Here is a 71,659-nt window from a genome sequence, read left to right as displayed (position 1 = left end):
ACATTCTGTAATGAAATCACATGTACATGACAGCCTAAGTCTAGTTCTCTTGCCTACACTCCAGACTGACTCACACATTCACATGCTCAACCTGGTCCCCAAATACACACTGTGGTGGCCTCATTGATCAAGTCTGACAGTACAAGGTGTTGATTTGTAATTTTACTGAGTGCAAGGTTCTTTGGAGATTCTTCTTCATTTTCTATTTATTTCTCTTGGCTCTTTTGTTTTTAGCTGTGGTTACAACAAGAGTTGTAAGGGTTTTGGTGGGAGATGGCCACACTTGGTGGTACTTAGGGCTTTCTCCTGACTGTGCTAGGGGTTCCTTCCTGATAGTTCTCAGGGACAGAGCCAGGGACAGCCACAAGCAAGGCAAAGCCACTTACTATCCTATGGCTCAGGCCCCTGAGTGGTAGTAGGATTCTACTAAAGACAACATTCAGGAACATTCCACTTGTTTGAAAGGTTTTATAAACAGCAGAACAAGAACCCACCGCACCTCGGCTGTTGCCCTGAGGAAACTTTCGTTACCGTTGTTTTTCTCCTGGTTACCCTCTCCACAGCTCCACGGCTCTAAGCAATAAGCTTCCACTTACTTCTGTGTCTCGACTTTGCCATTGTAGACCTTGTTTATTGATCCTAGCCTTTGATAGAGGATTTAGCTAAATTATACGGCTCCCATGGCCCCTACCCGCCTCCTCCCAGTCTAGCAATTTTGTGATTCTTATTTCCTTCAGTTTGCCCTCAACGGCTCCTTCCAGCCTTGTAATCCGAGCCCTCATTCGCACAGAGAGGTTTATGGCATGTACACAGCCTTCCTTCAACGGAGGCAGGCCCCTGCCATGTGGGGGCTGGGGTGGGGGGAGAGGGGTGTCCAGCTGGATCCCAGATCTGCTGACAGCATTTAGGTAAAGAAAAGCCCTGAGGTCACTGTTCTGTGGTTCCAGGTTGCAGCTGTGTCTCTCAGTGGAAAATGTTCTAGAATCCTATTCATGGATTCTCCTTTAGGGTTATTTGGATTTACTGGTCATAAACAAATAAACAAATAAAGTCAAAACAAAAAGCATACTAACCTTTACTATTATTTTAGCTTCCTTTTTTATTCAAAGTGATCAAAACAAATGGTTTAATGTTCAAAATGACTTCGTGTTTAAATCCTTTCAGAGAACCTCCCAATGGGCAGAAGGTAAACTCATTTCTAGGATCAAGAATAAAGAACAAAGAGAGGCAAAAAAAAAAAAAAATTCCGAGGAGCCTGAGTGATAGTTTAATGATTATGCAGTCGACCTGGGTTCGATCCTCAGTATCCCATATGGTTCCCTGAGCACCACCAGGAGTGATTTTTTTTGGAGGGCAGAGCCAGGAGTAAGATCTGAGTACTGCCAGGTGTGATCCTAAATAAATAAATAAATAATACCTGATTGGCACATATCACAGAGTCCCCTCATTTGGAACGGGGAGGAACTGAGTTTCTTGGTGTTTGTGGATTCACGGATGTAGCTCCATTGCTGGATTTTGTCAAGCAGAGCCTTACCAGGGATTTTGACAGGACCGAAGTCCCACTCTACCAACCTGGCACCCCAGAACTCAAACAGTTCCCTGAGGTCCAGAAAGTCATTTCCACAGTCTTCTCCATTATCCCCTTGGCTTTCCAAGGAGTTTGAACTAAAAGAATAGTCTTAGGGCCAAAGCGATGGTGTAAAGGTTAAGTCACTTGCCTTACAGCCTGTCAACCTGGGTTCAAGTTCAACCCCGGGTACCACATATAGTTCCCTAAGCACCACCAAGGGTCACTCCTCAACACAGCCAGGAATCGTCTCTGAGAGGGGACCATTAATATGGTGAGAAGAAGTCACTCTAAATAGAAATTGGGTGCTGAGAGGAGGTAAAGTGGTAGGCCTGACACCCCTTCAGTAATAGCAATGCAAACTATGGTGCCTAATAGGAAAAAAGAAAAGTGCCATAGAGGCTGGCTGGAGGCAAGAGGGATACTGGTGGAGGGAAATGGCACTGGTGAAGGGGGTGGGTTCTCGAACATTGCACAATTTTTTTTTTTTTTTTTTGGTTTTTGGGTCACACCCGGCAGTGCTCAGGGGTTACTCCTGGCTCTATACTCAGAAATCGCTCCTGGCAGGCTCGGGGGACCATATGGGATGCCGGGATTCGAACTACTGACCTGCATGCAAGGCAAATGCCTTACCTCCATGCTATCTCTCCAGCCCAAACATTGCACAATTTAAGCTCAATCATGAGCAACTTTGTAACTTTGTATCTCACAGTGATTCAATTTAAAAGAAAAGAAAAAAAAAGATCCTCTGTAGATTACCTTGCACAAAGTGGACCCAGTTTGATCCCTGCATACCACCCCCCCCCACACACCTTGCCAGGAGTGATTCCCAGCGCATGGAGACAGGGGCTTTGCTCACTGCCAGTCTCCTCACAGACTCAAAAGTAGATGAGAAATACTGGGACTGGGCAGATAGTAGAGCCAGTAGGCGTTTGCTTTGCATGTCAACCTGCGTTCCATCCCCAGCATCTCATATGGTTCCTCGAGCACCGCCAGGAGTACTTACTGAGTGCCAAATTGGGAGTAACCCTTGAATTCCACTGGGTATGGCCCAAAATCCAAATAATAAAAAAGAAAAACATTAGTGTTATAGATGGGCTTTGGAAGTGATTTTATGTATTTCCAAGACAATGCAGTGAACATTGTCACTCTCACCACTGAATCTGGAGAGAGCACCATTTCCTGTTGAACCCAAGACTGACGGTGTCCAAATCTTTCTCTTCTCTGTCCTCAATTCCTAAAGAGCTACAAACTCCAATAAAAATCTCCTCTGGGAGATGGAGAGACTGTGACTGAGTACAGACTTTGCCTGCTGGGTGCCTGGGTCTAATTCCTCAGTACCAAAGGGTCCCTTAGGCTTGTCTGGAAGTGATCACTAAGCATTGAATTAGGAATAACTACCTCATACACAGCTGAGGTAGCCCTGAAGGAAACAATAGCAAAAAATCCTCTAGCACAGAGGTAAAGCAGTGACCATCCCTTAAATCACAATGGTCTCTCTTTGCCCTGTGGCTGTTTATTTCTGCCAAGTGTGGATCAGCCCTTCCATGTCTGAGCTGCATATCTGGTGGCATGTCCACTGCCTCTGTATGTTTCGCTTTATCTGATGTTAATTCTGACATTCCCAGGAGCTAACCACAGTTTCTTCTGAGCCTCGCTGGCATCCTGAGCGTTCTGGATGGCTTTCTAAACTTTCAGGCAAAAAAGCCTGACTTCTCTCCTCATTTAACATGGTGCTGGCTCTGAATGATCTGAATGATCTTTTGTTTTCGGCTCTTTGCCTTGCCTTGAAATGACAACGCTTATGAATCTCTTATTGGAAAGCATTATTTTGTGCTTGTTCGAGGAAAAAAAAAAACTCAATTGGTTTATTCGAAAGGTCCTGGTACTTTGAAAGCCATGCAGAAACCTCTGTGGCTTTTTGCCATTCTCGAGCCAATTTGTCCCACAGACGATGCAATGGAAACTAGAGGGAAATTGATTGCTGACCTGAGAAAATCTAATTTTCACATTTTCATCAAGATCTGCTTGTTCTGGAATTTGCAGCTTTCCCTTCAATTTTTTTTTTTTTTTTTTACTTTAAGGGATGGGTGAAGGGGAGGGAATGTGGGGGAGGCCAGTATTTTTTTTTTTTTTTTTTTTTGGTTTTTTGGGCCACACCCGGCAGTGCTCAGGGGTTACTCCTGGCTATCTGCTCAGAAATAGCTCCTGGCAGGCACGGGGGACCATATGGGACACCGGGATTCGAACCAACCACCTTTGGTCCTGGATCGGCTGCTTGCAAGGCAAACGCCACTGTGCTATCTCTCCGGGCCCAGTATTTTTTTTTAAACCAGGCTCAGCTCCATCCCATTATTATTATTATTATTATTATTATTATTATTATTATTATTATTATTATTATTATTATTTTGGTTTTTGGGCCACACCCAGTAACGCTCAGGGGTTACTCCTGGCTATGTGCTCAGAAGTCGCTCCTGGCTTGGGGGACCATATGGGATGCCGGGGGATCTAACCGCTGTCCGTCCTAGGCTAGTACTGGCAAAGCAGACACCTTACCTCTAGTGCCACCACGCTGGCCCCTCTATCCCATTATTATTCCAGGTTTGTTCTGGTATATTTATATTACATTGTTCCTCACTTAACTGCATTTTGGGGGTAGATAGTTGGCCTCCAGCAGGCTGTGCTCAAGGAAAACTCTAGCACTGGGGGACGACTGGCAGTGCCAGGGATCGAACCCAGGTCAGCCACATGCAAGGCAAGTGCTCACTGTACCATCTCTTGGTCCCTACTTAACTACTTTGAAACTACTGCTCTTTCCTATGACTTGGTGCTCACCACATACAACACAAATGTAAAGTGAACAGATGTTAACAGCACCCAAATATATTAACTTCAGTCGCTGAAGCAAAGCATACCACTAACTGTTAGCTTCCAGAAACTTGGGCATTATTGAGTACTTCACTAGACTTCTAAGGCACGCGAGAAGTGAATCTTCACTGTTGAATGTACGCAGAATAAGAGGAAGCCTGGGGACCCCCCCCCCCATGATCCATGGTCAGCCGGAACAACACTTGCCTAAGGAGTATGATTTGAGGGAGCTTAGATGGGTCTGTGTCTACTGAAAGCTCATCCTCCAAAGATCCTTCAAGCTCCAAAAGATTTATTTGGAGAGAGCCAAGAGGTGGTTTTTATGAAACATCATTAAGCCTACGGCTTCAAGGTAGCATTTAGGTAACGACACAGAAATGATGCTGCCTTTGGAGCGTCTGATTCTGACAAGGATCAGAGAGGCACAGTTCTTCGAGGATTGGGGGGAGTGTCTAAAGGATATGGGTGGGTTGAAGGCCTGTATTGTGGGAATTGTTTCCTCAAGAGTCTCCCAGAAGAAACTAATCTGCAAGTGGATCTTCTATTTGTGCAGTGTAGGAATAACCCAGAATAATACTTGCTCCTTGTCCCGTCTTCGGTAATGGTAGTCATGGTAGTAGTTACACTCACCGTGTGACAAGCACAGTTCTAGACTTGGGAAGACAGTTGGTCAGGAGACAAACCCCATTTCTGTTCTGCTGTAGCTTGTGCTCGAGATCTAGATACCCACCCCTTCTGAATATGAAAAGAAAAGTTATTGCCACATGTGGATGAGTCCATTTTCCCCAAGTTACACAAAACTATTTGGCTCTGTGCTCAGGGATCACTCCTGGCAGGGCCCTGCAGACCAGATGGAGTGCCAGAATCAAACCCAGGTCTGTTGTATGCAAAGCAAACGCTTTGCCCTCTGTACTATCTCTCTTGTCCCACATGAATTTGTTTTTAATAAAAAATAATATGGCTCCTGAGCCTGAGTGATGGTTCAAAGGGCTACATGTACCACATGCAGGGTCTGACCTTGAGTCTGACATCCAGCACTGCCAGGAGCTGTGCACTTTCCAATATTACCTCAATCATAGTGATTAAGTAGTTTATACAGACTAATGTTCATTATGTATTGGTTTTAATTTTTATTTTGTGGGGGGATTGATGTTGAGATATTATATGCCCTAACCCAAATATCAGTAACTTCGCAAATTACTGTTCTTTAAATTTTAAAAATTACTTAAAAATAAACAACGCCCCCCTTTTTTGTTGTTTTTTTTTGGGGGGGGCACACTCAGCGGTACTTAGTGATTACTTCTCACTCTGTGCTCAGAAATAACTTCTGGCAGACTAGGGGGACCACATGGAATGCTTGGGATCAAACCCAGGTTGGCAGCATGCAGGGCAAATGCCCTCCCTGCTGTGCTATTGCTCTAACCACCTTCTTTCTCTTTTTTTTTTTTTTTTTTTTTTTGGTTTTTGGGCCACACCCGGTAACACTCAGGGGTTACTCCTGGCTATGCGCTCAGAAGTCGCTCCTGGCTTGGGGGACCATATGGGACACCGGGGGATCGAACCATGGTCCATCCTAGGCTAGCGCAGGCAAGGCTTCTTTCTCTTTTAAGTGATATAGTTAGCCCCAAACTTTTAGGTGCTTAAGAAACACAGGGAGGATTCTAGGCCTGAAACTGGTGACTCAGTAAGTTGGAGAAGCAGCCAAAGAATATGTTTTGGGTGTGGGGGAAAGGGGCATGCACATTTAGTGATGCTCAGGGGTTACTCCTGGTTCTGCACTTAGGAATACCCAGATTGGTGCTTGGGGGATCATATGGGTTGCGAGGGATTGAAGCTGGCTGTGAGCATGCCTGACAAGTGACCTACCTGCTGTATTATTTCTCCAGCCTATAATATTCATTTCTTGGGAAGTTTGGGGGGAAAAAGGGGTTGCACTCAGCTTTGCTCAAGATATGTCATGGCTCTGTGCTCAGAAGTGACTCCTGGCAGTGCTTAGGGATGACCATATATAGTGTTGGGAATTTGGATCCATGGCTGCTATGAGAAAGACAAGAGCTTTCCTCCTGAAATACCTCTCTGCCCTGAGAATGTGCATTCTCCAGCCTTTTAGACCTTCAGATCAGAGTTTGTTCCTTGGCCTGGTTCAAGTCCAGGTCTAGGGTCTGGAAGTTAGAGCCAAGGCAGTCGACTGTATCCTTTTTTTTTTTCCAGCTCCATAATCAAACTTCTCCTGGTTGGGAGAGGAAGTGGCAAGTCTATAAAAGGGCCCTGAAATCTTTGAGTCGCTGACTTTTGCTAACCCCTTTGTACTTAACTCTGGAATCTTACAGAACACTTGTCCATTTAGACCCTGAAGCAACATGCAGCACAATCCAGCTGGTCCCTTTCTCGCATTCTCTCTCTTTTTTTGTAAGTCACCTGCTCTCGTTTAATTCATTGCCTTTGGTGCTTTCCTTCCTGCAGAGAAGTCTCCGACATCTGTCCCACATGCTTCTTTATGAATACAAAGGCTCATCTTTTATCTTTTTATTTTTAAGGTTTGAGTCAATTACATGAGCCCTTTTTATAGCGATGACCTTTTTATTCCTTATGTTTTAAAAGACACTCTAGACTCAGTCTTTGTAACTGCTATTTTCTTAATCTTATTTTTAACACCTTTAATTGCATTCTAATACCGGTCATATTCAGGGCTGGGCCTAATGGCTCAACTCAGCAGCACATGCCTTCTTATTTCGTTGGTGCCATCGTGTGGTGAAGCTGGGAAAAGCAACCCCACGAGACAGGGGTGCCCTGACACCCCATAGCGGGGTATCTGAAATAGTTCACATTATTTTATGGCACAGGTGGGTACCAGTGAACACCAGTGACAAAGCACCAAGACATCAACCTCAGTTCCACAGTCAGTAATAAAAAGCTCCCCCATGCACTATTGATCTGACCTTGGAAACCTTGAGACTCAGTTTCTCTATAAATACAGGGAAGAAAAGCGTCATCACGTTTGATTTTCTATTTGTATTCTACCCCCCCCCCCAATAGGAAGGAGTGATCCCCGAGCAGAGTCAGGAGGAAGCCCTGAACATTGGCATGTATGCATCCCCCACAAAAGAAAAGAAAACTGCACCCAAAGCAGTACTTTCAGAATCTTCAAAAGAGGCATGAAATTAACTATTGCAAATGGCAGAATTAAAAAACTCAACAAAAATACTGTTGGAAAAAAATTCTAAAGGGGGGAAGGTGGGGCCGGAGAGATAGCATGGAGGTAAAGCGTTTGCCTTGCATGCAGAAGGACGGTGGTTCTAATCTCAGCATTCCATATGGTCCCCCGAGCCTGCCAGGAGAGATTGATTTCTGAGCATAGAGCCAGTTGTAACCCCTGAGTGTTGCTGGGTGTGACCCAAAAACAAACAAACAAAAAAAATAATAAAAAAATTAAAAAGGGGGAAGATTTTCTACACTCTCCTCTCAAAGTGACATTTACAGAACGTGTGGTTAAGTTAACCACAATTGACTACTGAAATAAGTGTAAAGGGGAGTAAATTAATTAATACCCCTGGTCAAGGGTCAAAAAACAGTATTACAAATCACTTAAACCTCAAACCCTTTTCTCTTGTGGAAAATGTGTGCATTTATAAAGCGTTGAAAAAATATATACTTAGGACAAGTCTGCATTGCTTATGGGGGACAGCAGCCCCCCACTTATAGCTTTTCATGCTACCCCCTAAAAAGGAAAGGGTGATCTCAGCAGGACCTGAGTCTCCCCTCTGCTTCCTGATGGTCTTTTCTCCGGATATGGTTCTGCCTTTATGCAAATATGGTCCTTGCTCATTATTTTCCTGTTCTGTAAATTCATTGAAAGCTGTCCAGGAACAGATTTGCTGTTTTGTCAACTACACCCACAATCCTGCTCCCAGATTTTTGCCTCTGTGGGTTTTGTTTGTTTGTTTGTTTGTTTGTTTGTTTTATTTTATTTTTCCCCAGACTGTAAAGGAAGGAAAGCAAGCGAGGGGAAGGGAGAATTTTATGAATTCAAATCCACTCTCACCATATATGCAGTACTTTGCGGCTCAACTCCTCCCTCGGCTTAGAATGGGTCATTGATCTGTTCACAGTCCATCCCCATCACGTCAATCAATGGAGTTTGCAGTGAAAAAAAATGCCTTTAGTGTCGACCTGGACTCCTAGGGGAACTGGGGACAGTTGTCTAGAAAAATCTATGTTTCTGGTGATTGTGATTGGGCCATTTTCCAAAAGTTTGGGATTGACTTCTGTATGAATTGCAGTGTGGCCAGAGAATGTCTCGTGTATGATTGAATAGAGATTGGTTTTTTTTAGCCCCAAATATGGTCTTTCTTGGTGGAAGGTTCTGGATGGAGAAAGGGATCTCTCACCATTTATAGAGCTTTCATAACAGTGATAGTTTGCAGCTTGAATGTGGCTTCCTGGGTGTTTGTGATACTTTTACAACTGGTATATTTTGAAATCCTATTTTCTAAATGCTGCTTGCTCAGAGAAAACTTACTTCGTAAATACTTTTGCCATAGTAGCTCACTAATTTGTGATTCGTTTTGAGGTTTTTATTGCCCACACGTTTTTGTAATTTAAAGACAACCTAGAGTAATCTGTATAAAAGATGCTGTTTCGAAAAATAGGCTTTCAGCACATAACCTGGTGAAAAGATTGTTTCATGCTTCCTAATTTTTTATTAGATTATCTTCCAGAACTTCTAATACAAAGTTGAGAACAGATATTATTGTGGTTATTTTTTTATTACAGAATTAAATACACTCTACTAAGACTGATAACTGACTGCCTGCTTTCACTGACATTGGTTAGTTATAAAATGATGAAAGTTGTCAGTGTTCTTAGTGTTTTCATCATGAAATGGCAGCAAATTGAAATTGTTTCAAATCCTTCTTATGAGTTTTTTGAGATGGTGACTTTTTTTTTTTTTTTTTGGTTTTTGGGTCACACCCGGCAGCACTCAGGGGTTACTCCTGGCTCTATGCTCAGAAATCACCCCTGGCAGGCATGGGGGACCATATGGATGCTGGGATTTGAACCACCATCCTTCTGCATGCAAGGCAAACGCCTTACTTCCATGCTATCTCTCCGGCCCCGAGATGGTGACTTCTAACATTATGTTATAAAATATGGTTGTTTTATTAGATATTGGGCAAACCGTACATTCTGGGGCTACTCTGCATTGTATCTTTGAGTGGGGGATCAAATGAGATGTTGTGGGTCAAACCTAACTAGCTGCATGCAAGGAAAGTGCTTTACTCACTGAACTATCTCTCTAGTCCTCCTCCCATAATATTTCATCCTTTTTCTATAATGTCAGATTCAACTTCTATTGTTTTGTAGACTTGTAGATTTCTGTATCTATTTGAGCAGAGAATTTTTTTAACCATCAGTGCCAGATGATGCTTTTAGCACTCTGCTGTCCTTATGAAATTAAGAGTATTTCCTCCTTGCCTTTCTCAAATAATTTACATAAAGTTGACACTATGTGTGTCTTGAATGCTGGCAGAATTACTGGAAGCCAACATCAACAATAATGTAATTCACAGTACCTCAATCCTTTTTTTGGGGGGGTGGGTCACACCCAGCAGCACTCAGAGTTTACTCCTGGCTCTATGCTCAGAAATCGCCCCTGGCAGGCTCAGGGGACCATATGGGACGCCGGGATTCGAACCATCGACCTTCTGAATGCAAGGCAAATGCCTTACCTCCATGCTATCTCTCCGCCCCCCCTTTTTTTTTAAAGAAAGCAATAAAAGGAAATAAATGTTGGTTGAACAGACTAGTAAAATCACCACATAATTTTTATCAAGTGGTTCTAACTGTGAATTCAGATCCTGCCATATATGTTCCTGCTCAGGTTTGATTTTCTTCAGTCAACATTGCTAAATGTGTATCTCAAAGAATTTCCTTGTTTTCCCTATCAAACTGTATTGGCTCAAATTTATTCTCCTTTTATAATTTGCTAGGCCTCCTAAGCAGTGCTTAGGAGCTCAGAACACTCCACAATGGAGTCTCAATACATAGTCTTGTGCAAACGCCTGAGGATGCAGTGTTGGGGTTTACCCAGGCCACCTGAGTGGTGTCTGTGTGTTGTCGGGGTACACTCTAGAGCAGCACCCAGGAATACTGAGGAGACTTAAAGTGTGGAAAATCAAACTCAGGAGTAAGGGAATGACTGTTCGGACTGTAGCTCCTTTTCCAATCCCTTCTTTTATCCTCCTCATCAGCATCCTTCTGCCTCCAAACCATGAATATTAGGGGCTAGAGAGTCAGCACTGTACCAGGAGTCCCAGCAGCCCCTCTGGGCCTCATTCTCAGTTTTGGCAACCCAGCACATCTCCAGGTAGTGCCCACTAATCCTGGGGAAGAAGCAGCCCTGGTTGAGAACTACTGTTCTCAGTCTGTGGGGCCATGAGTAATCCCCTCATTGCAAGCACTTACCATTTGTCTCCTGATTGGTTCTGTAAAGAGCTTCTCATAAAGGAACTGCAGAAACGACTACATGTATCTGTCTTCCATGGCTTTTGAAAGGCCGTGTTGTACTGATGGATCCATGCCAGTCCCTGGCTCAGGCAAGTATTGTTTATCTCTGGAGATAAATATGAGCATTATGTGGCTTCATGAAACCCACTCACAAAGCCTTGTTGTTCTGTGAGAGACAAACAGTGAATAATAAGTTTAGTAAAACAGGGACTGGAGGGATAGGACACCAAGTAGAGGCACTTGCCTTGAATGTGGTCGGCCTGGATTCCATTGCGAGCTCCTCATAGGAACCCTCAAAACCCCACCAAGAGTCCTGGGCACTGCCAGGTACAGCCCTCAAACAAACAAAACAAAAGATTGCTGTAATAATATAAGTAAATCTAGTGATACTTTTTATTACATGTCCTCCTTGTTCAGGTGACAAATGAACGGACACTCTTGAAATTGGGCAGCAGCATGGCTTTTGTGGTTCTAGCTAAGCAGAGCTGTAAGGCTGGCAGATAGAGAAGGGGTCTTAACCAGAACTCGGGAAGGAAAGGCCCCATGGCCCCATGTAACAGAGCCTTCTTCGTAGGGTCTGCTGCCACCTGCTGGAAGGCACAAAAGGGTGATCTGTATTTGTGGAGGGAATGACCTCTGGGTTAGCACAATTTTTTTCTCATCCAGAATATGAAACCTAACATACAAGTACCTTGGAGGCAGAAGGGAAGAAATCGATAATTATAGGACTAAATTATAATTTATTATTCAAATAAATTATTCAAATAAACCGGTAATTATTGAGTAAATGGGTTTACTTCAAAAGAAATCTGGCTAGTATTAAAAAAAAAAAAAAAAGGAATGATTTGCTTTTTCACCTACCAGATGCTGCATTTCCATTTACCATGAAAGGCTGCATGAGAAAAATGCCCTAAAAAGGGTAATTTCGGGGCCAGAGAGATAGCATGGAGGTAGGGCGTTTGCCTTTCATGCAGAAGGTCATTGGTTCGAATCCCGGCATTCCATATGGTCCCCTGAGCCTGCCAGGAGCGATTTCTGAGCATAGAGCCAAGAGTAACCCCTGAGTGCTGCTGGGTGTGACCCCAACCCCCCAAAAAAGGGTAATTTCCCCAGAGAGGAGAGACTGATGGAGAAACTGTATACTTAAAGAATCACGCTGGGTCTGGAGACTGAGTTCAGGGGTTAAAGCATGGAGCCAACCCAGTTTGATCCCCAGCAATGTATATGCTCCCTTGAGCACCGCTAGGAGTGATCTCTGAACACAGAATCAGGATTAGACCCTGAGCATCCCCGGGTATGGGACAAAAACCAATCTGGGGGGAGGGGTGGGTTTAGGCCATATTCACTGGTGCTCAGGGATCAATCCTTGAAGTGCTGGGGTCCATATGTGGTGCAAGGCAAACTTTTTAATCTCTGTTCTGTTGCTTCAGGCCTTGGGTTCTCTACAGTTTGGCCAGATGTAGGAAATGGGGGGGTGGGGGAAGGATAATACCAGGTAGGAGGGGGAGTTGTAGACCAAGTGTTGTAAGTCAATCATGGAGTGGAGTGAAATGTCTGTACAGTATTTTGAGACCATCCTGGGAAGGAAACCCTAGACCAGTTTTAGGAATTCAAAGGCAGGGGATCTGGCTGAACTATCTGTGGGAATATTAGTTCTGGGCACTGAATGACAGAACTAAGCGACAGTGAGGCTTCTGGTATATTTTGGGCACAGCTGGCTGTTTTAGAGGAGACTCAGCACAACAGGTGTTGTTGCCAGCTTACACTAACCATTGTCCTGCCTGTGCCAACTTCAGTGCACTCATAGCCACAGATGGATGGGCCCTAGCACCCCGGTAGTATAAATTTCTCCCATTCTGCATTGGTTTACATTTTGCAGACGATTAATGTTCCTGTCCAGTGGGGGAACATCTGTTTTTTTGTTGTTGTTGTTTGGGTTTTTTTTTTTTTTTTCAGATAAAAAGCAATCCACTAAAGTGTTGAGGAGTTTGTGGAATAAAAGGCAGGTGACTTTAAGTGTGTATATGTGTGTGTGTGTGTGTGTGTATATGTGTGTATTTGTATATATATATATATATATATATATATATATATATATATATAAAATCCCAGGTGTGTATATACACACACTTTTTCATTTTCTTAAATAACTCAGACTGGGCTTTTATAAAAATTTTAAACTTTACCCAAAACAAATCAAAATACAAAACATGCCAACTTTTCAAATAAGTAGGGGTTGAAGAGATCATACAGGGGGTAGAGTGCTTGTCTTGCACACTGGCAGCCTGGATTTGATCTCCAGCACCACATATGGTTTTCTTTTTTTTTTTTTTTTTTTTTTTTTTGGTTTTTGGGCCACACCCGGTGACGCTCAGGGGTTACTCCTGGCTGTGCGCTCAGAAGTCGCTCCTGGCTTGGGGGACCATATGGGAAACCGGGGGATTGAACCGTGGTCCATCCAAGGCTAGCGCAGGCAAGGCAGGCACCTTACCTCTAGCACCACCGCCCGGCCCCACATATGGTTTTCTAAATCCCATCACTAGTGCTCCTTGAGTGCAGAGCCAGGAGTAAGCGCTAAGCACCGCAGGGTATGGCCCAAAACAAAACAAAAACTTTAATATTGTAAAAGGCAATTCACAGTATTACCTGTACAAGTGGAGGTGTCCAGAAACTGAGTCTGAAAAGGCAGGTCTTGTGTTCTAACAGATAGATATGCTTAAAGCATTCAAGGTCTACGAATGATTTCTGAAACTGCTAGTCCAAAGAACCTCAGCATAACTTGGTGAAATCCAAAGCGTCAGAAGTCATCAGAAAATGTGTTCATCCACTAGCAGAGTAGCGATTCCTCCACTTGGGATCACACCTTTTGGGATCAAAAGCACGTACCTGATTTTCAGGCTGCTCTGGCTGGAGAGAAAGCGTTCTCTGATTCTAGTAAAGGGGTTGCTTCGGGCCCGGAGAGATAGTACAGCGGCGTTTGCCTTGCAAGCAGCCGACCCAGGACCAAAGGTGATTGGTTCGAATCCCGGTGTCCCATATGGTCCCCCGTGCCTGCCAGGAGCTATTTCTGAGCAGACAGCCAGGAGTAACCCCTGAGCACTGCCGGGTGTGGCCCAAAAACCAAAAACCAAAAGAAAAAAAATGGGGGGTTGCTTCATCTCTGAACTGAACAAGATATTACAAAACCGCATAGGAAAATCTCTGTCACTGTGTGAGGATAAAGGGCTGCACTTCTGTTTACCAGGTGGTGTCCACGGGTCTGAGTCAAGGGGTCAGGTGGACATTCATTCCTACCGGCCACCCTTGCGAACACCCTTGGGAAACTCACCATTTAGGTCACGAGTGTGGATATCTAAGAATGCTGCCCAGGGCACTAGCACCTAAATTTCTCTTGTAGCAAAATTGCCAAAACAATAAACATTCCAGTCTGTTAAAAAAAAAAGTGGGGGGGGGGGATACGGTGTGTCCTTGTAGGACAATAATATACTCGGGTAACGGTAACTTCTAAGATGAACAATTTGAAATGGGCCCTTCATGCACCAAAAGAACCCCACGCATCAGGTTCCAAACACTTGGGCTCTGCACGGGCAGAACACAGAGCACAGGATAAGCTGGAAATTGGTGGCGCGTGCCCCCCAATTGCATCGGTGTGTCGAAGCCCCTAAGCCTGGTGCACCAGACCCCCCATTTCCCTTCTTCCACGGGGCGAGAAGACACTGGGTTTTGCAAGCGGAGCTGCATCCTATTTCCGTGCCCTGGGCATCGCTAACATCAAAACTGGGGGCCAGGAAAGTCACCCCTGACTCTGGGACGCGCGCGATCCAGTCTGGAGCACGAGCAGAGCTGAGGACCCCCGAGGTCCCTAAAAGCTCCTTCCCACGCCTCTCTCCAGGACCACTTCCCCGGCCCGCCGCGCGGGGGCCACCTTCGCTCCGCAGCCATCAACCGCGCAGCCACGTCTGCCCGGTCCATGGCCACGCCCAAACCACGCCAGGTCAAGCCCCCAGGGTAGCCACGCCCCTCCGACCACGCCCGACCGCTCCTGGGACACTGCGCCTGCGCCACGCGGCCGGGGCGGGGCGGGGCGACGAGCGGCCCAGCGGAAGAGGCGGGGCGGGCGCGGCGGCACTTCCGCGACCTCGGCGGTGAGTACCGGGCGGGGGCTGCGCGTGGCGCCCAGACCTGGACTGGGGTTCCAGCCCTCTCGGGCCGCCGGCTGGGGCGCCCCCTGCAGGAGGATCCGAGTGGGGGGGACGCAGGCTGGAGGATGCTCATCACCGGCTCCCGCAGCGGTGCGGGCTCCGAGTAGCCTGGCCGGCCTCGGCCCAGTGGGCTCCCTGGGACCGGCTCCTGGGGGTTTTGACTTATTTCAGAGGCGTGTTTGCAAGTTGTCATGGCCAGCGCCGGTTTGCCTGCAGAGCCCCCGGGATCGTGCACATCGCCCGACGAGTTTAGGTTAAACATTAAACTCACCAGTTAGAAGAGAGGGAGAAATACGCCCTTTTGAAAGCCCCCAAACTTTACCTCTAGGCACAGCATGTTTTCCTGCAGACGTGCAGTATTTGCACTTGATGTCTCTCGTTAGGAAAGGAACGAAGGCATAGCAGAGGCACACCACATAGCATCGTGGTACAGATTCTTAGGTTGCCAGCTTAAGGGTATAACATAGCCCTTTCTTTGGGTGTTCTGGAGAACAGACATTCTATGCCTAACTCGCAGCTGGTAGAGAAACAGTTTACTGCACATCCTTGATCGCCAGGGTGGGGAGCAGCCATCGACAAGGTCCAGATTATTCTTTTGTACAACAAACAATTCATATCATTTTGTGTACAAGGTAACTTTTTTTTTTTTTTAAAGTTCAGTCCAGTTCTTTCTGCTCCTAAGAAAGGCACATATGACAGGTAACATAAACATTATTAAGTCACAGTTTGCCATTCCTGGAAGAGGTCTTGAATTTGGAAAATTGGTCTAGGATGTGCTGGGGATATAGTGGGGGCCCCCTGTGGGAACGTGGCTGCCTCCTGCAGTAATTCTTTTTTATAATTTTCTGACATGGGCTCAACCTTTTGTTTTAAACCAAAGTTTTCTTTATTTTTCTTCCCCATGTTATCAAGGAAAAAATACTTAACGATTTCAGTTAAGTATTCACACACCTGTGTGGGTCAGGTATACCTGGGTGTTTTGTCAGTGTTGTTATTGTTCGTTTGGGAGCCACACAGCTGTGCTGAGGGCTTACTTCTGGCTCTATGCTCAGGGGTCATTCCTGGTGGGGTTCAGGGAAATAAATGGGATGTCAAGGATTGAACTCAGGTCAGCCATGAGCAACACAAGTGCCTTATTTTGGAGGGTAAACTCAGCAATACTCAGGGGTGAGTCCTGGTTCTGTGCTCAGAAATCACTCCTGGCCGGCTCAGAGAACTGTTATGGGATGCCAGGGATAGAACCCAGGTCGACCTTGTGCAAAGCAAACACACTCTCAACTGTGCTATCATGCCAGCTCCTGCAAGTGGCTTATGTGCTTACTTTCTCCATCCCTCAGATGAGAGCTTTAAAAGTGAACATTTTTCTGGGAATTGATAGGATTTAATAAAACTGGGCTTTATTGTGGTTGAGCTAAAAGGAGGCATGTTTGGAGGGAGTAAATTTCAGCAGAGAAAGCAAGCCCAGGAATGGGAGACCATGAATAAGCCTAAAAAGAGGTGTGAGAAGGTGGTCCCAGTACATGGGCAAAAACTGGCTTGGGAAACTTTCCAGAGCCAAATCTCCCTTGGTCCCTGGAGTGTTTAAAGAGAGTTGGAGTTGGGCCTGACTCTGTCCTTTTTAAATCATTTTCAGTCCATGCTGCTCTTGTTGGCCTTGTGGGGTGGGGGGAGGGAACACACTTTGGGAACTGCTAGCTTACGGTGTGTGGGGATTTAGTAAGGAGATGATATTCAAAGTCCATCATGCTGTAAAGGTCAAGGCCTAGAGCACAAGGGACGGTTCTTTGTAATTCGTTAGCACCAGGCTCATATACACTACACGTGGTTCTGTTTCATCTTCATCTTAACTTTCTCATCCATTTGTGAAGTTCTCATTTGCATGTCAAGAGGACAGTCCTGGGTTCAGTGAAGAGTAGAGATGCCCTGGATTCAGAGTTGCCTAAAATTAGCTCAGAAGGTGAAAGCAATTGCAGTGGCAATGAATAACAAAGGTGTTTAACACAGACACAATGTGGAGAAATCAAAACTTCCCTAAAAAGAGAAACTGGATCATCTCCAGCCTGAGAGATAGTGGTAACTTCTGGTAAGGGGGTTGCTTGCCTTGCACATGGTTTATCTCGGCCCCATCCCTGGCACCACATAAGGGTCCATGCGTATCACCAAGAGTGATCCCTGAGCACAACCAACTGTGACCTAACTTCCCCCCAAAGATAAAAACATAAAAAGGAGAGGGTGATTAGAGTGATAGTTAGGGTTTAAGGCCCTTGCCTTGTATATTGGCTGACTGGTTCAACCCCTGTCACTGCGTATGGTCCCACGCTCCTCTCAGGAATCATTCCTGAGCACAAAGCCAGAGTAAGCTCTGAGTGCCACAGGGTGTAGCCCAAAAGCCCAACAAAAAGTAGAAAAGAAGTTGGGGGGACAGAGCAATAATACAGTGATAGGGCAGTTGCCTTACATGCAGCCAACCCGGAATGGGCCCAGGTTCAATTCTCTGCATCCCATGTGGTCCCTTGCCAGGAGTGATTTCTGAGTGCGGAGTCAGGAGTGCCGCCAGGTGTGGCCCAAACCCCCCTCCAAAAAAAGAAGTTGGGGTGCCTGAGTCTTATTGGTAAAGAAATAAAAGGCAACTTGTACAGAGACATCCGCTGCCTAGTTTCATGGCTCTTGTTTTGTGATACCACTGTGGCTTAGTTAAAAGGGACATGTTTAAAAAGTCATTGTAAGGGCCAGAGAGATAGCATAGTGGTAGGGTATGCAGTGGACCCAGGACAAACCCAGGTTTGATTCCTAGTATCCCATATGGTCCCCCGAGCCTGCCAGGAGTGATTTCTGAGCACAGACCCAGGAGCACCCCTGAATGCTACTGGGTCTGGGTCTGGCCCAAAACAAAAAAGCAAAGTCATTGTAGTCTATCAAAATTTCTTGAAATGCTTAGAAAAGGAGAAAGTGAAGCCTTTTGTAGGATAGGGGTGAAGGGAGCTGATAAAGAGATCAGTGGCATCTCACTGCTTATCTGTAAATCAGTCACAATAAGTTAGCACCGAGGATTGGAAGCTCTCAATCTAGCACCACGTAGCCTAGAGAATTGTGCTGTACCAAGTGAGACACTGACCTAACATTGATTTTGGAAATCCTGCTTGATTTTTTTTTTTTTTTGCCAGTGTAATTATTGAAATTGAGAATATTCCTGGAATCAATTCGAAACCAAATAACCCAAATCAGATTGATTGATGCTGGGCAAAATATTTACAAAGAAAGACATCAATCTATTGAAATCAGACTTCAAAAAAGAAAATTCCCCCCCCCCCAAAAAAAACCCTCAATATATATTTATTATAAAAAATGTGTGTGTTTTTTTTTAACACACGTGTTTTCAAAAATGTGTTTTCAAACTGAATTCACTGTGTAATCAGCATAATGGATTGAATGACCCTTACCAAATCAGAGCACACGTTGATTGGTTTATCCCGTGAGCAGTAAATGATGCTGTGGATACGGAGATAAAGCCTGATCTTGGCAAGACTGACGTCTTAGATAGAGATCACTGAACAATGCAATCAGCACCATTGTGAAAGGAGGCGGCCAGTACACAGTGACCAGAGAGCAGAGCGGTCCTCCAACAAGCTCGGAAAGGGCTGTTTGTATAGATGTGAGTTGGTTCTGGAAGATATGAAACCGAGAAAGGAGAAGTGCAGTCCAGTCAGAAGGTGTAGAGGGAGTTCCTGAGTGACTTTTTAATGGGACCTCCACACAGTGCAGAATAGTTAAAGAATCCTCAGAATGTTCTTGGCTGGCTGGTAGACTTTATGTCCAGAGCCGTGGTCGATCCATATGCCAGTGTGTTCTTAGTGCGTAAGAGGTTTCTCTGCTGAAGATGAGATGGAGAGAGTGAGTGGCAGGAAACTGAAATGGAGTTTTTGTGCTATTGTTTAGGGCTTTTTTTTTTTAAGTTGAGAAGGCAGAGAAAACTACATAAGTATTTTAAGTACAAGAATCATATAGTTATATTGCATAGTGTGTGCATGGGATTTATTTCAAACCCATTGGCTGGACATCTGATGTGGGCCTCTTGCATCCTGGGCACTCTTGGGGAGTCTTCTTGAGCATCTTTAGAATTAAAAAGAAAAGATATTTTTATATAGCTTGTTGCCTCATATCTGCCAGTGGTAGGGACTTCCTTACTTTATGGTGCCTTTGTCTCCATCCCTACATAGATGTCTATTTTACTTTTCACTATGGAGAAGCCCATGTTCTCTCAATTTCTCTCTCTCTCATTTCTCAAATAGTCTGGTTTGACTGAAAATTCAATTAATTTATAATTAAAAAGATTTGGGGTTAGATCACTTGTTTACAATAGTGTTACCATTACAGTGGTAATAGTATTTGTGATTCTGTTGTGTAAACTTACTACCCCTATTATCATCAAACCCTTCCCCATATCCCACCATCCCTGACTCCCTTACCCTGTCTCCCCACTTCTTGGTTCTCTGAGTTTTGTGCTTTGAAACAGTGTGGATGGACCCTCAGGGTATGGTGCTAAGAGAGATCAGTCAGGGGGAGAAGCACAAATACTGCGGGATCTCACTGCTCTGTGAAGTAGAGAAAGAGTGAGGCCACTGAGTGACGACAAGCCCTTGGCCTTATACATCCAAACCCACTTCCCTTTTGAAGGATCTTGATCAGCCTTGCTCCACCTGGATAATCCAGGATAATCTTTTTATCTGAGATCAGCTGATGAGCAGCCTTAATTCTGGCCATCATTGAATTCCCTTAGAGGCCTCTTAAAGTAACATATTCACAGCAGGATCAGAAGAGCCATGTGGACATCTTTGGGGGAACCATTGGCCTGTTGCCCCTGGTATCCACTGCTGTTTTAAAAATACCAAAAAAACATGATCAGTCCAAAGTCAAAGGCATGCAGTGTCAGTGAGTCACCAGGGTAATGCTCTGTCCCCTGTCCTTGGTGTCTTTGTAGATGACCAGAGAAACCCTTCTTGTTTCTCCTGTGTCCTGTTCTCCCATTACCCTGTGGCTGTCTCTAGGGTCTTGTCTCTGTGTTTGTGTGTTTGTGTTTTCAGGCCACATTAGGCAGTGCTCAGGACTTATTCCTAAACTCTGTGCTTAGGGATCACTCCTGGAGGTGTTCAGGGGACCGTATGTGGTACAGGGTATCAAATCTGGGTCAACTATGTGCAAGGCAAGTAAAATAAATTCACTTGTTGTGAAATCAACCCCCACACTATATCTCCAACGCCAGGCAGAAGGGTTTGATGCAGGTGGCCTTGAAGGATTAATCAACACAGCCTTAGGACAGAGACATGGAGTTAGTGGCTTCTCCTTAGCTTCGTGGTCCCTTAGCTCATCAAAGTCAGACTGCTAATTCTTTATTATACCAATACCCATTCACCAGGAGGGTAGAGGTCAAGTGATTCAAATGGAAGATGGGGAACACCTTTGTTTTGGGTTAATATCTAGGTGTCATCTTACAAAGGCCAAGCCCTCCCTGCTGCACTTTTGCTCTGGTCCCCTCTTAGATTTAAGCCTGGCAACTGTCATGTTTGTACCTGAGTTCTGACCTGTCTCCTTTAGGTACTGGGTGACACTTTCCACCTCACCTCATGAGAACTACACCCTAATTCTTCCTCAAAATCCCTCCCTCCCTTAAAAGGGCAGCCCCACCTTCCTGGGGCCTCAGAATAAAGCCCTACCCTGATTCCTACTCATACTGCCCATCTCACTTAGTGTGAACATCCTGTCAGACTCACTGACTGCCCCTCCTCTCACCTGCTGATGGGGGTCTCTGTCCCAGCTCTTCCCATCATCAGTGACATCGTCTCTGGCCTTTCTTCTCTTTGACACCACTCATTTGACTGCAGCTGGCTGACTTCTTTCTTTCTGCCTTGGTTGTCTCTCTGTCTGCCCGAGAAGGGTGTTTGCTACCTGAGGAACAAAACCTGAGGAAAACAGGTGAAATCCAGAGATAAGAAAAATCAGGCATAATTTCAACCCTACTCGGTGTCATCGTTTTCTGGGCCTTAGCCTCATGGTAGGAGGAAACGTTAGCTGTTCACGGGGGAGCAAGGACTGGAGGTCTGGGGATGGCCTTGGACTGGGAGGAGGACATCTTCCCAGCACTGAGTCCCGCCCACCCTCCGACCCCTGCGCCCTCTTGCAGCATCTCTTTTCTCAGGGCAGTCAACTCAAGCCTTTTCCTCCCTCCCTGCAGGTCGCAGACCTCAGGAGCCCGCAGGTGCATCCTGCCAGAGAGCAGCATGGCTCTCCCGGGGCTGCTGCGTTCCGTGACGAGCTGCTTCAGACCACCCTCCTGGCTCCTCTTCCTACGCCTGGGCACCCCGACTGGGGGTAGCCCTGAGCCCCACAACCCCCGGGGGACGCTGTGGAGGAGACTGTGTGCACATGCGCCACTGCAGGCACCAGCTCGAGATCTCTCAGAGCAGGAGCGGAGACTGGTAGAGAAACTATACGCTGGCCTGGTGGAGGGGCAGCGGGCCTGCCTGGCAGAGGCCATCACACTGGTGGAGTCCACACACTGCAGGAAGAAGGCCTTGGCCCAGGCACTGCTGCAGCGGGTCCTGGCCTACCACGGAGAGCAGGAGAGGCTGAATGGAGGAACACCACTGGCCTTCCGAGTGGGTCAGTTCGGGCTGGCTTGAGATGGTGGCATCTCTGGGTGGGAGAGGGGTATCTGCCAGTCCATAAATATTTTTTTCCTTTCTCCTGGATCTGCGCTCAGAAATTGATCCTGGTAGGTTCTGGGGACCATATGGGATGCTGGGGATCAAACCCAGCCTGATCGTCTTGGTTCTGCAACATGCAAGGCAAACACATTACAACTGTGCTATTACTATAGCCCCAGTAAATAGTTTTCTAATTTTTTTTTCTCCTTCATAAAATCAGTCTAGGGACCAGAGCACAGAGTACAGCAGGGAGGACGGGTTCAATCCCCAGCATCCCATATGGTCTCCTAAGCCTGCCAGGAGGGATTCCTGAGTGCAGAGCTAGGAGAAACCCCTGAGCACCACCAGGTATGACCCCAAAACAAAACAAAACAAAAAACAATCTAGTGGTTTATGATCTGTTGGACATTTTTCTTAATAGTTTTGAGTTTGAAGATGAACATTGTGTGTGTGTGTGTGTGTGTGTGTGTGTGTGTGTGTGTGTGTATATGTGTGTGTTTGATTTTTATTTGTTTGATTTTGGACCACACTCATCAGTACCTGGGCCTTACTTCTGGCTCTGTGTTCAGGGGGAATCCATGAGAGGTGCCAGGGATTGAACCCAGAATGGAGGTGTGCAAGGTAAGTGCCCTACCCACTCTACTATTTCTCCATCCCTGAAGATGAATTTTAAGTACCTTTTGCCTTGCAGATATTGGTCTGGGGTTGAAAGGAATTGCTTAGAGCTTTTGAGCCAAGGCTTGTGTCTTTGTAAAGAATATAATAGAGAATTTGTGTTTGGGTCCTGAATCTTGCTATGGTTTCTCAGAATAGAAATGTGCTTAGATCTAGTATCCAGATGACCTGTTTTTCTCAGTCAGCTTCAGAAGCAGGCTGCCAGATTTTGTGATTCTGTCAGCTCTTGTTATTTTTATCTGATTTCAAAATTCTACTTCTTGGGGCCAATACAGCGAGCTGGGCACTTGCATTGCATGCGACTGACCCCGGTTGAATCCCAGGCTCTCCATATAGTTCCCTAAGCCCTGCCAGGATTGATCCCTGAGCATAAAGAAAGGACTAAACCCAGAGCACTGCCAGGTGTGAACCCAAAACAAAACAAAACCCTTAACTTCTCATCTGCTTCATCAGTGCTTTTAGAGGCAAGTTGCACTTTTTATCAGATGCTTTTTGCTACAGTTAGTGGGACCAAACCCAGTTCTAAGCCCAACCATCTCAATCCCAAAAGGTATTCCTTCTCTTTCTCTTTGTTTTTCAGGGAGGAGGGCTCCCACATAGTTTTTAGCGATTCTGGGCTGGCAGTTCAAAGCTGGGCAGTTCAAAGGATGGGTAGTGATTTGGGGACCATGAAATGCTGGGGATACAACTGTGGTCAGGTGCTTGTAAGGCCAGCTCCGTCCCTCTATTCACCACCCTCACCCCCAAAAGGCATTTTACTGAGAGACCATCTCATTTTCAATCTAGAAATACTAAGTGTTTGCTTGATTTTATTTTGGAGCAATTTTTTCCTTATTTTCATAATTGCAAGTAAGCTGGTTATGTTTTTAAACTTGTTAATTATGTAGATATATGTGACCAGCAAGGACTCAGGAGGTACATGGGGGCTGGAATCAGAGCTGTGCACCATGGACTAGGTAATTGCACTCATTCTCCCCTGGGGGAAAAAAATAACAGCTTGAAATGGTGACAAAATGCAGAGATTTTTGTCAGTAGTGAGTAAATACACTTGAAAGTGAATTGATATCACCTTAGACTTTTCTGTCCATTAGTGATATGGAGACCAAAGCATCTGGGTTTCAGAGTAACCGGATATAAATGTTTTCAAGATCATTTTCACAGTCTCCACCAGCTGATATGTCGGTTTCCCACCCTCCTGCCTCTTCCCCTTTGCCCAGTCTTGATGTTCTGCAGACACAAAATAATGGGCTCCTGCTGAGATGTTCCAGTTTTGACAAACTATTTACTTACTAGGCCCCCAATAATCTTGGATGAGGGAACATTTCAGACCGTCTATACTTATTAAGGCAGCTCACACACAGCTCATACGTGGTGGTGTGAGGCTGGCTCGGCACACAGAACCTTGTTTTAGTGAGCCAGGCACACAGGTCTGGGGGAAAGTGTGGGCTTCATGGAGATGAGGTCCTGGGTTTGGTCCCTGGCTGCAGATATCAGTGAAAGCCAACATGTCTGTTCTGCACTCATTTAAATGTTGAAGGCAGGTAGAACCTGAAAAATCACATGCTTTAGTCTGTGGTATTGATTATTGTTCCCATTGAATGCCGGTGTTCTCCACCTAGATTTTATTCTGAGGAGCCACCTCAAGATTCAGGTCCCAAACACAAATTCTCTATTATATACTTTTCAAAAACAGCACCATGGCTCAAAAGCTCTGAAAGTCCCTTTCAGTTCCAGGTCAATATTTGCAAGGAAAAAGGTATTTAAAATTTATCTCCAGGGATGGAGAGATCGTATAGGGGTAGGGCACTTACCTTGCACATCTCCATTCTGGGTTCTGCTCTGCTCTACTCTAAACACAGCACAGATAACAACTTATCCTTACCACGGCTACTATGGTTCACTACTGCCAGGTTATGCATGTGGCTTGAAGCAGGTGCTGGCTCTTGAGGTTCCATAATTTGTTCTTCTCTAATTAGTCATCCTAGTTTTCCAAGTAGGCAAATTTTCTAACACCCTTAAGACACATGTTTTGTTTTTTTGGGTTTATGGATTTTGTTTTTTGTGAGGTTTTTTTTTTTTTTTTTTTTTTTTGTTGTTTTTCTTTTCAGGACTTGCTTTCTCTTCTTTGAGTATGTGTCAGGCGAAGGGGGAAAGTTTTCATTTATGCTTTATAAAATGAAAGTGATTTTCTCTGTCACAGAGAGCTTTTAAACATAAGAGAAAAATCTGTGTACAGAGTTAGGGTGTCTCGCATGATGACCGTCATACTGAGGATGGGTAGACATAGGAGTTCAGCACATTAGCAACATCAGCCACTGAAGCCTGTGACTAGAGATTTCCTTCTTCCAGGGAAAGGGCAAAAGTAGGGGCTGGAGGGGCTGGAGCGATAGCACAGTAGTAGGGCTTTTGCCTTACACATGGCTGACCCAGGATGGACCTCGGTTTGATGCCCAGCTTCCCATATGGTCCCCCAAGCCAGGAGCGATTTCTGAGTCAGAGCCAGGAGTAATTCCTGAGCATCACCAGGTGTGGCCCAAAAACAAACAAACAAAAAAAAGTAGGGGCAGGAAAGAGAGAGAACACAGGAATTAGGGCAACGCTCGCTCGGGCCGAGACATGTACAATCCACAGCCATGTGAGTCTGACCTGTGCTGTGTTCGACACCCCCTTTCTCAGTACTGCCACAGTGATACCCCCTTTCCCAGCACTTCTGGAAGTGACCCTGTTGATTTCAGAACCCCAGAACCTGACCTCTGCCAGGTCCTTGCATTGAGCTCTCTGGACCAGTTGGCCAAGTATAGCTCAAAGTGACCCCAAGACCCCTGCAACCACTCAGGCCCCCTGCAAGTAAACCAGGCAGTAGCACTTCCTTCCTTCCTTCCTTCCTTCCTTCCTTCCTTCCTTCCTTCCTTCCTTCCTTCCTTCCTATTTATCCTTTTGGCTTTTGGGCTACACTCAGCAGTGCTCAGAGCTATTCCTGTCTCTATGCTCAGGGGTGAGCCTTGGCAGTGCTTGGGGTTGGGGGTGAGTTTGAAATGCCCGGGATTAGAACCTGGTTTGGCTGCCTGCCAGGCCGATGTGCTGCCTCTCTCCAACTTACAGCTATCAACAGTGAATTCAGTAGGACTCGGAATTGTCCTGTATCCCTGCTCCCAAAAAGGTAAAGAAATGGTTTCTCTCTGTCTCAATGTTTTTTTCCTGTCTCTTTCTCTCTGTCGCTATTGGAATGTTAGGTCTACTAGTGAGGGTTTTCATAAACTAGGAGAAGTGGGGAGGAGGCAATTGAAGTTCTGTTTCCCGGAACTTCCTAACCTATATGCTGCTCTTCAAAGGATTGTCTGGGCCCCCTGGAGCTGGAAAATCAACCTTTATCGAATACTTTGGGAAGATGCTCACAGAGCGGGGCCACCGGCTGTCCGTGCTGGCTGTTGACCCCTCCTCGTGTACTAGTGGGGGTGAGTGTCATGGGCCCTTTGTACAGCAGGCAGTGGGGTTCCTTGGCCCCCTTAGGGACTGGAGGGTGGGGAGTGGGATTTGAAGAGGGGGTGAGGAAAGGGACCAGGAGTAGGAGGAAATGAGAAGCCAAATCCCACCCTTTGACCTGCAGGGGATTTGGGGAGAAACAGCATTAAACCCTTCTCCTCAGGAACAAGCTGTTTGGTTAGGGGGCCTGACAGGTGTTGAGTGAAAATCAGTTGTGCACAAACATATTTCAGGGTCACTCCTGGGTGATAAGACGCGGATGACTGAGCTTTCCAGAGACATGAATGCCTACATCAGGCCGTCACCTACAAGTGGCACCCTGGGAGGTGTAACAAGGACCACCAGCGAAGCCATTCTGCTGTGTGAAGGCGGAGGGTATGACATCATCCTTATAGAGACTGTGGGTGAGTGAAGTGATGTCATTCTTATAGACTGTGGGTGGGTTTTGTGACTGGTGAGTGAATTGATGTCATCCTTATAGAAACTGTGGGTAAGTGATGTGACATCATCACTATCCAGACTGGATGAGTGATATGATGTTATCCTTATTGAAAATGTGGGTGAGTGATATGATGTCATCCCTCCTGAGAGACTTTGGGTGATTGCTGTGACTTCATCCTTCTCAAGACTGCAGATGAGTGATGTGATGCCATCCTTATAGACCATGGGTGAGTGATATGATGTCTTTCTTAATGACTTTGAGTGAATGACGTGACATCTTCCTTATAGAGGCTTGTTGAGTGATATGATGTCATCTTTATAGATACTGTGGGTGAGTGATGTGAAGTCATCATTATAGATTGGGTGTGTGATGTGATGTCACCCTTATAGACTATGGGTGAGTGATGTGAGGTCATCATCCTTATAGAGACTGTGGGTGAGTGTTATGCCATCATCCTTTTAGAGAGTGGGTGAATGATGTGACGTTATCCTTCTTGTGATTGTGGGTGAGTGATGTGACATCATCTTTATAGACTATGGGTAAGTGCTCTGACGTCATCCTTATAGAGACTGCAGTGAGTGATGTAATGTCATTCTTCTCGAGACTGTGGGTGAGTGATGTGACATATCTTACAGAGACTTTGGGTGAGTGTGACTTTCACTCTTTAGAACAAGGAAAAACTAACAGTGCTCTCCAGACTAGAGCAGTGGCTCATTTAGTTTGTTGGGAAGATGGTCATGAAAGGCATCATGAGATGAGAGGTGAGCTCTCACTCCATAGGTGATTAGAGTCTCCAGGCTAGAATCCTACCCCTCACAGACAGGAAGTCAGGAGCCCTTTAGATAAGGCTCTGTGTTATAGGAGCCAGAGAGAACCTTAATCCTATGGAAATACTATTTCATAGATTGCTTGAAATATTTCAAAACAAATTTCTGGTTTTATTGAAGCACATATCACAGGTCTACAATGTGCTGTAGGAAAATGAGCGTAGTTCATTCCTCTTGAAGACAAGACTATTTTATTTCTCTCTGTGTTCGTAGCATATACATAATATAAAATGAAATGACAACACCAAGAAATTCACTTTTGTGTTTTTGTTTTTTAGTGGGGAGGGCAACACACAAAGCATCATTCCTGCTCTGCACAAGACATGATTCCTGGCAGGAATTGGGGACTATAAAGGATTCTAGGGATACAGTGTAGGCCAGCTACATACAAGACCAGTCCCCTGCCTGCAGAGGTACTGCATCATTCCAAGAAATTCACATTATTGCATAAAGATGGTCCATTCGAGTGTTGAGCTACACCTTAACCCAGCCTACCTCAGGCTTGGGGAGCCAGGGCAGACTTGCAGACTTTGAAGGAAGAACTAGTTGTAGTATGAGCTCAACTGGTGCTTGTAAAAACAGAGGAGTAAAAGGTCCCATTCTAAGAACTGCAATTCACTCAAGACCCTTTGAGTTCCGGGCAGGCTCAGCAAAGCGTGAAGAGTCAGAGCCCGAACACCCAAAGGTTACTGCCTCAGAATGGATGGAGGAAATGTGAGGGTAGGAGGAGAAGCAGAAGCCTGAAGACCAATGGAACTGCCTGGAGGCTGCACTGGGCTGCCTGGCCCCAAGGGGCACCAGCCATAGCTGTGAACTTGTGGAGAAAGGGGTTTCCTGATTTATAAGCCAAAGTCTTGTTTTTGGTTTTTTTTTTTTTTTTTTTGACCACACCCAATAGCACTTCGCTTACTTTTGGCTTTGTGCTTAGGAATCACTCCTGGCAGGTTTGGGGGATCATATGGGATGCCAGGGATCGAACCCAGGTTGGCCACCATACTCACTATGGCAAACACCATACTCACCAGGCAAACACCATACTCACTATGCTATCACTCTAGCCCCAATGGGGCTCCCTCTTATCTCTCTCATACTTCCGAAGTGAAACCATTTTGCTTCAGAAGGGAAAAAGGAAAAGCATGGTTTTTTTGGGAGGGCAAAACAGCTGTGATTTTTTTTTTTAATTTTGGGCCACATCTAGTGATGCTCAGTAGTTACTCCTGGCTCTAAGCTCAGGAATTAAGTCCTGGCAGTGCTCAGTATCCCAACCATATGGGATACTAGGTGGGCCTTGTGTAAAGCAAGTGTCTTACCCACTGGACTATCACTCTGGGTTTAAGCATATTGGTTTTTATTTATTTATTTGGTTTTTGACCACACTTAGCAGTGCTCAGGGGTTACAACTGGCTCTGCACTAAGAAATCACTCCTGGCAGGCTCAGAGAACCATATGGGATGCTGGGGACCCAACTCAAGTTGGTTACATGCAAGACAAATGCCCTGCCCACTGTGCTATTGCTCCAACCCTGTAAACAAAAGTCTTATAAAGGAGGCCCAAAGGCCCAGGTCACTGTGGTTTTCCCTTTGCGGTGCCCAGTTCTAGGCTTCCTTCTGCCACCTTTGCCCCCTTCTCTATTCCTATTGTTCTCCCTCAATCTTGCTGGTGGAGGGATGGTGGGAAGCTCTAAGGTATGTTTCAGCTAGAAGGAAGAAGAAGGCAAGGCAGGGTTGGTGAGTGGCCCCGCTCAGACTCTCCCAAGAAATCTTTTTGCTTTCACTGCTCATCTCTTTTGGAGGGAGCCTGGTGATTGTGGCTTCTGGCCATCTCCTTGATAAGGTTGGGGTAAGGAAATGGACCAGAACAGTCAGTGCAGATGCAAGCAGGGATTTCTGCCCCACCAAAGAAGGTGGGAGTTGGGGCTGGGGGTGAGGGATGCCAAATGTCATGGGGCAAAATGAATGTGAGTCTGTTCAGTGAAGACAGAGACCATCAAAACCTTGATCTTCCCCTGACCATAAAAAGAGTCATGTGTGGTATGAAGAGGAGGAAGTCATGACTTCTTTCATCTTGTTCTGGTGTGGTCTGAAGAGAAGAGAGACAGTCTGGGAAAGATGTGTTGAGGGACACAAGTGAGGTGCAAAGGGAAAGTTGGAGAGAAAGTGCATGGAGGACTGGAGAGAACTGAGGACCCAGAGGTCAGGCTCCAGCCAACACTTCTCACAGCAGGACTCAGAGGTATTCCTTAGATTGAGGCCAGGCCTGAACCTGTATCTCTGGAGGAGGAGGATGAGGAGGAAGAGAGAGGCCAAGGAAGTGCCTCATTATCCTAAGTAAGAGATGGGGAGAGCGGATGCTGGGAGCAGCCATAGTCAGATGGGCAGGAAACCAACAAGAGCATTTGGAGGGCTGGAGCCCCACTGAGAGGGAAATGGAGATACTGGAGGGCACCTGAAAGTGCCCTGGAAGTCCCAAGACTTCCCCAGCCTGAAGCCAACCACCGGGAACCATCAAGAGCCTTGGGTTAACCTAGGATGATTCAAGGATGAGAAGGCTCAATGCTGGGAAACCCCACAGACCTGGTGTCAGACTAGAATCTGTCCTCTGAGTATGGAGAGCCAGGAGAGGAGATGTGGGGCTTGGGCCAGGCAGGAGGGAAGAAGGATAGAGGGAGGGAAGGGAGCAGGGGACAGTGGCCCAGAGTGTCACATGAGGAATTGGACCCATACTTCAGCGGTGTGGCTCTAACATGGGCCAAGCGAACACTGTGGGCCAGAACTGCTCTACCAACAGTAGTGCCCAGAGTAAGGTTTGGGGCGACATTGCTGGTCACGATGGTGGAGAGCGACAAAAAGTTGCAGCCAATGAGGAGCAGGACGATGGTTGCTCCGACTCTTGTCTCTGTCACTTCGCTATCTTGTTCCAAATCTATTTCTGAGAGCCTCTCCATGGGTCGAGTCATGTGAGAGTGTCTTGCTGTGCATGTGTATATATTTATGCATGTGTGTATGTGTATGTATGTGTGCCTGTATGTGTGTGACTATTTCTCCTCTGTGGCTCTAAATTCCAGGTGTGGGCCAGTCAGAGTTCGCTGTGGCCGACATGGTTGACATGTTTGTTCTGCTTCTGCCGCCCGCAGGAGGAGATGAGCTGCAGGTGATTATTTGACTATCCTCCCCCCTCCATAAACAATGCTCCACTGTGGGGCTGGTCACCACTGAAAATCCACACTTCCGTGTTCTTTTCCTGTAAGGAAAGTGACCTGAGTGTAGGAACAGTAGCTTTCAGGATGGCTAAAATGCACAGGCCCCAGGCAGGTTCTCCCGGCTGATGGTGGCAAGGGCTCATCCCTCTGGCTGGTCTTGTACCCCTTTAACGTGGAGCCCCGGGTTGGGTTCTGTCCCCTGCAGAAAGTCCCTGGTATCTGCAACTTTGTGGTGTTCTTAATGCCAAAGGCCTTACTGAGATCTGCCTCTAGCATCTGTGCAGTCTAACTTCAGGGTCTTGTTTCCCCCTTGCAGCAAGGTTGTGGCCATGGACCCCCAGAGCTGGTACTACTTTTCCTGCCACAGGCTCTGTCCCCCTCACTGCAACCCCAGCTATGAGCTCCAGAGCCTGCCTCCATGCACCAGGCCTATACATCCTCAGCCCTGCTCATATCTGCTGGTTAGAGGTGCTCAGGATTTAGGAGTAATTCTGCAAAGATCTGGAACAGACCAGCCAGGTGAAGAACCTCTCCCTGAGAGTCAGTCTCCAACTTCAGAGTCAGAGGGACACAGCTTCCTCCACAGATCTATAGATGATATCACCTGAGCTCCATGGAGGCCTGATTGACCCAATCGTTGTCCTGATCTGGCTCAGCCTTCAGCCTCTCCCATCCACAGAGGCCAAGTGCAGGAGCCTTCAAACATAGGGTTGGGCGTCCCATGTGATCAGTCTGCATTCTGAATGACCTCCCTGCTTGTGGTCAGGGACAGTCCCAGACCCCTGGGGGGATGATAAACACTAGCTAGTCACTTGGGAGATCCCCTGGGGGACCACTGTGTTGTTGTTCTTCCACACTTCCCAGCAGGAGGCACTGTCCTGCAGCTCTGGGTTGCAGACTCGTTGGTGGAAGATCTGGGTTCAGTCTCCGTCCTGGCCCCTTCCCCTCAAAAATGAATAGAGATAGTAGACTGTGAATTTAGAAACACTCATTATGAGGATTAAGTTCAATTTCAAAGAATATGGGAAAATCTACACTGAGCTGGACGCCCCCCTCCCCAATAAACTGGCCTTTGAATTTCATCTTTGCTGGAAACTCTTTTGGGGGGAGATGGCACACAGCTATCCTCAGAAATCGCTCCTGGAGGTGCTCAGTGAACCATTTGGGATGCAGGGGACTGAACTCCTGTTGGCCAGGTACAGAGCAAGCACCTTACTGTACTATTTCCCTGGCTCGTTTGCTGACATTTTCAGTGCAGTGGGAATGAAATCAGGAGAGGGAACCATGTTGAGGCACCATTTATGTTTCGTCAATGGTGAGGAAATGCTCTGTTCACAGAAATAAAACCGCAAAGGCTTCACTCTGGGGCTAGGGATGATACTAGTGGCAGGTATTTTGTCTTGTGTCAAACAGATGAACCCCATGTGCTCAAAGGGCCCAGGGACTACTGGCAGTCCTTGGTCAGATACTCAGTGCTCAGGGGCTTGTGCCTCTCTGCCATCTCTGCCCCAGCTCCCATCCCATGTGGGACTTGTGAGTGTCTTGGCAATGGTGTCTTTTCCCTACACTGAACACATGACTGGGGTCATCCTCTTCCTTTGGAAGAATATACCAGATGCCTGTGTCATCCCACAAGTGATGCTTTGGGTCCTTTCTGTCCAGTCACTATAATCCCTGCCCTCTGCCCCAAGCATGGCAGCTGAGAAGTGAAGGAAGAGTCTAACTTGCTCTCAACACAGCTGGAGTCTGGCTCGGCTGTCCCCACCCTTTACCCTCTGCCCTTTGCCCTCTGCCCACAGGGAATCAAGAGGGGCATCATTGAGATGGCCGACCTGGTAGCCATCACCAAGTCTGATGGGGACTTGATTGTGCCAGCACGAAGGATCCAGGCTGAGTACGTGAGTGCCCTGAAATTGCTCCGCAAGCGCTCCCAAGTCTGGAGACCCAAGGTTAGCCTGCAGCCTCTTCGCCCCTGCTTCGCCCTGAATGCACTGAAGGCCAGAATAGACGTGTCTGTCCCTGGCATGACAGTCAGTGCTAGTCCCTAGTCAGTGCTGAGAGGGGACATGGTAATCAAACAAATCCCAGAAGCTGAGAGTTCAAGGCCCGAATTAACATGTTTGTTTTGGGTTTTGTTTGATTTTGTGTTTATGTAATACCCACCAGTGCTCGGGTTATTCCTAGCAGGCTCGGGGACCCCATGGGATGCCAAGTATGGAACTCAGCTTGGATGCATTCTAGGTAAAGCAGCTTGCCTGTTGTACTATTGCTCCAGCCCCTAGAATCAAGCTGTTTGGTAAAACAATGCAAAAGAAGCCACCTGTCAGATGGTGGAGGAATGACAGATTCACTTCTTGGCAAGCTTGACTGCTGCCAACCAACCATGGCCCTTGTCAATGCCATTTTCAAAAGGGGAAAGTGAAAAAAGGCCTCCTTTAGGCTGGATTGATACTGCAATGACTAGGGCCCCAGCATCCCATGGTCCCTCCAGGCTGCCAGGATTCCTGAACATCCCTGGGTGTGACTTGAAACCAAAGTCTTCCAGGCAGTGAGTTTGCTGTGAGCCACCCTGACTGCACAGGGAACCTTGTCAAGGAAGGAGGTTGTCATCAATGCAGACAACTGCCACAGACTGCCACAGACCGCTGCCCTGCACCATACAGGGGCCAATGTCTGCCCTTAGAAACACGGATTGGGACTCCCAGCCTACCTTCCCGGGCACACGCATGTTGGAGAAGCCATTCTCAAATTGCCCTCCCTGCCCCTGTGAGCTCATGTGCCCTCCTAGATGCTCCTGCAGGTTTCTGGGAGGATCTGCGATCAAGAGAAATCTCTGAGCTCAAAACCCAGTAAGGTTGGACTGGAGGGAGAGGATAACCAATCGATCCCCGGCATCCCATAGGGTCCCCATCACAGCCAGGAGTGATTCCTGAGCATGGAATCAGGAGTAACCCCTGAACAATGCCAGATGTGGGTCCACTAATAAAGTAATAAAGTTTGGAGCAGTGTGTGATTTCCCTTGGACACTGAGTCACAGTAGGTATAATCACCGAGTATGTTTTCCAGCAGCAAAGTGACTCAGGTGAGTCCTTGTTCATTAGCCCAGGTGCTGGGAATGAAGCCAGAGCAGGGCTGTGGATCTTTGGTTAGCATTGACTTTGTGTGTGTGTGCATGGCCCCGAGTTTGATCCAATGATTGTTTTGGGGTCACACCCAGAGTCACTTAGGGTTATTCCTGGCCCTGCACTCAGCTTTTACTCCTAACAGTCTCAGAGAACCATATGGAATGCCAGGGATCAAATCTGGGTTGGCCATGTGCAAGAGAAACACTCTCCCCGCTATGCTGTCAGTCCAGTCCCCTGGACAGTGATTTATTTTGACGAGTTGCCCAGTATCAGCGCCCTTCCACCCCACCCTAATAAGCCTTTTCTCCTCTGTGACCTCCGTCCTGGTTTTTGCATCCTCTGCAGGTGATGCGCATCTCTGCCCGCAGCGGGGCGGGTATCGTGGAAATGTGGGACGCGATGCAGGAATTCCGGGCACTGATGCTGGCCAGCGGCGAGCTCGTGGCCCGGCGACAGCGGCAGCGCAAGGTGTGGATGTGGCGGCTCATCCAGGAGAATGTGCTGGAACATTTCCGCGCTCACGCGGCCGTGCGTGAGCAGATCCCGACGCTGGAGAAAAGGGTCCTGAGTGGCTCCCTGGCACCCGGCTTGGCCGCAGACTTGCTGCTAAAAGCTTTCCGGGGTGGAGACTGAGCCTCTCCCAGGGCCCTTCAGTATTAAAAGGCGACGCACATCCCCTTCTAGAGGTGCTTTGTGTCCTTGCCCTCCTTGCTTGCACACCAGGCTCCAAGCCTGAAGAACACGGGCTGTGGGGGGCAGTTCCTGGCCCACATACAGGCTGTCGGCTCTGGGGGAATGTTGGGGACCGCCCTTCCTTCTCAGGTCTGCCTTGTGGACATAAGAGGCTGCAAATCTTATGTCTTAAAAATGCTGTCCTGGGGCCGGGCGGTGGCGCTAAAGGTAAGGTGCCTGCCTTGCCTGCGCTAGCCTTGGACGGACCGCGGTTCGATCCCCCGGTATCCCATATGGTCCCCCAAGCCAGGAGCAACTTCTGAGCACATAGCCAGGAGTAACCCCTGAGCGTTACCGGGTGTGGCCCAAAAACCAAAAAAAAAAAAAAAAAAAAAAAAAAAGCTGTCCTGTTGCCGGCAAGGTGGCGCTAGAGGTAAGGTGTCTGCCTTGCAAGCGCTAGCCAAGGAAGGACCACGGTTCGATCCCCCAGCGTCCAAATGGTCCCCCCAAGCTAGGGGCAATTTCTGAGTGCTTAGCCAGGAGTAACCCCTGAGCATCAAATGGGTGTGGCCCGAAAAACTAAAAAAAAAAAAAAATGCTGTCCTTCAGGTGCTGGAGTGATAGCACAGCAGGGAAGGCGTTTGCTTTGCACGCTGTAGACCTGGGTTTGATCCCTGGCATCCCATACAATCCCCCAAACACCACCAGGATTGACCCCTGAGCTCAGAGCTAGGAATAACCCCTGAGCTCCACTTGGTATAGCCACAAAACAAAACAAAAAATACTCTCTTTGGGCCAGAAGCAATAGTATAGCAGGGAAGGTGCTTGCCTTGCATGCAGTAGACCTGGGTTTGATCCCTGGCACTCCATAGTGTCTCCCAACCACACCAGGAGTGATTTGTGAGTGAAGAACCAGGAGCAACCCCTGAGTATCAACAGGTCTGACCCAAAACAATACAAAGAGAAAAAAAAAAAAAGGCAACAACAAAAAGAATTCTCTATTTGGGGCCGGAGTGATCATAAAGCAGAGGAGATGCTTGCATTGTATGGAGCCTACCTGGGTTCAATCCCCAGCATATATGGCACACACACATGCACACACAAATGCATACACACACCCAGCACCACCCAAAGTGACCCCTGAGTAAGCCCTGAAAGCAAACAAACAAGCCAAAAACAATGTCTGGACCTGTGTTCTCTCTGAGCTTCCAGAGCAAACATTAGCAGGGACAACGAGGTCCTTTCTGGTGCCTGTTTGATGCACAGCAGGTGCCAAGATCTGAACAGCCCTTCTGCTGTCTGCACCTGGATACCCATGGGTGCTCAAAACATTCAGGCTCATAGTCAGATCTGCTAGTGTGATGATTGCTGGTCTGATGGGAGGCCCAGGCAGAGCTGGAGATACTCCACTGCCACTGATGGTGCAGGAATCCCCTGGGGTTGGAGTTGGCGAAGATAAGTGAGATCAGAAAGTTATTGTCGGGACATTCTGGAGGACAGTCCTTTTTCTCTTCCTCCTTGACCATTTGGCTTCTAATTAGCACCTGAAAACTTGACTTGATTCTTTCAGATGAGGAATAGGGGGGTTGTCCCCAGAAGGAAACCTCTGTGTCTCGTGGTCAGAGAGATAGAACAGTAGGCAAGGCACCTGCCTTGTATGCAGCTGACCGGGTTTAAATCCCAGACACTAGGTACAGTCCCCTGAACCCTGCTAAGAGTGATCCCTGAGCACTGAGGGAAACCAAAAAATTAAAATTAATTAAAATCTGTTTTCTGCACTCAAGGAGACTTTACATCTGGATCTTAACTGTGTTTCCTTGAATAAATGTAAAATGTCTGAGTTTCAGCCTCTCACCTAAGAAAGTGGAAGCAACCCACTCACTTTTGAAGGTTGGGGGTGATTACAGGAGAATTCAGGCTTGTTCAGTTCCTAGCTACTTGCTTAGTTGCAATTGTGGCGCCCAAGTCTGTAGGACTCACTGGCTCTGTCTTCTGGGCCAGCGTCATGCTTGGAGGGCATTGGATGATGCTCTTTTTTTTTTTTTTAATTATTTTTATCACAGTGGATTAAAAATCTTTCACAGTAATATTTTAGGTACATAGTGACATTGAATCGGCCATTCCCACCATCAATGTTGTCCTCCCTGTACCCCTGTTCCCAGCATGTATCCCATATTCCCCACCTTTATCCCCCGGGCTACTAGTATAAGTGGTCTGCTTTGTGTCTAGCTTGTATCAATTCTGTTGTCGTTGGCTTTGGATTTGGTGTTTAATATCTGATCATTTTTTTATTTCTACTCGATGTTCATATGAGTGTTTGGTCTTGGTACCCTCCATTATTATTCCTCCAATTTGTGAGGTAGACCAGATGGTTCAAGTTATGTGGTTCTGTTAGAAGGAAAGAAAAAAAGGGAGAGCAAAATTAAGCAAAAAATGGGAGGAGTGCTCCTAGAGGCTATAAATATCAATTTAAGAGAAGAAATGGAAAAAGAAAGAAAAACATAACAAGAATACAAAAAAAATCAAACAAAAAAAATAACCTGCAAAGCACCACAGCAATAAAGACAACAGCCAAACAATAACCATGGTCCAGAGATAAAAACAAAACAAAGCACAAAACCAAACCAAAAACAAGCAACAACAATAACAAAATTATTTTGTGCTTTTTTTTTTTTTGCATAGGCACAGTAAAATTGGGGAAATTATAAATGGAATTCCCTTGGCCTAAGAAATAGAGGGTTTCTTCACCCTTGAAGTATACTGTCATGGGAATAACTACAGGCTCCGTACATGCTCTTATTCTTTTCCCTAGGTCCTTTTGTGATGTCTGGAAACTTTTTGCTCAGTTGTGGATGATAAAATCAGGCCTCTGTAACTAGAGATCTTGGTATTTTCACAGGTCATAGGTTGGAGCCTAGGATAGAGTCTTTATGGTTCTAGAAGTTCTGTTCCATCACTGTTGTTTTAATCAGTCTTCTGAAGTTGGTGGTCTTGGTTTTTGCACCAATCCTAGGGCAAAGCCTAGGATAGAGTCTTTCATTATGTTTCCAGAAGTTCTGCTCAGTTGCAGTTGTCTCAGACAGGCCTCTGGAATTAGAGATCTTGGTAGTAGCTAAGGCCTAGACTAGGGTCTTTTTTATTGGTCCCTGGATAGGTTCTACCCAGTCATGTTTGTCTAAGTCAGTCTTCTGAATTTAGCGATCTTGGCTTTTGCAAAGATCAAAAGATGACTTGTCTTTTGAGTTCATCTTATCGTTAGGTGGTGAGATAAGACAATCTGCTCTTAGACCAAGTTGTTGCCATTTCTTCATTGTCAGGATGTCTTATCAAAACTGGCATTTGTTGGTGTCAGAGCAGTGTTAAGAATGTCCCAAAGGGAGTTTGGTTCTTGGAGCTGTTGTGGAGAACTGTGTTGGTTCTATGTCTGAGATCTAGGGTTCAGAGTTGGACGGTCGCTGTCTAATCACATGGCGTCTAAGTTGGGAACATATGACATATGTTCAAGGTAGAGGTGCCCCTGTATTGTAAAATGTATGAGTTATTATCTCTAGTAGATGAGAGCTTGTTTCTATACGTAAAATTTCCCCCTTTTTAGTGTGCCTGTGCAAAAAGAAATGGTGCTATATTATATTGCTGGTGGATTTGGGGGTGAGAGTATCAGGCTCCATCATCTCTGTGTCCTGGTTTTGACTTGAACTTTAATCCCAGGCAAGACTTTTTCTTGTAGGTTTTTGTACCAAGTAGAACCAAAACAGATGAAGTTAAGGAGAAGAAAGCAAAAATGAGACAATATATATATATAAAGGAAAAATAAATAAAAATGAGGTTTAGAAAAGTAATTAAGGAAACTAAGTGACACAGGAGACTACCTTACATTTGGGGGTAAACAAATTAAGAGGTAGTGTTATAGAGCTCTTAAACTTATATAGGAAATAAAGGCTTCTCCATTGTCTTTTGATATACTCTTGTGGGGGGGATGATGCTCTTTAAGCACCTGTTCTGGTAACTCTTCACATATATTGCAGAATTTTGACAGTAATTACAACCAATTACATCTGATCCACATTCCTATCATACCCATTTCTGCAATGCATAAGACACCTTCCAGAAACTTCCAACATACTTGATTCTGAATCCTATCTTAGGGTATTTTATATTCTTTTTTTGTTTTTGGTTTTGGTTTTGGTTTTGGTTTTTGGGCCAGGATTGGCTATTTGCAAGGCAAACGCTGCTGTGCTATCTCTCCGGGCCCGGTATTTTATATTCTTACTTCATTTATTAGCTTTCATTGTCACTGCTCCTCCTATCTGGAATTGAATCTCTCAAGTATTGTTTGAAGAAATAAACCTTAATTTTTTTGGGGGGGTGGCACATCTGGTGATGCTCAGGGTTACTCCTGGCTATGTGCTCAGAAATAGCTCCTGGCTTGGGGGACCATATGGGACGCCAGGGGATCAAACTACAGTTCGTCCTAGGTTAGTGCCAGCAAGGCAGATGCCTTGCACCACTGCTCCAGCCCTCTTAATTCCGCCCCCCCCCCAACGCTCCCTTAATTTTTTTTTTAAATCTACCTAGTGGCACAGCTATTTCAGAGTGAGGGTAGGAGAAACTTGGCAAGGGGACACAGTTAATTTTCCTAATTTTAGAAAGGATCTCCAGAGTACCATGGTATCCAATGAAAAACTTTGTATCTTCCAAAGAATGAGTCCCCTCCCATCCTCACACACACGATGAGCTAGGCCAAGCAGTAACAAGTCTGCTGCGTGTGACTGTAACCTGTATTAAAACATGTGTGTTTCCTCATGAAGGTGGAGAAACCGTGACATTCATCCTCCATAGCTGTGCATTTCTCGGACTTTTTAATGTTTTGGTTTTGGGTGTTTATGTTTATTTTTGTTTGTTTGCTTTTTTTCAATGTTGAGGAGATACTCCTGGATCTATGTTGAAGAATCACTTCTGACAGTGCTTGGAGACCAGGTAGTGCCAGGATTGAACATGGCCTCAGCATTTAGAACCTGTGCTCCAGTTCATTGATTTCTCTCTCTAGCTCCTTCTTGAACTATTAGGTATTAAAGCAGACACAGAGAGCTTCAACCTCCTTGTCCTCTTCTGTTGCTCTTAGACCCCCTGATGTGGAGTCTGCAGATATCTCAGGATGACATTAACACAATCTTGACATGAAGTCTTGATGAATAGGTAATCCAGGGGCAGTTCGTTTGATTAAGCCACTTCAGTCTCTTGATGGAATGAAAGTGCAGGTAAATTTGCCTCTGTGAGTGTAAGGCTTAATCTCATTGAGGTTGCTTTCCACTGAGCTTTTCTTGGGGTAGTTGGGAGGAGGTCTTGGGATATCTGTGGGAGAAAGCAGGCACCCTGTTTATGGGTGTGGTATTGGCACAGTATTTGTGTTAAAGTCTTATTAATAGTGTTGTAAACCATGGTACTGCAATAAAAATGGTGAAGAAGAACAGAAGTAAATAGTGGTGCCTTTTATTAAACAGGAAGTCCTATGGCACCATAAAATGTTCTTATAGAAACATATACTTGGCCTGTCTTGAGATGTGGACAGGAGTCCACACATACCTTAGGATGACAATCAAGTAAGGTGTCAAATCTGATTAAATTATGGAGCCCAGTGAACTGACTCAGACCTCTTGGCTGATGTAGGTCTGTTACCATTGACCATTGTCTGTTCCTTTGTTATGTTTTTGTGCTCCACACAAGTCAGGTCATTTGCCTTTGTCCTTTAGTGTGATACTTTCCAATTCTATCTAAGTGGCAGTGAACTACCAGAGTTCCTCTTTCAAGGACAAAAAAGACATACAGGGAGTAGATGCAGTAGTAGTCCATGCACTTGCTTTGCATGCAGTCAACCCAGTTCAATCCTCAGCATCCCATCTGGACCCCTAATCCTGCTAGGAGTGATTCCTGAAAGCAGAGCAAAGAATAAGCCTTGCTATCACTGGTCATGACTCCCATCAAGATAATTTCCCCTTTTATCTTTTTCTGACCAACTTGGAAGTTGAGTCAACACCAGGCAGTGATCTGGGACTTTATCTGACTCTGTGTCCCAGGGTCACCCTTGGCAGGGCTCAGGGAACCATATATATTATCAGGGATAGGACCAGCATCAACCACACTTAAGGCAAATAGGTTCATGCTTACATTACTCTCCAGTCCTAGTTCATCTTTCCTCATCACTGAGTAGTATTCCATTGAGTGAACACACCACACTTTTACTCTCTCTTCTATTGCCAAGACCTAAACCACTGCCAGATCTTGGCTGTCATAAATAGCAATGCAGTGAACACAGGCATTTAAATTTTGAATGAATGTTTGCATGTTATTCTTTGGATGGGACACAACCAGCAGTGCTCTGGTGTTACTTATGGCTCTAAGCTCAGAAATCATTTCTGGTAGGGTTGGGGGAACATATGGAATTTCAGGGATTGAACCTCATCGGCTGCATACAAGGCAAACATCTTACCTGTTTGGTAGGAATCTTACCTGTTTGGTAGAAGGTAAAAACAAAAAACAAAACAAACAAACAAAAACGAGCTGTTTCTGTGGTGAAATAAGAAGACCTGGGCTGTAGTGAGCAGACTGTAGTATTCGTATGATAACCCTCCCCCAACTTTCTGCCTATCTCAACTAAATAGTGAGACCCTCTCACAGTTGGGTGGGGTCTGTGGTTGGTAATTAAGGGGTTGCTTGGAAGGGGGAGATGGTGACACAACAAGGAGAGAGATCAGATACAGGATGCATGCAGAGCAGGAGGAAAGAGGCTGCTTAGTTTATAGGCCATATGAAAAAGCACATATAAAGCTGGATGTCTCCTGAAACTTGAACTGACTGCCTGTAGCCTTTCCAACATCTCTTCAAAGGATCTCTAACTTCGGATTACAGTGGGACTGTTCGATTACTTCTTTTTTTTTTTTTCTTTTTGGGCCCCACATGGTGACGCTCAGGGGTTACTCCTGGCTATGCGCTCAGAAATTACTCATGGCTTGAGGGACCATATGGGATGCTGGGGGATGATGGAACCACGGTCTGTCCTAGGTTAGCTGCATGCAAGGCAAATGCCCTATCGCTTGTGTCACCACTCCGGCTTCTGTTTGATTACTTCTTAAGATCTCCATAACCTAATAGATCTTTGATCTCTAAATTCTGGCTACATCACTCTACATCACTCGATCTTAGGAAGACCTTATTAGAACTCTTCATTTTTTTTTTTTTTGCTTTGCTTTTTGCAGTGACCAGAAACCCCCCAGGGGGGACCCGGCCAGCAGGAATTAGCTGGGAAGGCTTCTCAGACGACTGCACTCCTATTTTGCTGAGTAGAAGAACAACCACACTGTAAAAAATCTGAGAGAGGTTAATAATAAAGACCCAAGGCAGCGTCTCACTGGTCAAGGGTGTCTTTATTGGCTACAGTTCCTTCTTAAATAGTGAAGGAGAAAAAGGGGCAGTACAAAGGTGATGTCAATCATACTTTTGGCGCGAAGGCTCATAAGGAAGTGGGCAGTGGGCTAGGGGCTGGATGACCTTTAAGCTATACTGAACGTGCTGTTTCAATGGAAACTTCTAGTGTCCTTCTAGCTGCATTCCTAATTGCTTGACTATCAGGAAATGGTGCAATATGTGCTTGCCTAAGTGATCTTGAACAGACAATATAGCATATACTTATTGATAACAGCCTAAATTACTCCGGAATGTGGTCTTAAGGAATGGGGCCTAGTTTCTGATAACTGGACCAGGCGGTTTTTTCTCTCCTCCGGGCTTATAGCTAAATTAAGTCCTGCAGCTACATTCTTTTCTCTTAGCTCAGAGATTTACAGCAAGACTGCATATTGCTTTTAGGTGAAAAGCTGGGCTATGGCAGAGAGAAAAATGTCCTCAAACAAGTCAGTCCCCAACATCTCCCCCTTTCTCTTCTAATAAAAGAAGGAAAGTCGTGAGCGGGTGGAAGAACCGTGTCTTAGGCATACAAGGTTTGACCAGGTCGGACACGGCCAAAGCCGCATTTAAAAGGTGGCTACAAACGCCGTGGGTGTGCGCAGAGATCCGAATTATACGTTGTAGCCTTTTAGGGCCGTGCCCTAACTGGGACCTTGCTAATCCCGTCGTAGGTGTCTCCACAGCCGAGAGCACAAGTGCCGGAGCGAGCTCCGTCTGTTAGCTATGCGCTCTATCTCCTGGAAACTTAGTGGCTGGATAGGCGGCTTGGTGACTAGAGCCAAGTTTTCACAGGAGTCACGCGGGGTTAGACGCTGGTAGTTAACCTGAATAGAGGTTTTTGCCTTTTCATCTACCTGGTTTTTAATAAAGGCAGTAATTTTGCGGAAAATCCATGGGCCAAGAGAAAAGAGCAGCATGAGGCTAATAAGAGGGCCCACAACGGTGGACAAGATTGTGTGGAACCAAGGGGAAGAGAAAAACCAATCCTGGTACCAACCTTGTTCTTCATCGAAATGTTTTTCAAAATCTTTTATACCATCACCAATGTGTTGAACGCTATCTCTAACTAAACCTGTTTTGTCTTTAAAAATACAACATTGTTCCTTAAGGGCTACACAGACTCCCCCCTCTTTCATAAGGGCAAAATCTAAAGCACGACGATTTTGGAGAACAACATCAGCAAGGGAACTAATAGTATCTGTGAGAAATTGCAGACTAGTTTTGATTTCATTAATGTCTTGCTCTACGGCTTGAGTAAGAGTGCGGAAATTGGATTGAGAAGATACAAGAGAGTAGATACCAGTGCCAGCGCCAGTAGCGCCAACAGCAAGGAGAACTGCAAGTGTAACAGAGGTGAAGGGCTCACGGCGTCGTCGAGAGAGAGATTGAGAAGAATATGAATAGGGTGAGGTGGCAGGAGAGGGAAAGGTATGTTCTGAGTGAATGGTGATTTTTGGAATGAGAATAACGAGGACACAGTAATCATGTGAAAGGAGAAAAGAAGAACGAATGATAAAGGGAGTAAGGCCAGAAGCACAGGCAAAATAAGTACTATTGGGAGCTAACAAATAGGTTTTTGAGGAGGAAGAGTTGTAGATGTCAATAGTTTTGTTGCATACATCAAGTAATTGGCTAGGAAGCAAGGAGTCGTTAGGCTTAATGCAAAGGCCAGAGCCTACGACTTGACCGACTGTAATGCCATGTTGAGGTTGTGTGTTCCAACGGAGGTCAGAGGGGTTGGAGGTAGAGGAAAGGTTGCCAAACACTGCAACACCTTCATAGAAGGGCGGTTGAGGAGAAAAACAAAGCCAACATCTTTCATAGGCAGGATCTGTAAGGGCAAGAGCAGAAGCATTCATAAGATTGAGAATAACTTGCGAGGAGGGAGAAGGACCGGAAGGCATAGTGAGTTGTCTGAGAGAAGGAGAGGCAGATGGAAGAGGAGAAGGAGGAGAAGGCATGTGTGATGGACCTGAATGAGGATGAAGAAAGGTGTTAGGACCAACGGTGAGGGGGTGAAAATTCGGCAACTGTTTAAGCAAACGGAGGGAAAAAAGAAGTCCAGGGTCGGTACGCCTAATGTAAAGTCTGAGTCCCCATTGTACGGTTTGAGTCCAGTGATGCTGACGTCCAGCAGCAGTAAATTCGATGATGAGGGGGTTACACCAACCACGGGTAGAGGAGGATGCATCACAGCTGGGAAGAGGATGAGTAAGTGGGGGGCGAGAGACGGTGATAAAGTCCCAGGAAGATGAAGGTTTCCAATAGGTAGTTCCAGTGGTCTCACAACCCCATGAAGCGCAGAAGTACTGGTTATGATCGCCACATTTATGGTCGATGGAACGGGGGCGATGATGTCCTGGGCAAACATAGAAGGTGGAGAAGTGATATCTTAAATAGTCACGGCGAACAGCAGAATTGCAACCAGCGGTAGGGGGGGCGTAGGAGTTATAGCTGTCAATAGCGCGGGGTTGAGGTAGATGAAAATTAGGGGTGCCCCAGTAAGAGCTGGCACCCATGGCTAAGGCACAAAAATCGACGTGCAGAACAGGCCAAGGAATGGAGGTGGAGAGGATGGAAGTTTGGTTAGCGACGTCGCCAGCCTCATTGATGATCTGCCAAGTGTAGTTGAAGACTTGGTAGCGTTTGTTATTCTGGGAGTGGCAGACAGATGGGAGCTGGAACAACAACAGCAACAGGAGGGCACGCATTTTGGACGGTGGTGGATGAAACAACGATGTTAGCGGCGATAGGTTCTGGAAGAGAAGGAGGAAGGGGATTCTCAGGGCTGGGAGCCCTGGGCGCGTTATAATGTTTGACCAGCCGGTCTGGAAGCCAGCGGGTGTTGCCCGTGTCTATGTCATGGACACAAGCATGGCCTTTGCCCCAGATGAGGACGGGGTGTGGCCCTTTCCAGAGTCCAGTGTGAACATCTTTCCAGAGGACTGACTGGAAATCAGAGGCAGTGTTGGGATGCCAATATCGATCAGCCGCAGAGCGGTTTTGAAGATCGAGTGACAAAAAGTTAAGCACAAAGAGTGCATGGGCAAGCAGGAGACGGTGCCTGCCGTGGCGAGCATACAAGATTTCACTCTCGCCAGAGAGCTTTATGAGCATGTTCTTTAAAGTTTGATTAGCTCTCTCCACAATGCCTTGACCCTGGGGGTTATAGGCTATTCCTGTCTTGTGCTGGATGCCAAACTTAGCACAAAAGTTTTGAAATTTTTGGCCAGTATACCCTGGGCCATTATCAGTTTTAAGAACTTTGGGCACTGCAAGCGTGGCAAAGCAGTGCAGCATGTGAGCAATAACATCAGCAGAAGATTCTCCAGTATGCAGGGAGGCACAAATAAACCCACTGAAGGTGTCAACAGTGACATGAATGTATTTAAGTTTGCCAAATGCTGGATAGTGTGTGACATCCATTTGCCAAAGTTCACCAGGCACAAGGCCGCGAGGATTAACTCCAACGTGAGGTTCAGGAAGAAGGGAAAGACAGGATTTACAAGAGCGAACAATTTCACGAGCTTGTTCACGAGTGATAGCGTACTTAAGACGTAAGGTTTGAGCATTGAGATGATGGAGTTTATGGGCAAGAGTAGCTTGTTGCAGAGTGTCATGTATAGGAGCTGGAGGGGTGGTGGAGAGAAAACAAATAGCTGAAGAGGTGGCACGGGTGGCTTCGTCTGCAAGGGCGTTGCCAAGCGTAAGGGGGCCAGGCAAACCCGAGTGTGCACGGATATGTGACACGTAAAAGGAATTGGTTCGTTGTAAAATGAGCTGTTGAATGTGGGAGAAGAGTGTGAAGGCAGGAGTAGAGGGTTTAATAAAGGGTACTGTTTCCAAAAGTGGCAAAGAGGAAGCAATGTAATGACTATCAGTGTATAAATTAAAGGCTTGAGGAACAGAGAGAAAGACCTGATGAACGGCTTCCAATTCCACAAGCTGAGCAGAAGTGTGTGTGGTAGTGAGCGTATTGGTTGTTCCATCGACTGAAAATGAGGCAGTCCCGTTAGAGCTACCGTCTGTAAAGGCAAGAGAGGCAGAGGGAATGGGCTGATGTTTAGTGAGCCTAGGAAACACAACAGGATGTTTATTAAGGAAGTGCAACAGTTTGTCAGCTGGCATGTGTGTAGATAGGGTTCCTTGAAAGTATGTGAGAAAGAGGAGCCAGGCTTGATCCATGTTTGCTAGCCAGGCCAATTGATTGTGTGTGTATGGAAGAATAATTGTGTCAGGGTGTTTAGCGAAGAGTTTGAGGGATGTTTCACAGCCTTGATGTAAGAGCTGGAGGACAGAGGAAGTGTATGTAGAAAGAACTTTGGAAGGTGAGGAGGGAAGGTGAATCCAATAAAGGGGGGCGGACTGCCAGAGAACGGCGGTGGGTGTGAAAGCTGTGGAGCAAACAATGAGCTGAAGATCAATAGAAGGGTTATAGTAAGTGATAAGTTGGTTTTGGATGGCATGATTGACAGAATCAAGTGCGGCACGAGCTTCTGGAGTGAGAGAGCGTGGGCTGGAGGGGTTGGAATCTCCTTGGAGGATGTCAAAAAGGGGTTTTAGATCGCCTGTGGTGAGTTTAAGGTAAGGGCGGAGCCAATTGATGTCACCAAGAAGGCGCTGGAAATCATTAAGTGTTTTAAGGTGGTGGGTGCGAATTTGCACCTTTTGAGTTTTTACTTGAGAGGGTAGTAATTCAAATCCAAGAAATAAGTGAGGTGGAGAGGTTTGAATTTTGTCTGCTGAAATTTTAAAACCTTTTGAGGATAGGAGAGAAATTAATTTAGTAGAGACTGAATGCAGGAGAGACTCATTAGGACATGCGAGAAGGATGTCATCCATGTAGTGAAGGATATAAACTGAGGGATAAGAGTCACGAAAGGGATCAATAAATGAAGCAACAAATTTTTGACATAGTGTAGGGCTATTACACATTCCCTGGGGTAAAGATTTCCAGTGAAATCGTGGACAGGGACCAGCACAATTGGGAACTGGGAGAGAAAATGCAAAACGTTTACAATCTTCTGGGTGAAGGGGAATAGAAAAGAAACAGTCTTTGAGATCAATAATTATTTTGAAAGTGTTGGAAGGGATGGCAGACGGTACGGGCAGTCCGGCCTGAGCAGCTCCCATGGGAATCATAGTTTTGTTGATGGCTCTAAGATCATGAAGGAGGCGCCATCTGCCGGATTTTTTGCGAATAACAAAGATAGGTGTATTCCAGGGGGAGGTGGAGGGTTCTATATGTCCAGCCTCAAGTTGTTCCTTTACAAGAGCTGAGGCGGCTTGGAGCTTTTCACCGGATAAAGGCCATTGGTTTATCCAAACAGGGGCATCAGAGCGCCAGGTAATTTTTTCTATAGGAGGCATAGGGGCGTTTTGAACTGATACAGTATAAACAGAACTGAAACCAAGACCTTGACGGCCAGGATTAGGGGAGGGCTGAATGGGTTTAGAAATGCCCTGCAATGTCTTTCCTAGGCCTTTAGAGGGTGTATACCCCTGTTTCATCATTTGAGCGAGAGCAGCAGGATTTTTGCACTTTACAATATAGACACCCATCTGTTCCATGATATCTCGGCCCCATAAATTAATGGGCAGGTCGGGAACTATGTACGGACGTACAAGTCCAGTGTCCCCGTCTTCGTCCTGCCAGACCAGCTTATTGGCGCTAATGAGGACTTGTTTGACTGTGCCCGCGATTCCAGAGACAGAATCAAAAGAGGCTGTGGTGGGCCAGTCTGGGGGCCAGTCCGTAGGAGAAAAGCAGGTGGTATCAGCGCCAGAGTCGAGAAGACCCGTGAAGGGCTTGCCTCCAATAGTGATAACTAGAGGGGGCCTAATTTTACACATGGCTCGTACCCAGAAAATGTCTGAGGAGCCAGGATCCGAATTGCCACGGGTTTCCGGAAGAGAAGGCAGGTTGACGTTAAGGGGAAGTGGAAGGGCCTGAGCGATACGCTGCCCAGGTAGTACCTGAACTGGATAATAGGGGGCGACTGCAAGAAGTATAATTTCTCCAGTATAGTCATTATCCACAACGGAGGGCTGAATAATGAGGCCTTTAATAATAGTTGAAGCACGCCCAATGATCATAAAGAAGTGACCTGGTGGTGGAGGGCCAAAAATACCTGTGGGGATTTGATAAACGCCATGCTCAGGAGTTAATAAGTGGGGGGTGGAGGGACACAAGTCCAGTCCGACGCTCCCTGGGGTTGCCCTGACAAGGGAGGTTGCTGGGGTGGGAGCATATTGGGGGGCACCAGAGGTTGCTGTTGGCAAGGTGTTTGGTGCTGAGAAGGCGGCTGTTGCTGCTGGTAATAAGCCTGGGGGGCTGGAGTGGGCTGTGCCGGCTGACTGGGCTCCGAGGCCGGGACAAAACGTTGGAACTGACGGCTCGGGGCCCGGAGCTGGCCCCTGCTCGAGTTTTTTTGAGCCGGAGAACGTTGGTTAGGTTGCAGGGGATTGCCATGTATGTCTTTAGTGGAACGGCACTCTGCGACCCAATGGCGGCCGCGGCGACAGCGCGGACAAAGTGGAGGACGGGGAGAGGTCGTGCCTGTTTGCATAGCAGGGGCTTGGCGTTGAGGGCAGTTGTTAGCAAAATGGCCAGGCTGGCCGCAAGAGAAGCAAATGCGGCCTTTATTTTGTCCTTGAAAAGCAACTATGGCGCCAGCCACCTGGGTGGCAAAAGAATGGGCATTTTTGCAAAGAGAGATCATTTCCTCAAGGGATCGAGACGGCTTAGGGGATTTTAAAATTTGACGGCAGGCGGGACTGGCATTTTCAAAAGCAAGTTGCTTAACAAAAGGATTGGAGGTGTCTGTAATGCCAGTGGTTCGATCAATAGTTTCAAGAAGGCGAGAAATAAAGGCATGATAGGGTTCATCGTCAGCTTGTTGAATTTTAGCAAGAGGAAGAGTAGGGGCAGAGGAGGAGGAAATAGCTTTCCAGGCTTTGAGACCGGCCTGGGAGGTGAGATTAAGCACTTGATACGAGAGGGGGCGCTGTTGTTGTATGGTGTCATAAGGCTTAGAGCCAGAAGCTTGAAGGAACTCAAGCTCGTTATCATGGGTGAGCTCTCTGCAGTTGTTAATAAATTCAGCTTCCCAAAGAACAATATGTTCAGGCTTAAGGCAACGGCGAACAATGATGCGCCATTCAACGGGAAAAAGATTACCACCATAGGAGAGACTATCTAAACAAGAGAGGGTATAGGGGGCTTGAATGCCATAGTCTAAAACAGCTTTGCGAAGCTCCTTAAGGGAGGTTTGATCGAGATCTCGAATTTCTATATTCTCACGAAAAATTAAACCAGGGCCACGGTGGTGAGAGGGTGCAGGTGAGGTAGGGGGCGCTAAAGGTGCGTCATCTGCTGCCTCAAGGGCAGGGATGTTTTCGTTGTCTGCAGCCTCAGCTTCTCTCGCAGAGAAAGCCGGAGCTAAAGGACAGGAGGGAGTGCCTCGAGCAGCATCTATGGTACGAGAGGAACGCTGCCCTGCAGCTTGTGAGCGGGTGACCATAGGATGAAAGGAAGCAGAAGAGGAAGCAGGGGAGGCCTGAGAAGGTTGTGGAGCAGCCGACAGGGCAGGGACGCCCGAGGGAGGATGCAAGATTGCGGGGTATGCTAGGGTTCCATAAGGTTTTGCTGCTTGAAGCAGCTCAGCAAGGTCTCTTTTATGGATGGTAACATAATGTAAAGGAGTCTCACCCTCCGGAGAATTAGCATTGCGAGGCTGGGCGTCTTCTTCTTCCACATACGAATTGAGCTGACTGGAATCAACCGCTACAGAAGCTGTGTTCACAGCGGCTTGTGCCTCGCGATCACTCTGCGCCCTCTCAAGGGGGCGGGGATCAGCGAGCGGAGGGAGGGGTAGGTTAGAATGAGGAGGTAGAGACTGCTGAGGTGAAGGCGGGGGAAGGTCCTCGCCATTAGGAATGAGAACAGGAAATGTAGCAGTGTGAGCAGGTTTTTGTTCACGAAATTGATGAAACTCGTTTGCGAGTTGTGAAATCATGGATGTAATAGTAATGAGATGAGAATCTAAAGCAGTAGGCTTAGGGGGATCAAGAAAGGCACATTTAGGAGGAGGAAGAGTTTGTGTGGCTTGTGTGATTAAGGAGCTGTGACAGGCAGAGGTCTGTGTTTCTGGAGAATTAGGTTCCTGAGGTGGAGCAGAAGCATGGACAGAAGTAAGGGAGGGATATAAATGAGAAGCATTAGAGAGATCTTTAAGAGCATTATTTACTTTGGAGACAAAGGTAGAAGAGTCAGTGGTGGAGGGAGGACAGGGGGAAGGATTTTCAGAGGGAGGAGGGAGATGAGAGACAGAATTAGAACGAGAAGGAGTCTTGGAACACTCACGGGAGACTTGCTGTACATGAGATTCAACGGCCTGAATGATGTCTTTGGCAGTTTTGGTATCTTTAATTACAATGACATCTCTTAACAGGCTCCAAAATTGAAACATAATTTTTTCCTTTTGTGGTTCATCATGATTTACAAAATAATCACTCATTTCTTGTCCTACTTTGTCCCAAGTGGACGCAACAATTTCTGGACATGAAATGACGAGCCAAGGACATACATTATGAATGAACATAAGAAAATTACAAATATCTTTTTTGGTAACCTCGACATGTCTGGCTTTCAACTCAGACTGAATATCAATAATGAATTTAAGCTCAGTACTCAAAAAATTACCCATGGTAACGTATCCTATGGGCTAAACCCCAAAAGCCAATCAGGGGCGGCGATCAGAACGACTGGAAAACTGCAGTTTAAATATTTTGATTAAGGCTAACTCGTTTTCAACGCTTACCCTGATAAGGTATTCCTGCGATTTATGAAAAGAGCTCCGGACACGCCGACCTGTAGTCGTTCGGAGTGTGGCAGTGATCTTCGTGCCCCACGTTGGGCGCCAAAATGCAGTGACCAGAAACCCCCCAGGGGGGACCCGGCCAGCAGGAATTAGCTGGGAAGGCTTCTCAGACGACTGCACTCCTATTTTGCTGAGTAGAAGAACAACCACACTGTAAAAAATCTGAGAGAGGTTAATAATAAAGACCCAAGGCAGCGTCTCACTGGTCAAGGGTGTCTTTATTGGCTACAGTTCCTTCTTAAATAGTGAAGGAGAAAAAGGGGCAGTACAAAGGTGATGTCAATCATACTTTTGGCGCGAAGGCTCATAAGGAAGTGGGCAGTGGGCTAGGGGCTGGATGACCTTTAAGCTATACTGAACGTGCTGTTTCAATGGAAACTTCTAGTGTCCTTCTAGCTGCATTCCTAATTGCTTGACTATCAGGAAATGGTGCAATATGTGCTTGCCTAAGTGATCTTGAACAGACAATATAGCATATACTTATTGATAACAGCCTAAATTACTCCGGAATGTGGTCTTAAGGAATGGGGCCTAGTTTCTGATAACTGGACCAGGCGGTTTTTTCTCTCCTCCGGGCTTATAGCTAAATTAAGTCCTGCAGCTACATTCTTTTCTCTTAGCTCAGAGATTTACAGCAAGACTGCATATTGCTTTTAGGTGAAAAGCTGGGCTATGGCAGAGAGAAAAATGTCCTCAAACAAGTCAGTCCCCAACAGCTTTTGGGTCACACCGGTAACTCTCAGGGGACACTCCTGGCTCTGTGCTCAGAAATCACTCCTTGCAGGCCCAGGGGACAATGTGGGATGCTGGGATTTGAACCACCATCTGTCCTGGGTCAGCTACATGCAAGGCAAACACCCTACCGCTGTGCTATCTCTCCAGCCCGGAACTCTTCATCTTGTACTTTGTGGATTGTGGAATTATCTTCTCTGGAGCTTATAGTTGCTTCCTTGACTAATGTTTCTGGTTATAGATACCCTGTCTTTAGGCTTAGAAGTTTTTCATTACTTCTTTCTTATGATGAGTCTATGCAAACTGCTGCCTTTTGTTAGTTTAGGTTTTCCCTTGTATTTATAAGGTATATTATTTATCATGTCGTATTATATTTTTATATACTATTAAAGGAGGAATTGTTAGTATTTAGAGGCTTTTATAATATTTCTCTTTGGTATATTTCCTTGCCTGTTTTCCCACCTACAACCTTTCAGGTAGGGGGCGCTGTTTGTATCTGAATAAATAGGAGTTAAGCTGGGAGGACAGGGTCCTTTTGCAGCTGGCTAGCAAGCTCTAGAGTTGGAGCAGCTGGTTGGTTGGCAAAGGATTTTGTGTCCGACTTTCTTGCCTCTTTTTAACCTCCTGTCTGTGTGGATTATTTACTGTGGATTTATATAACTGGAACTGATTCCCCTGTCCTGGTTGGATAGGGAAATGGGAATTGCCTTCACTTCTTGGGAGCTTTGTGGGAATCAAACTTCAACCAATCTAGAAAATGTGACTCTACATTTGTACATGTTGGAATAGCAAAAGACCAGATAATTAGGACATAGGTAATGTTACAAACATACTACTTAAAAGGGGATAAATCAAGACTACTACTGCTAATAAAAATATTATTTTAAACAAAATAAAAATCAAGGAGGTAACTCAGAGATACAGTATTCATGTTGCATGTATAAGGCCCTGGGTTTGAACCACAGAACCACACAAGAAGAAAAATGTTAAAAGTGAAGGTGATCAGAGTGCCAGAGTCCAAGTCCTTTGCTCCTAAGAGGGGACTGTGGAGATGGCACCAACTTCCACACTGTCTCTCTGGGTGCTGAGTTGTCTACCAACCCCCTCACCACACACCCAACATCACCACCACACCCACCACCACCACCACCACAGCACACAGTCTTGACAGAAGACTGAGAACTGTCCAGAAAGAAATGTATACATAAAACTACATATCTAAGAAGCTCAAAGAACACCAAATTCAGATCTAAGAAGCTCAGAGAACATCAAATTCAAATGCCAAAACCAAAGGGAAACCCCACACATTACTATGTCATTTTCAAGCTGCAGAAAACCCGAGACAAAAGATTGGGAGCAACCAGCACCCACAGACCAGAGTACCCCTGTCACTCCCCTCTGATCCTCTCTAATACACCATTCTTTTGTGGAGTGGGTGGGGAAGGTTCTATGGTTCAGTAGTTAGGGAGTCCAGTGCCCATCCTAGAGATATGCTGCCTAGGCTGCTCAGGCCCGGCATTGATGGGGGTCTATCAGAGCCAGGCCCAGAGATGTTGAGGGACCATGCAGAGCCTGTACTCCTGCCTTTTTTTTTTTTTTTGGTTTTTGGGTCACACCTGGCAGTGCTCAGGGGTTATTCCTGGCTCCAGGCTCAGAAATTGCTCCTGGCAGGCACAGGGGACCATATGGGGCGCCGGGATTCGAACCGATGACCTCCTGCATGAAAGGCAAACGCCTTACCTCCATGCTATCTCTCCGGCCCCTGTACTCCTGCCTTTGAGCTGTTTCTTCTAATGCACTATTCTAGACCTTATGCTTTCCTGACTGTTCTTTCACAAAGATCTGACTGACTCTATTTTTTTGTTTTGTTTTGTTTTCATTTTGGGGCCACACCAGTGATGATTAGGGGTTACTCCTGGCCATGTGTTCAGAAATTGATCCTGGCTTGGGGGACCATATGGGACACTGGAGACTGAACCACAATCCATCCTAAATCAGCGGCATCCAAGGGAAACGCCCTACTGCTGCGCCACCGCTCACGCCCCTGGATCTATTTTTCTGACCTTAGTTTCTATCCTAACACTGAAGAGTTTCTTGGTTCTGAGTTTCAAATTCTGGGCTTGAGTTTGATTGGCCTGTTTGTTTTATGGAAGCAACACATGGATCAAAGTCTGTGAATCCTTCTTATCTCACAAGACCATTGTGTAGGACACCATGGATGATATTAGTAGGAGGGATGAGCACCAAGGTGAAATTTTATCACAGAACAAATTAGGAAGAAGACAGTCTCCCTGAGGAAAAGTGATTCACTTAAGCAGCCACTGTGATTCCATTTTACACCCACCGCTTCTAATGCCTTACTTGGTAATCTCTATGGCCTGGGCTGGATAGAAAAAAATTCCAATGAAGAAAAATGCTGTAGGGGTTAAATTATTTTTGCTATCCAGTAGGAAGTTATTGGTACCCTTAATTCCAGATAAGTCCTATCCATTGTGGAACAGAGACCTTTGACACTACTGTACCTGTATCCAGGAAAGGAGTTTGGGAAATCACATCAGCTTCTTTATTTTTTTTGGGGGGGGGGTCACACCCAGCAGCAGTCAGGGGTTACTTCTGGCTCTATGCTCAGAAATTGCTCCTGGCAGGCTCAGGGGACCATATGGGATGCCGGGATTCGAACCACCGACCTTCTGCATGAAAGGCAAACGCCTTACCTCCATGCTATCTCTCCGGCCCCACATCAGCTTCTTTAAAACCAGTGTTTTTGCCAGGTCTAGATTCTTCTCCTACTATCTCCAATCTCTTGGGGGCTCAGTAGAAGAAAAGATACAGTCATCATTTCATTCAATGTGTCCCAGATCATTTTATTGCCTATGTAATAGCCATAATTCATTATTATCATCATTGTTAAGATTTGGATAGGGTCCACCTATCCAGATGGATTGGAGTCCTCAGAAAGGTTCTTGCCATGCAATCAGGTTGCTACAAATGTGATTAGCTAAAGTGATGTCATAGTGAAGTCAGGGTGGCCTTAATGTGATATGACTGGTGTCTGTGGCAGAACAGAGAAACATGCCATGGAACTAGGTTACCAAGTGCTGGGCATGGGGGCAAAGGAGAATCATCAAGGAAGGGCCTTGAGGCATTGAGGAAAGGATAGTGGCACTTTGGAAGTGAGCATCATATTGTGACATTTTATGCCTAAAGCATAAATATTAATTGTTTCATAAATACTTGGCATAAATATTTGCCAATAATATTGCCTAAATACTAAGAATAGTCAGAAAAGACCATTGAGGGGCCGGAGAGATAGCACAGAGGCAGGGCATTTGCCTTTCAAGCAGAAGGATGGTGGTTCGAATCCCGGCATTCCATATGGTCCCCTGTTGCATTAAATAATTAACGATGGGGCTGGATGGCGGTGGATTTCTCTCCGTGCCATCCCAGTCCACGTGGCTCTGCAACCTCCATGCAGTCGGCGAGTCCCAGGCCCAGGTGAAATCACTCACTCACAGTCAGGCGTCAGGAAGCAACAACTTTATTCAAGCCCTAGCCACCACGTGTGTGTGGCCTATTCATAACCTTTCAAGCACAGCAATATTTTGCTAGCCCTGCATCTTATTTCCTGTTAGCCATCTTCCCTTTGGGCTTCATGCTGGTCAAAGACCAGAACACAGAAACCCAGAAGCCAGAGCGCACAGCAGCGCAGAAAGGGCAAAGAGCCAAAAGGGCCAAAAAGCCAAAAAGGCCGAATTCCCTTGGTTCAAGCCTTATCTAACATTTCCAAGACCCCTCCCAGGAATGGGAGGGTCTCGCAGGTAAGGTTACACCTACTATCCGGTTCCCAAGACCCCTCCCAGAAATGGGTGGGTTTCAGGTCGCTACACATAAATCCAGGGTGGAGTAACAGTCCCCCAAGCCTGCCAGGAGCAATTTCTGAGCGTAGAGCCAGGAGTAACTCCTGAGCACTGCTGGGTGTGACCCAAAAACGAAAAAAAAAAAAAAAAAAAAAAGACCATTAAGAGAGACAGAGACAGAGAGAGACAGAAAATACTGTGAGAGGCAAAGCAGAGATGTGGCAATAGGACCAAAGCCAGAGGATGCTGGAGAATCCACTGAGAAAGAGGCCACAGATGTTCCACTTTCTTAGAAGGCATCTGAGCTCTGTGGGCACCTCATTTTCAGACTTTAGCCTCTGGAACATATGTTGTTTAAAACCTCTTTGTTACTTGGTTGTACTTTATTATAGCAGCTCTAGGAAGCAAATATGATGCTATTAGAACCTAAACAGAGGGAGGCACATAGATTTGATTAAATTCCTCAACCTCACTTCAGATAAAAACCCATTTGACACACACACCCTCAATTCTGTCTTATTTTGAAATCATGAAAACCAAAGAAACAAAGATTCCTCAAGTGTTTCGTACAAATAGTTTGATTCTGATAGTGTTCCTGTATGTCCATGAATGACCCAGCCAGTGTCATTCAACTCAGAATCAGGCTTTGACTATTCCAAGGGGCTGAAATGGTTCCTGTGAAAAGGATTTGGGATATTACAGAAACCTTTTGAAGTAATCAGTTGTGGGGCCAGAGAGATAGTTAAGTGGGGAGGGCGCTTGCCTTGCATGTGACTGACCTGGGTTCGATCCTCAGCATCCCATATGATCCTCTGAGCACCACCAGAAGGGATTACTGAGTATAGAGCCAGGAGCAATCACTGAGCACTGCCGGGAGTGGCCCAGAAACCAAACTAAGTAACTAAATAAATAAATAAAGTTTCGGGGCCAGCGAGGTGACGCTAGAGGTAAGGTGTCTGCCTTGTAAGCGCTAGCCAAGGAAGGACCATGACCGCAGTTTGATACCCTGGTGTCCCATGTGGTCCCCCCAAGCCAGGGGCAATTTCTGAGTGCATAGCCAGGAGTAACCCCTGAGCATCAAGTGGGTCTGGCCTGAAAAAACAAAATATAAATAAATAAAGTTTCATTCAATAAAATATAATTTAAAAAATAAAATAATTAACTGTGAACAGCATGGAACACACTGTGAAATGAGTGGACATGCTGAGCTGTACTCCCTGGAAGGAACACTGGCTGGTCCCAGAGAATGGGGATTGGGTAGAGTATATTATTCACTCCCAGTCTTTTCAACTCTTGATAATGTGACTTAAGCCTCCTTAGCAGAAGCCCTATAATACAGTCCTCACCAACACCAATCACTCACAGCTAAAATAATGGAGCCTGATAATTAACTCAAAATTTGTTCTAGGCATTTGGATTTCAAAATAACAGAAGATACTTTCAATATTTAGAAATGTAGGGCTGGAGTCAGAAAGATAGTACAGCAGATAAAGTAGTTATCTTGCACATGACCAACACTAGTTTGATCTCCGGTACCTCATATGGTCCTCTGAGCACTGCCAGGAGTGATATCTGAGTACAGAACCAGGAGTAAACCTTGAACATCGCTGGATACGACCCCAAACACACTCAAATAAAAATGTTGGGCAGAGGTGTTTGTCTTACATGTAGCTGACTCCAGTCCAATCCCCAGCACCATATTTGGTCCCCTAAGTAACACCAGGAGTGATCCCTGAGCACAGAGACAGAAGTAAGCCCTGAATACTGCCAGGTTTCTCCCTTCCAAAAGGAAAATATTCTCGATTAAATTTGTCTGTTGTTCAGACTATCATTTTTCAGTTCCCTAAATGGCTCTTAGTGAACAAGTCTTAATTGGGAGCCAGGCCAGAGTCCTAAGCCTCTAGTTCTCATTGCATTTGTAGGGAGGAGATCTGCAGAGTGCAGAATAATAAAAGGTTGTGTTCAGTGACCCAGAATAGGAACATAATAAATATTTATTGACTGAATGCTTGGATGAACAAATTCTGACAGACCTCCTTCGTAGCCCAAAGACAAAGAGACATGAGCACTGTGGAACCAGTCCTAATGGCAAATACAATGGCAGGAATTATTGAATGAGCCCAGTTCTCCTGAACACTCCAACATTGCATTTGTCAGCATAAGCACATTTATGTAGGACAAAATACTGTTGTATTATCTTTATCTTTTGGGGGATTTTTGTTTTTCCTTTGTTTTGGGTCACACCTAACAGAGCTTAGGGGTCATTCCTAGTGAGGTTTGGAGGACCATATAGAGTGCTAGGGATCAAACCCAGGTCAGTTGCATGTAAGGCCAGCACCTACCCACTGTCCTATCTAGCCCTGGTTTTTGTTTTTTAGGAGGGAAGGAAAGCACACCCACTGTGCTTAGGGTTAACTCCTGTCTCTATGCTCAGAGATCACCACTGGTGGGATTCAGGGACTCAGCTTTGGGATTTGAACAGGGTTGGCAGTGTGCAAGGCAAGTGCCTTAATCCCTGTAGTATCTCTCCAGCCCTAGTGTGTGTCTTTAAGTTTAAAGCAAATAAATATAAAATCTGAGGATTCAGTTTCAAATGACTCCTAGTACCTTTCACTAAGATATGTTATGTATAGACAGCATATAGGGTGGGTATACAAATCAAATATTTACTAAAAATTGTATAAAATATTTTTAAAATGGAATCACTGTGAAATAATTACAAAGTTATTGATTATAGAATTTCAATCATACAATCTTCTATACCCTTCACCAGTGCATATTTCCCACCACTAAAGTCCCTAGTTTCCCTCCCCCCCTCTCCCCCTGCCTTCCTCTATGGCAGATGTTATTTTTCTCTCTTTCACTCACTCTTCCTTGTTTTTCTTTTAGAAATTGTAGTTTTCAATATAAAAATCATTTTTAAACAAAGTATAAAGCATTTTGCAACACCCTCCACCAACCCCACTCTGGTTACTTGGTTCCCAAAGGAATGGCCATCCACACTGAAGAAACTAGGGAGAGTCCGGATTGGAACCTCACAACCCCAAATTCATCTCTTGTGCTCCCACATCCCAGCAGTGTGACCTCAAGTTAACTTTCTGTGGATCATATTCCTCATCTATAAAATGGGGTTACAGTTCCTTTTTATGAGGGTTATTGTGCAGTTTAAATAAATCGGTGTATGTAAAGGGATTAGAAAATAGAATATAAAGATCCGTGCCTCACTCTTCATCAGTTTTCATTGTACATGCAAGATTCTCACAGGACTCGGTCTAATTATGCAAGAATGAAATCTTGAAATAAAGCCTTCTAGAATATTTCTCTCATAGATTTTTGGCTTCCTTAAAATATGTTTGATGCAAAACTGAGAGTGATGCCCAAGGAGAAGTGCTTAGAGTTGGTGCCACAGAGATAGGTCTCAGTTGAGCCTCCTTCTCACACAACCTTGGAGCATGTGGGAAGAAATGAGATACCTCTAAATGCCAGAAGGATGATACAGTGATAGGGTGCTTGCCTTTGCAAGAAGTCAACCCAGTTTGATCCCTCTCACCCCAGGTGGTTCCCAAGCCCCTCAGGACTAATCCCTGAGTACAGAGCAAAGAGTAAGCCCTGAGCACAACCATAAGTGGCCCCCAAATTACCAAAAATGAGATACCCCCACAAACTATTTACCCAATGATTACTATGGGTGCTTCAACTGTGGTTAGGACTCTTTGTGAGTCCTTTGGACTGTGTGAAGAAGGAGGGCCCCCCATCTGTGGATAACTATGAATAAACAGGGTTTCGAGTGTATACCTGATTATTTATTTATTCCTATTTATCCCCAACCTAACACATACATATGCACAAAACACATAGACACACAGACACACACACATATGAAAGACCCAGACACATTATTTTCTCTTTACCTCTGATTATAGACTGAGAAATGAAAGAAGTATTATCTGTGATTGAACTGAATCCAATCTTTTTACCTTCGAGTTGTGGCTTTGGGTCTTAATTTTTAATGTAGACTTAAGAGATCTTAAGTGGGAAAATAATTCCCCAAGAGTTTCTTTGTAAGATTTGGGAGCAGAATATTCTAAGGACACATTCTGTTTCTTTCAACTTTTGGAAAATAACATTTTGGTTCTAATTGTGACTTCCATGTTTTCACTGTTAAAGCATTTAAAAATAGAATGTAAAATATGAAAGATACATGTAATCCTCAACTTAGCTATAATAAGTATTAATAGTTTTATATGTATTATATATAGTCTTATAGGCCTTAGCTTAGAGATACACACACATTTTTATCATAAAATTGGAATCTCAAACATATCAGTCTCACTTTACAAATAGTAAACAGAACCAAAAGTAAATTTCAGGACAAAGAGATCTTTTTAGCTTTTACTCTTTTTTTTTTTTTTTTTTGGTTTTTGGGCCACACCCGTTTGATGCTCAGGGGTTACTCCGGGCTAAGCACTCAGAAATTGCCCCTGGCTTGGGGGGACCATATGGGATGCCGGGGGATCGAACCACGATCTGTCCTACGCTAGCGCTTGCAAGGCAGACACCTTACCTCTAGCGCTACCTTCCCGGCCCCAGCCCCTAATCTTTTATTTTCATTCAACCTTGTTGCAACATTTTCTTATTCCTGTGCCCTATTCAACCAGTCATTGAACTAAAAATTTCCAGATCACACAACCAGCAAGTCTGAAGAAATTACTCTAAGATCAAGGAGCAGGAATTAATAAAATTATGATGGATAGATTCGCCCAGTTAGTCACTGAAGCATCTTTTGTTTGCTCATTCAGCTGTCAGACACACAACAAAAAGGCCAGAAACTGGCACCTTCTAGGAAGAATTGATTCTTACTAAGATGTAAGCTTTTTTTTTTTTTGCTTTCTTTGTTTTTCTGTTTCTCTCTTTTTCTCTCTTTCTTTCTCTCTCTTTCCACTCTCCAGGGAATTTGGCCCTTTTTCAATCCTTTATGTAACTTGCCCTCTTCTTGAATTTCCTGTTGAAATGGCAACCTGAAATTTCTGCCTCCACAGAAGAGTAGACATGTCTAGTCTGGAAGGAGGGAAGTTCAAATAGAGACAACCTGTGTCTGTGTGATGTGTGTGCATTTATACGTGTATGTGCTATTTTGACTAGAAAGGGACCAAGTTCTCCCTGAGGATTGGTTCCCACATTTCAATTATATTTGTGCTCTCAATTTGTAAAAATTGCCTGACATAATTTACAGTGGCAGTCTAGATGCTGATGAATGGTGATGGGATAGAGAGTCTAACTGGGTGATGGAACCCACTCAGCCTCAAAAAGAGCTGGGGCCTCACATTCCCAGTAATGTGGATGAACTGGAAGGGGATAGTGCTTATCATGAGTCAGATGGAAGAAGGCAAACACCATGTGCTTTTGTGGATTGTAGTAGGTTAAGAAAAAAAATATCAACAGTCCAAAAGTTGTAAGAACAAAATGGTATTATCAGGAGTCAGAGTAATAGGATAGAGGGTGGGAACTGAAGACAGTCAGGCCCCAACCTTCCCTCCTCCAACAAAATTTAAATCAAAGTAAAAAAAACAAAAAAAAAAAAAAAAAAAAAAAAAAAATATATATATATATATATATATATATATTACTAGAGAGGAAGGAAGGTGGAAGGGCATAGGGCTCATCAAATCTAAAAAGCATAACTTTTAATTTTTCCCCTCCCACGCTCGACTTTTAATTTTTTTTTTTTTTTTTTTTGGTTTTTGGGTCACACCTGGCAGTGCTCAGGGGTTATTCCTGGCTCCAGGCTCAGAAATTGCTCCTGGTAGGCACAGGGGACCATATGGGGCGCAGGGATTCGAACCGATGACCTCCTGCATGAAAGGCAAACGCCTTACCTCCATGCTATCTCTCCGGCCCCTCGACTTTTAATTTTTTTAATTTAAATATCATGATTACAAGATTGCTCATAATACAGGTTTTTTTCCCCCACAGATAAAGTTGTTCATGATTGAGTTAGTCATATAATGTACAACAACCTTCACCAGTGTGCATTTCCTGCCATACGTGTCAACAGTTTTCCTCTCACCCTCCCTAATGCCCACTTCCCTCCCACCTACCCTCTCTCCTTTCTGTAGCTGGTGCAGACATTTTACTTCAGCCTCTCTCTCTCTTTCTCTTTCTCTTGGTCTCTCCCTCCATTTGTGACATTGTTGTTTGCACTACTGTAAATAAAGGGCTTCCATGAATGTCCTTTCCATATTAGACTCTAACTGCACTCTTCAAAGAACATAATTTTCAATGAGGAGTTTGATATAGTATTTACAGAGGTTGATATATAATTATACATAATGAGATATAGAGATAGATCTGTAAAAGGATGCATACCTAAAGCCTACAGAATGTTCTAAACCAATATTAACTTGAATAAAATAAGTACATTTTGGAGGTAATTTTGTTTCTAACAGTATACATATTTGTACCTTTGAGGGTGTCCATGTTGGCATTGTGTGGCATTACTACACAGTGCCAACTGCTGAAAAGAAATTTTTTTTTTTTTTTTGGTTTTTGGGCCACACCCAGTAACGCTCAGGGGTTACTCCTGGCTATGTGCTCAGAAGTTGCTCCTGGCTTGGGGGACCATATGGGACACCGGGGGATCGAACCGCGGTCCGTCCAAGGTTAGCGCAGGCAAGGCAGGCACCTTACCTTTAGCGCCACTGCCCGGCCCCTGAAAAGAAATTTTTATCCACCCTCTTACAGGGAGTCAGCGCTGAAGGCTGGTGGTTCAGCTAATATTCAGCAAATCCCACAGACTTCCATTAACCATAGCTTTAGTGTAGGGCCTCCAGACTTTCTAGCTCCAACAGCAGCCCTCAGAGATGTTTCCAGCAAAAGAAGTTTGAGGATCACGGTCATGAGTTTAGGAAATGCTATTTACTCTCGGGCCTTTCACAATTTTCCTCACACACATTGAAATATTAACAGCTCCAGAAAGTTGCTCAGCAAAGAAACAAGTGTCTCCCAAGTGTATCCTAAACTTACTTGTCCATGAACTTTTAATGAAGGCCTGTTAACAGCTCTGTCAAGGAACACATTACTTAGGAACCTGATCAAGGCCTGTCAGGCAATCTGTAAGGCCCCTGCTGGCTTCATATGAAATGGGAGTCACCTCGCTGGAAGCATCTAGATTATCTCATCTAGTACTCCATCCAGAGTTTGTTTTCACAGAGCTCTTGATTCTTATCCATATTGATATGTATCCATATTAAACACCCGGGAGAGTGAACAACATGGTTTGCCAAACTTCAGTTGCAAAGGGAAGGTCTTAGTACAGACTGTTAACATGAAAGTCAGACCAGCCAAACTTGCCCATTTATTCTCTAATTAGAAGTCTGATTTTAGGGGCTGGAGAGATAGCATGGAGGTAGGGTGTTTGCCTTGCATGCAGAAGGACAGTGGTTGGAATCTCGCATCCCATATGGTCCCCTGAGCCTGCCAGTAGCTATTTTTGAGTGTGGAGCCAGCTGCTGGGTATGACCCAAAAATAAAAAAAAAAGTCTGATTTTAGTTTTTGCAAACATGTTCAGCATCTGCCAGAATGATGTCTAAAATCATTTAAAACCAGTATGTGATCTTTTCACTTGCTCTCTGGTCCCAAGATCCCTACTCCTGGATCATGAGGTTATACTTGTTAGGATGATTGATTTTGGGAGAAAAAAAATCAGAAATATAAACAGAACAGAAATGTGACAATTACCATATTTTTCATACCATAAGATACACATTTTCCTTTCAGAAGATGGGGAAAATGTCTGTGTGTCTTATGGAGTTAATGCTGCCTCTAGTTGAAGCCTGGGTGCAGGGGAGGAAAGCATATACTAACCACTTGGCATCTTCAGAGTCCCTTTATTGTACAGACATACCACATAGTACTAGCAATCAGGTTAACACACTTTCTCTGTCACATATAAAGCTTTTGTTTAAGACTGACTATTTGATCGCTGCTGTGACTTTTTTTTTCTTTTTAAAATATGGAACGCTTCACGAATTTGCGTGTCATCCTTGCGCAGGGGCCATGCTAATCTTCTCTGTATCCTTCCAATTTTAGTATATGTGCTGCTGAAGCAAGCACGACTTTTATATTTTTTAGTAATGAAAAAGTATTATTAAATGTTTTTTTATTTTATTGTGCCAGAAAGATAGCACAGAGATAGGGCATTTGCCTTGCACGTAGCCAATCTAGAACGGATGGTGGTTTGAATCCCGGCATTCGATATGGTCCCCCCAAGCCTGCCAGGAACGATTTCTGAGTGTAGAGCCAGGAGGTAACCCCTGAGTGCTGCCGGGTGTAACTCCCCCCCCCCCCAAAAAAAAAACAATTAAAAAATAAAATAAAACCTTTTATTTTGGTTTTTGGGTTACATCTGGAGGCACTCAGGGGTTACTCCTGGCTCTATGCTCAGAAATCACTCCTGGCAGGCTTGGGGGACCATATGGGATGCCGGGATTTGAACTACCGTCCTTCCGCATGCAAGGCAAATGCCCTACCTCTGTGCTATCTCTCCGGCCCCAGTTTTTTTATTTTCTGATGTAAATAAAAACTTAGGTAAATGTGTTTAACCAGGTGTGGAACGGTATATTGTAAATATTCTTCGGCCTCGCAAGCTGGTAGTTCCCAACTGCCATATCCTGATGGGGTCTCGCATTGCATCATTTACTTTAGGATATTTTTATTCTTGTTTTCCTCATGTAAAACTATGTGTTCCTTATGGTCAGGTGCATCTTATAGAGCGAAAAATATGGTAAGTATATTGCCATCATAATTTTTATATTTTAGGAGTTTAATTAGATATGCTGCTGTTCTATTTGTTTTGTCTCAACAGGATACATATACTGACTCTCATATAGAGAGATATATTGCTAGATAGTTCTTTAAAATCTGTTTTGGTTCAGAGAGAGTTCAAAAGGCTGAACATATGCTTTGTATGTTGAATGCCTGAGTTCAATCCCCACCACCACATATGTTCCCTCTAGGGAACCAGTACCAGTAGGGATTCTTGAGCATAGAGCCAGGAGTAAGCCCCAGGTACCATTGGGTGTGTCCTCAAAACCAAAATAAAAACAAAAAAATTGTAAGAAAAAATTTTCCCAGAGACATAGGACAGGGACTAAAACACCTTGGATGTGGCTTATCCCAATTGAACCCCTATCACCAGACCATTGCCAAGAGTGATCCCCAAGCATAGATCTGAATAAACCCTCAGTACTGCTGGATATAACCCCAAAATCAAAGAAGTAAGTACAAAAACTAAATAATTTAAAGTCCATTCCCAGAGCAATATTCCCAGTATTAAAAAAGAGAATTATAATTATGAAATATTATAGATATATTATAAATTATAAATATTATATATATAGATTCATGGACTGGCTTTTGGGGGTGTGTGGAAAGAGGCTAGGGTCTCCCCAGTGATGTTCAGAGGCTATTCCTGATTAAGGGTCCAGGGTCACTATTGATGGAGCTGTGGGTTAGATCCAGATCAGCCACAAATGGGGTAAATACTTTAACCCCTGTTGTATCTCTTCATCCTCACAGAGGTGGTTTTTTAGGGCTGAATGTAGGTTTGTCAGCTGGGGTGCTTCTCTATACCTTCAAGGTGAGGCCTACAGGGGTGTGTGTTGGGAATCCCATGAACTCTGGAAGCTAACACAAGGACAGGAGTTGAAAGATCCTGTCAATTTGCTCCCAATTCCTGGAGAGGAGACTGCGGAGCTGTCCCAGCAATGGGCTTTGGAGTTCTTGGGAATGAATCAGGGGCAGCCCAATACATTATTCTCCATGTTGAGAAGGTTTGCAGGATTTTTGTGCTTCTGGCGGCTGCTCTTCAGAAGTCCCTTGGAGCGAACTTTGACAAAACCAAGCAATGATCTAGTCCCTATTCTTGACAATTAAACCTCAGTCTAAGGGGGGTGACGTGGGGTGAAGTGCACCCAAGACCTTAGAACCTCCTTATTTTGACCACTTCAACAGAGCTCCCGGGAAGCCTCTTTAACATCTTTACTCTGTGACCTCTGAGGAGCGATTTGAGTCGTGGCTATTGTTGACATCATAAGCGGCTCCCACCTTCTTTATTCTCACAGGAGGAAGCCCAGGCCTGGCCCTTTCAGCTCTTGTACTCACTTCTCAAAAAGAGTGGATCATTAGAATCTACAATTTTTGGGACCAACGTAGTTGCCACCTACCTTCATACCATAATTTGTTGCCTTAGAACATCTCGCACAAAGGCCAGAGAAGTCACCTAACAAGTGTACTCACAAAATGGGTAGAATTTTGTGATCTGTTGCTGGGCAATTTCCAGAGCACTGAGCTTCGTCTGCCTTCTGGAACATGGGAGTGACTCCCTGCTACTCCAAGGAGATTAATTCATAGGCAAGAATTCCTCTGGCTTCTTAGTCAGAGGACTGGTGACCCATTCCTAACTATGTCTTGCTACTTCTACTTGACCCCAGAAGTCCTTCTTCCCTTTAGTCCTCTGACGTCAAAAGAGTTTGATAAGATCAGACAAAAGGCTGGTACATCCTGGCAAAAGCAAACGAAGTCATCGGATTCTTCTATGACAACCTATACAGGCAGTTATCAGAAGAAAAAAATGGATAAAATGTTGTGCAATCAGCATTTTTGGCCCGAGTGTAACCAGTAAGATGTCTTTGTGATTCTCCAGGTGGTAAAATTGCCCAAGAAAGAGATCAGGGGCCAAGTATTGGAGACCCTAAGTCTCCATTCACACTTGTATATTTTCCTGTGTTAAGGTCAGTGGGAAGAAAAGTTTGTGTCTGCAAAGAGGTGCTCCTAAGAATTTCACTTGGTTTCTAATTGAGCCTGCCTTTTTTGCCTTTTTTCTTATTTCTTTTCTTTCTTTCTTTCTTTCTTCTTTCTTTCTTTCTTTCTTTCTTTCTTTCTTTCTTTCTTTCTTTCTTTCTTTCTTCTTTCTTTCTTTCTTTCTTTCTTTCTTTCTTTCTTTCTTTCTTCTTTCTTTCTTTCTTTCTTTCTTTCTTTCTTTCTTTCTTTCTTTCTTTCTTTCTTTCTTTCTTTCTTTCTTTCTTCTTTCTTCCCTTTCTTTCTTTCTTTCTTTCTTTCTTTCTTTCTTTCTTTCTTTCTTTCTTTCTTTCTTTCTTTCTTTCTTTCTTTCTTTCTTTCTTTCTTTCTTTCTTTCTTTCTTTCTTTCTTTCTTTCTTTCTTTCTTTCTTTCTTTCTTTCTTTCTTTCTTTCTTTCTTTCTTTCTTTCTTTCTTTCTTTCTTTCTTTCTTTCTTTCTTTCTTTCTTTCTTTCTTTCTTCTTTTTATTTCCTTCCTTTTCTTTATTTCTCTTTTTGGTTTTTGGGCACACTCAGAGGCACTCAGGGGTTACTCCTGGCTCTGTGCTCAGAAATTGTCCCTGGAAGGCTCATGAGACCAAATGAGATGCTGGGAATCAAACCTGGATCTGTCCCAGGTCTGTGCTATCTCTCTGGACCCCTAGTTAAGTTTTTCATTCTATTTTTAGGAGTTGAAAAAAAAATCCCTGAGAAGAGAAATATCACTTATGACTCCTCTCCATGATACTCGGTGCTAGCAATTGATGAATGCAAATGTTAAGGGATGTAAAATCAAATTAAATAACTTGTTTTGCTTTTCATGTTATGAGGAGGGTTGATTTGGAATATACCAGGCTGTGTGCTTAAGGATTACTCCTGGCTCTGTGCTCAGGATCACTCCGGGCTATGCTCAGGGATCTGGAGTGGATTGTGTCAAATACCTAAACCCCTGTGGTATCTCATGGGTCCTTTTGTTTCTCCTTTTTATGATTCAAACCCTCTGAGTTCATTGCTGGTTCAATGGCACAACTATAACCACAACGATAGGAACAAGGAAGGTGCTATCCATGTCTCTGTGTTTCTGGAAACATCTGAGTCGAGCAGGCTTCTGAGCTGGTTTTAGAGGTGGAGAACGTAAGGTGCCCTCTTTGGAGAGACACAGACAAGGAGCATTTTCTCTCGAGCATGCTCAGAGAGCTCTAGTAACTCAGTGAGTTTGAAATAGAAAGTTTTGGAGCTCAAATAAAAGTCATGTACTCCAGTGCGAAAATGGGCTTACTTGGAAATAACTCAAGAGAGAGCAGTTGGAGAGTGTGTTAACAGCAAGATGCATGTATATACCTCCCCAAATCCAATTCCTCCTTAAATAAATAACCCCCAGAAGTCCTCACCTCAAGTTTCATTTGAAAGGGAAACACCACCCACTCCCAGGAAGGGAGTAGGGGAGGAGGGTCCAAGTCTTAAGGGATGAGTCTTGCAGTTCATTCTGTGCATGTGTGGCTGTTTTCTTCTTTAAGGGAGCTTGTGATGGTTAATGTTAACAATGCACAAGTGAGGATGTTGAAAAACAAGAAGCTTTCCAATGGAATATGTTCCCCTGTGTATTCACTTTTCAACTGTCTTGCCCAGATCCTGGAAATTGATTTGAATATCAATTGAAATCTTTGTCACTGATTTGAGATGGGAGGAATAACTCCAATAATCCTCTAATAAATAGCAGTTCCATTGCCTCCCAGACTTATCAAAGAAGTGCTTAAAGTTAAAATGTCTCAAAACCACTTTCCAGTTGGGTGCCTTACCTGGTTGATTCCAATGCAGTTCAGTCTGTTGACCTTTCTGTTAACTTTGGGAGACCCTTTGTTAATTCTGTCAATTCCATGACCCCCCTTGGCCAGATAAGAGCATCTTCAAATGCTGTAGGGGTGCTTTCTGAAAATAGTGCTGGAAATCAATATCCAAATAGACCCACTTACCTCAATAAAACAAAATAATAACTGGAAAAAATACAGAAATGTGGCTTCGGGAATAGATGATCAGAAAGTTGGATTTGTTTCCTATTTGGTATGTCATTGTATGGACCATTTCAGTCAAGAGAGCTGTGAACTTCCAAACCCTCCCCCCAACCACTACACCACACCACGGCAAGCCAAATGAAACTGTAATTAGAAGCTCAGGTGCATAGATCTATCTTCTTGCACAACTATTATTTATTGTATTGTAAGCAAAGAAGTAGTGCATGATTCTACTTATGAGGAACCTAGAGTAAAGCACATTTAGAGAGATAGAGGAACAGAGATTATTACAGATTGACAGAGGGGAGGAGGGAGGTGTTTTATTATCTTGATGGTTATTGTTTCTTTATGGACTGATGAAAAATTTCTGGAGATGAATAGTCGTGATGGTAACACAAATTTGTGAATTGGCTTTATGCTGCTGAGTGATACTTTAAAAAATTGTGAGATGATCATTTTTGCAATAACTACACCAAATTGTGAAAGGCAGAGTTTCCAGAATGCACTACGGGAACCTATACATGTCTCTACCTCTATCTCTCTTATCTCTCTTATCTATCTATCTATCTATCTATCTATCTATCTATCTATCTATCTATCTATCTATCTATCTATTTATCTGTCATCTATCCATCTCTCCTTAGAGACAGGGAAAAAAAGGGCCAATCCATTCAACTTTTTCAAAACGCTGCAATTGACCCAAGTGTGCAGGCACAATCTAACGTAGAGTATTTAAGGAAAATTCACTGCAAATCTTTTCTAAGAAAAGCTGGTTCTTTGTATTGGAACTTGACTGCTACAATGCCCAAGCTAGCTCTGGAGAGTAATGATTCCTCGGCTTGTTTAATTCTGAAAATGACCAGTTCTTGTTTAAAAATAATAACAGTAATCATTTTTCTTAGAAATTTTGGTTATAATGTGTCAGTGGATCAACATGTTTAACAAGTGTTCTATTTAATTCTTGTGATCAGAAAACGTAATATGAGCTGTTAGAGATCAAACAAATATCGGTTCTAGCCATGTGATTGCCTGCTCCCAAATGGTGCTGCTTCAGCTGACTTCAGAGTGATGTTTCCTTCTAGGGAAGAGGGAGGCCATGTAGCAGGTCTAAGGTTCTGCCTCTACCTGGAGGCGGTGCTTGCTTTCCTGTTCAGTCTGTAGCTTTGGACACTGCCAATCAGACTCATTGTCCTTCCGGGAGAATACAAAAGCAGGAAAAAACAAAACAAACAAACAAACAAAAAAACATAATAACCCTGCCTGAGTCCTTCAGAATAGTCCCAAATAGACTTCAAAGTGAATGATTTCCCATTCTAAATGGATCCTCCTAGAAAAATCCCTGCATGAAAAAGCAGGAGCAGGAAGAATCATGTTTTAGAGATGAAGAAACGCTGGCCCACGACTTAGTAAAAGTCTCCAGAATATTGTGTGTTGCTTTGTTAAAACAGTAAAAGGAAAGAAATATAGGAGGCACAGAGAGCAGAAATATTTGACGGTGGCAGGCCACACTCTGAGGTATGCAAGGACTCCTGGCTTTGTGCTCAGGGATAATTTCTGGTAGGGTTCAAGGACCATATGTGATGCCAGAGATAAAAACCCAGGTAAAGTGCAAGGTGCAGACAAAGCAAGAACCTTACTGGCTACATAATCTCCCCACCTCCTGCTATTATTTATTTATTTATTTATTTATTTATTTATTTATTTATTTATTTATGCTTTGGAGGACCACACGTGATGGTATGTAGGTCTCACTCCTGGCTCTGTGCTCAGGATCACTCCTATTTGCTTTATAGAACCATAGAGGTGCAGGTCATTGAAACTGGGTGGATAGCATGCAAGGCAAGTACCCTAGCAGCTGTACATCTCTCCCACTCCAAACGCCATTCTTTAATATTAAAGTATAAGTATACTTTATAATAATAAAAGGAAAATATAGTATGATTTAAAATTTGTATAAGTGTAGGGGCTAGAGAGATAGTATAGTGGGTAGGGTATTTGACTTGCATATGGTCTACTTAGGTTCTATTGCCAGCATCTCATCCCTTTAGCATTGCTAGGAGTAATTCCTGAGTTTAGATTTGGGAGGCTAACCCCTGAGCCTCACTGGGTATGACCCAAAGAAAACAAACAAAAATAAAATAAAATTTTACAAATGTTTACACATTAAAGCAGGATATTTGAAAGAGAATGTTTACCACTGATAATTAAACATGGAAAAATGCCACTTACATTACTGAAATATTTCTGGGAAGAAATGTGATCAAAGATATGCAAGATTTCATATAAAAACTATAAAAAAAATAGTGAGAAAAAGTAATAATCTAAGTAAATAAGAAGATAACCAAATTCGTGGATCAGAAAAACTCATTGTAAAAATACCAGTTCTCCTCAAGTTGCTCTGTAGATTTAATCCAATCCAGTACATGTTTTTGTGCAACTTGACTTTATATTTCTAAAATTCATATGAAAATATAAAAGTTCAGGATACTCTCCAAAATGAACAAAGTGAGAGGGTTTTAATGCAGATAACAAAACTTATTTCATAAGGCTCTAGCCTTATGAAATTGTTTTGTAGAAGTACAGAAAAATAGACTAGTAGGGCAGAATAGAGATCCCAGAATCAGACTTGGACATATATGGCACTTACTGATAAAAGATATCATGTAAAAGGGAAATGATACGTTTTAAATTCTAGATAAAAATAATTTTAATGGATTAGAAACCAAAGAATGTGGCAGAAGAAAGCCCAACAGATTTGGCCCCTTTTCTGATTCTTTTTTTTTTTTTTCTTTTTTTTTTTTTTTTTTTTTTTTTTTTTTTGGTTTTTGGGCCACACCCGTTTGACGCTCAGGGGTTACTCCTGGCTATGCGCTCAGAAATCGCCCCTGGCTTGCGGGGACCATATGGGACGCCGGGGGATCGAACCGCGGTCCTTCCTTGGCTAGCGCTTGCAAGGCAGACACCTTACCTCCAGCGCCACCTACCCGGCCCCCCTTTTCTGATTCTTGAGCACCACCAGGAGTAATCCTTGAAAACAGAGCTAGGTGAAAGCCCTGAGCACAGCTGGATATGACCCTGAGAAACCAAAATTAGTGAACTAATTAAAATTAAAAAATAAAGATCAAAATATGAAAGCCAAAGCAATCAAACCATTGGATGAAAATGTAAATTATACTCTGATGACCCTGAGGTTAACTTTTCTTAAAACATCCATTAAAAATTAAATTAAAAAGGTACATCTAGTTACATATACATGTATATATAGTTAGATATATTTATACATAAAATACTACAAATAGACAAAAATTATAATAATAACACTAAAATAAAATCCGAAGGCCAAAATACCCAAATGATCAATGAAGCTACCGAAAGGTATTTAATTGCATTGGTAATCTGAAAATTCAAATGAAAGACCCAGTGATCTGACTCATGTAGAGTTTCTTCTACTTGCTTCATCAGGATACTGTCAACAGACTCATCTGAGTCGAATCGTGAGTTTAGTTCCTCCCCTAGATAGGTCAAAATGAAAAAGACCATCGAGACTAAGTGTGAATGAGGATGTAAAATAATGAGCTCTCATTCAAACATGGCTGGCTGGAGTCTACAATG

The 71,659-nt window shown here is 44.8% G+C and overlaps 1 protein-coding gene and 1 non-coding gene across 2 annotated transcripts; one reads left to right on the top strand and one right to left on the bottom strand.

Annotated features, from left to right (window-relative positions):
• The first annotated feature begins 10,964 nt into the window (after positions 1-10,964).
• On the top strand, positions 10,965-34,272 carry MMAA (metabolism of cobalamin associated A). Its single transcript, XM_049770871.1, has 8 exons — positions 10,965-11,034; positions 14,838-15,090; positions 21,377-21,804; positions 25,856-25,978; positions 26,240-26,410; positions 30,340-30,425; positions 32,274-32,423; positions 33,945-34,272. Exons 1-8 carry the CDS (start codon positions 10,965-10,967, stop codon positions 34,230-34,232), a joined length of 1,569 nt encoding a protein of 522 aa, XP_049626828.1. The 3' UTR covers positions 34,233-34,272.
• A 28,934-nt stretch (positions 34,273-63,206) lies between these two features.
• LOC126005597 (U6 spliceosomal RNA) lies at positions 63,207-63,313 on the bottom strand. The gene has a single exon (XR_007494644.1). It is a non-coding gene; the product is annotated as a U6 spliceosomal RNA (small nuclear RNA).
• Positions 63,314-71,659: the final 8,346 nt, after the last annotated feature.

This window comes from Suncus etruscus, chromosome 3, assembly GCF_024139225.1.
Source record: "Suncus etruscus isolate mSunEtr1 chromosome 3, mSunEtr1.pri.cur, whole genome shotgun sequence".
NCBI lineage: Eukaryota > Metazoa > Chordata > Mammalia > Eulipotyphla > Soricidae > Suncus > Suncus etruscus.
The sequence above is the reverse complement of the archived record's forward strand: the minus strand, read 5'-3'. Positions and strand labels throughout refer to the sequence as shown.

What these genes read in the sequence shown, in the direction of transcription:
- MMAA (XM_049770871.1), top strand. Translation starts at nt 10,965, where the DNA reads ATGTATCTGTCTTCCATGGCTTTTGAAAGGCCGTGTTGTACTGATGGA. An exon ending in GCACTTCCGCGACCTCGGCG is followed by an intron (nt 15,091 to 21,376) that starts GTGAGTACCGGG and finishes CCCTCCCTGCAG; the next exon opens with GTCGCAGACCTCAGGAGCCC. An exon ending in CTCCTCGTGTACTAGTGGGG is followed by an intron (nt 25,979 to 26,239) that starts GTGAGTGTCATG and finishes AACATATTTCAG; the next exon opens with GGTCACTCCTGGGTGATAAG.